Genomic DNA, 72,089 nt, shown 5'->3' with positions numbered 1-72,089 from the left:
AGATGGGCCGTAAAGGGTTTCTCTTATATGTGATTTAATATGTTGAATAATATTAAAATGATATGCCAATATATCATCAATAACTGGGACTAGTCAGTATTAATACCAAATACAACTGCCTCCTCCTCCTCTCTACAGGTTCATGTTAATGATAGTGTTCCTCGCTTCACTAGTGGTGAATTATCTTCATGTTGGGGACCTCTCCTCACCGCCATTATACTGACATGGAGACTTTAATTAGCAAGGACTCACATGAAACCAAAGACACACACACACACACACAGTAGAGTGTGATAATATTAATGTGAGTGAGTTTAATTGGGGTTGTTTGCACAGGGCTGGTCCTGTGTGTAACCTATAAAATGGCAGTCGTTCGAGGTGCGACAGCAGCCAGGGAGAACGCCGACCTCCCGCCCCAGGGACGCCATTTTGTATTTGACCCCAGAGATGACAGTCACATCCCATAATTCATCTGGAGACATCACCTTCCTGACAGACAAACGGGCCCTGTGGGGAGTGTGTGCGTGCGTGCATTTGTGCAGGCGTGTGTTTGTGGGGGAGACGGGCATGTGTGTGGTGTGTGTGAAGGTCAGGTCTGACAGGATAATTAATGGACCAGCTCTTTTTTGTATTAATATTAAATCAAACCATTGAGCTAGTAGAGTCCCTCAGGAACTGACCCTCGCTCCTCTGTAATTTCTAAAGCAGACGGGCTGCAGACTGCAGTCCGGTTACCTACCCTTCCCACAGCTTGTGGTCGCAATAACCTGTAGATTATGTAAATTGCTTTGTCTATATTCTGTCTGTATATTTTGTCTATTGCTATCAGCAGCACTTTACTAAGTCAAATTCTGGGTATGTGAAAATGGACTTGGCAAATGAAGGTGATTCTGATGTGTGCACCATAGAGATAGATAGAGGCATTGTAGAGCCCAAAAGCCTGTTTTAGCATGGGGAGTGTGTGTGTGTGTGTGTGTGTGTGTGTGTGTGTGTGTGTGTGGTTTCATGTGAGTCCTTGCTAAGGGCAGTGTCATTGAGAGGGTAGCAAGTACAGCCCAGTACATCACTTGGGCCTAGCTCCCTGCCATCCAGGACCTCTATACCAGGCGGTGTCTGAGGAAGGCCCTAAAAATTGTCAAAGTCTGGGACCAAAAGGCTCCTGAACAACTTCTACCTCCAAGCCATAAGACTGCTGAACCAGTTAATCAAATGGCTACCAATCATCTAAACAGATCATCAAGGTAGATGGATTATTTTAAATATGTTATTAGACAATTAACAGATATGGCTTATTAACCTACACGGTCCAAATAATGACGATCCAAGCTTCTTTGAAAATATATATAAGAATTGATCAACTCTACAAGCAACACTAGACTCTATTATTATGGTGGGAGATTTTAATACGGTCTTAAATACCTCCATGGACCAGAAAGGAAATCACACTACAAACTATCACCCTCAGGCACTTAAGGAAATCATGAATGTCATGGCTATATTGGAATTAGTGGATATATGGAGACTTAAATACCCTGACCTAGTGAGATATACATGGCGGAGGATTAATCAAGCTAGTCGTCTTGACTACTTTCTTATGCCATTCTCTCTGGCACCAAAAGTTTAAAAAGTGTTGATAGGGGACAGAATGCGGCCGGATCATCACATAATTGGCATATATATTACTCTTACAGAATTTACACGTGGGCGTGGATATTGGAAATACAATCAAAGCCTACTAAATGATACATTGTTTAGAACTAGGACAGAAGAATTTATAACTGACTTTTTCAGACATAACATTGGTACAGCAGATCCCCTTATTGTATGGGACACTTTTAAATGTGCCTTTAGAGGCCATGCAATTCAGTACTCATCTATAAAACAAAAGCAATTTAGACCAAGAGTCCATATTTACAAAGGAAATTGAAGGACTAACAGTACAGATAGATAGCAATAAAAACTGTACTATAGAGGCACAGAATAAGTTGGAGGAAAAACAAAAAGAAATGGAGGAACTTATTCAAGAAAGATCCAGTATAATATATTATAAAAAATAAAGCGAACTGGATGGAATATGAGGAAAAATGCACCAAATTCTTTTTCAATCTTCAATATAGAAATGCTACTAAAACATTGTATTGAAACTTGTTACAAATGATGGAGTCACGCATGATTCACCGAATGATATTTTGAAAGAGGAAGTAAAGTACTTTAAGAATATGTTTTCGTTTCAGTCTCCTCCATCTCCACTAGCTGAAACTAATTGTATGGATTTTTTCCCTAATAATAATGTAAAACTAACATCTGTACAGAAAGACTCATGTGAAGGCCAAATTACAGAGGAGGAACTTCTTGATGCAATTAAAGTCTTTAAGGCTGGGAAAACTCCAGGGCTGGATGGCATACCAGTGGAGGTATACAAAGCCTTTTTTTGATATACTCAGAGGACCATTATTAGCATGTTTTAACCACTCCTACATAAATGGTAGATTATCAGACACGCAACAAGAAGGTCTGATATCATTATTACTGAAAAAATTGGAGACCTCTTACACTTCAGTGTTGTGATGCAAAAATCCTATCAAAATGCTTGGCACATAGAATTAAAAAAGTATTGTCAGTATTATTCATCCTAATCAGACAGGTTTTTTGCATGGCCGATACATTGGAGATAATATAAGACAAGTACTGGAAACAATAGACTACTATGAAATATCGGGGACACCGGGCCTGGTTTTCATAGCTGATTTTGAAAAGGCTTTTGATAAAGTATGACTGGAGTTTATATATTAATGCCTAGAATATTTCAATTTTGGGGAATCTCTTATAAAATGGGTTAAAGTTATGTATAGTAACCCTAGGAGTAAAATAGTAAAGAATGGCTACATCTCAGAAAGTTTTAACTATCTAGAGGAGTAAAACAAGGTTGTCCACTATCGGCTTACAGTGGGGGAAAAAAATATTTGATCCCCTGCTGATTTTGTACGTTTGCCCACTGACAAAGAAAGGATCAGTCTATAATTTTAATGGTAGGTGTCACGTCCTGGCCAGTATAAGGGTTAATTGTTATTGTAGTTTGGTCAGGACGTGGCAGAGGGTATTTGTTTTATGTGGTTCGGGGTGGTGTTTTGGTAAAAGGGTGTTTGATTTAGTATTTCCGGGTTTTTGGTTTATGGTCTATGTTTATGTATTTCTATGTGTAGTCTAGTAAGTGTGTTTCTATGTAGAGTTAATTGGGGTGGACTTCCAATTGAAGGCAGCTGTGTGGTGTTGCCTTTGATTGGAAGTCCTATATTAGTTGGGTGTGTTTGTCTGTATGTTTGTGGGAGATTGTTCTGTGTTTAGCCTTGTCAGACTGTCTGTATATCGTTCGTTCACTTGTTTTGTTATTTTGGTGTTCATTTTGGGAAGTTAATAAACCTCAAGAAGAGCTTACACATACCTGCTGCGTTTTGGTCCTCCATTACCGACGACAACCGTGACAGAATCTCCCACCAAACCAGGACCAAGCAGCAGAGGAAGGAGCAGTGGGATTGTGAGTTGGACTATGGTGAGAGATGGACTTGGGAGGAGATCTTGAAGGGCAAAGGCTCCTACACTTGGGAGGAGATCCAATCAGGAAAAGATCGCCTTCCATGGGGACAGGTGGTAAGAGAGGAAAGGCGAAAGGCTGGTATGGACCGGGAACGTTTCCGAGGAACACGACTGGCGTTGAAGCACGAGAGGCACCCCCAATAATTTTTTGGGGGGGCACACGGGTAGTTTGGCTAGGCATAGGAAGAGCCGGAAGCCAGCTACCCGTGGTTATATGGAGGAGTGTATGAGGTGGAGAGCGCCATGTTTCGCTGAGGAGCGCACTCTCACCCATACGCACGCACAGTCCGGTGCGCGTTATTCCAGCCCCTCGCAGGTGCCGTGCTAGAGCGGGCATCCAGCCTGGTAGGAGGATGCCTGCGCAGCGCATCTGGTCGCCGGTACGCCTCCGAGGACCAGGCTACCCAACTCCCGCTCTACGCATGGCTACCATCAGGCCCCTGCACAGCCCAGTCCGCCCTGTACAAGCACCCCGCTCGTACAGGGCTACTAGTTCCATCCAACCAGGACGGGTTGTGCAGGAGGTAAGATCAAGACCGACTGTGCGCCTCCATAGCCCTAGGTTTCCAGCTCCTGTCTCTCGTGCGGACCCGGAAGTGCGTCAACCCAGTCCAACTTGTCCTGTTCCCGCTCCCCGCACTAGCCTGGAGGTGCGTGTTCCCAATCTGGTACGCCCAGTACCAACACCACGCACCAGGCTTCAAGTGCGTAAACCCAGCCTCGCCAGTCAACAGTCACCAGGGCTGCCCGCCAGTCAAGTCACCAGTGCCGCCCGTCAGTGAGGAATCGCCAGAGCCGCCCGTTAGTGAGGAGTCGCCAGAGCCACCCACTAGTCAGGAGCTGCCAGAGTGGCCAGACTGCCCCGAGCTGCCCCGAGCTGCCAGACTGCCCCGAGCTGCCAGACTGCCCCGAGCTGCCAGACTGCCCCGAGCTGCCAGACTGCCCAGACTGTCCCGAACTGCCAGACTGCCCAGACTGCCCCGAGCTGCCAGAGTGGCCCGACTGCCTGGAACGGCCAGAACCGGAGCCACCTCCAGATATAGGTGGATTGGGGAGCCTCCCTCCCTTCCCTCCCTTTAGTAGGGGGGAATTTTTGTTTTTGTTGTTTGGGGTTGTTGTTTTTTTTGTTTTTTTAAGGTGCTTCCGGGGTTAGCACCTTTAAGGGGGGGGTACTGTCACGTCCTGGCCAGTATAAGGGTTAATTGTTATTGTAGTTTGGTCAGGACGTGGCAGAGGGTATTTGTTTTGTGGTTCGGGGTGGTGTTTTGGTAAAAGGGTGTTTGATTTAGTATTTCCCGGTTTTTGGTTTATGGTCTATGTTTATGTATTTCTGTGTGTAGTCTAGTAAGTGTGTTTCTATGTAGAGTTAATTGGGGTGGACTTCCAATTGAAGGCAGCTGTGTGGTGTTGCCTTTGATTGGAAGTCCTATATTAGTTGGGTGTGTTTGTCTGTATGTTTGTGGGAGATTGTTCTGTGTTTAGCCTTGTCAGACTGTCTGTATATCGTTCGTTCACTTGTTTTGTTATTTTGGTGTTCATTTTGGGAAAATAAGGGCTATGTGGGACGCTAGCGTGCCACCCGTGGTGCACCCTATCAACAGCAGGTGCATTTCAAGAGCGGCAAATTTGAAACCAAATAAATGTCAAAATTCAAATTTTTCAAACATACAACTATCTTACACCCTTTGAAAGATAAACATCTCCTTAATCTAACCACGTTGTCCGATTTCAAAAAGGTTTTACGGCGAAAGCATAAAGTTAGATTATGTTAGGAGAGTACATTGACAATAGCTGTGTGTAATGTTTTGTCAATTCAAAGACAGGCGTCACCAAAACCATAAAACCAGCTAAAATGATGCACTAACCTTTAACAATCTCCATCAGATGACACTCCTAGGACATTATGTTAGACAATAAATGCATTTTTAGTTCTATCAAGTTCATATTTATATCCAAAAACAGCGGTTTACTATGGCGTTGATGTTCAGGAAATCGTTTCCCTCCAATAACCGGCAGTCAAGTCAGCACCACAAATTAAATAATTAAAATTAGAAAACATTGGTAAAATATTATATTGTCATTTAAAGAATTATAGATTTACATCTCTTGAACGCAATCAACTTGCCAGATTTAAAAATAACCTTACTGGGAAATCACACTTTGCAATAATCTGAGCACTGCGCCCAGAAAAATACGCTTTGCTATACAGACAAACGGCCATGTTGGAGAGATCTAAAATCGAAAATACTATAAATAATCCATTACCTTTGATTCTCTTCATCAGATGTCACTTCCAGGAATCCCAGGTCCATAACGAATGTAGTTTTGTTCAAAAAAGCTCATCATTTATGTCCAAAAAGTTGTTAGCACATGATCTAAGCCAGCCGGACTTCTCGTCATGAACGAGGGGAACAAATATATTTACGTTCGTTCAAACATGTCAAACGTTGTATAGCATAAATCATTAGTGGCTTTTTTAACCAGAACATGAATAATATTCAAGGTGGACGAATGCATTCTCTTTTATAACGTATTGGAACGAGGGTACCCAACATGAACTCGCGCGCCAGAGTCTAATCGGCCATCACCGTTCCAAGGCTCTTGTTCGGTCAGATCTCACAGTAAAAGACTCAAAACACTTTGTAAAGGCTGGTGACATCTAGTGGAAGCAATAGGAAGTGCCAAAACATTAATCAACCCCTGTGTGTTTCAATGGCATAGGCTTAAAGGTAATTCAACACATCAGGTATCCACTTCCTGTCAGAAAATGTCTCAGGGTTTTGCCTGCCAAATGAGTTCTGTTATACTCACAGACACCATTCAAACAGTTTTAGAAACTTTAGGGTGTTTTCTATCCATATATAATAAGTATATGCATATTCTAGTTACTGGGTAGGATTAGTAACCAGATTAAATTGGGTACGTTTTTTTATCCAGCCGTGAAAATACTGCCCCCTAGCCCCAACAGGTTAATAAACCTCAAGATGAGCTTACACATACCTGCTGCGTTTTGGTCCTCCATTACCGACGACAACCGTGACAGTAGGTTTATTTGAACAGTGAGAGACAGAATAACAACAAAAATATCCAGAAAAGCGCATGTCAAAAATGTTATAAATTGATTTGCATTTTAATGAGGGAAATAAGTATTTGACCCCCTCTCAATCAGAAAGATTTCTGGCTCCCAGGTGTCTTTTATACCGGTAACGAGCTGAGATTAGGAGCACACTCTTAAAGGGAGTGCTCCTAACCACAGCTTGTTACCTGTAAAAAAGACACCTGTCCACAGAAGCAATCAATCAATCAGATTCCAAACTCTCCACCATGGCCAAGATCAAAGAGCTCTCCAAGGATGTCAGGGACAAGATTGTAGACCTACACAAGGCTGGAATGGGCTACAAGACCATCGCCAAGCAGCTTGGTGAGAAGGTGACAACATTTGGTGCGATTATTCGCAAATGGAAGAAACACAAAAGAACTGTCAATCTCCCTCGGCCTGGGGCTCCATGCAAGATCTTACCTCGTGGAGTTGCAATGATCATGAGAACGGTGAGGAATCAGCCCAGAACTACACGGGAGGATCTTGTCAATGATCTCAAGGCAGCTGGGACCATAGTCACCAAGAAAACAATTGGTAACACACTACGCCGTGAAGGACTGAAATCCTGCAGCGCCCGCAAGGTCCCCCTGCTCAAGAATACATATACATGCCCGTCTGAAGTTTGCCAATGAACATCTGAATGAGTCAGAGGACAACTGGTGAAAGTGTTGTGGTCAGATGAGACCAAAATGGAGCTCTTTGGCATCATCTCAACTCGCCGTGTTTGGAGGAGGAGGAATGCTGCCTATGACCCCAAGAACACCATCTCCACCGTCAAACATGGAGGTGGAAACATTATGCTTTGGGGTGTTTTTCTGCTAAGGGGACAGGACAACTTCACCGCATCAAAGGGGCGATGGACGGGGCCATGTACCGTCAAATCTTGGATGAGAACCTCCTTCCCTCAGCCAGGGCATTGAAAATGGGTCGTGGATGGGTATTCCAGCATGACAATGACCCAAAACACACGGCCAAGGCAACAAAGGAGTAGCTCAAGAAGAAGCACATTAAGGTCCTGGAGTGGCCTAGCCAGTCTCCAGACCTTAATCCCATAGAAAATCTGTGGAGGGAGCTGAAGGTTCAAGTTGCCAAGCGTCAGCCTCGAAACCTTAATGACTTGGAGAAGATCTGCAAAGAGGAGTGGGACAAAATCCCTCCTGAGATGTGTGCAAACCTGGTGGCCAACTACAAGAAACGTCTGACCTCTGTGATTGCCAACAAGGGTTTTGCCACCAAGTACTAAGTCATGTTTTGCAGAGGGGTCAAATACTTATTTCCCTCATTAAAATGCAAATCATTTTCTAACATTTTTGACATGCGTTTTTCTGGATTTTTTTGTTGTTATTCTGTCTCTCACTGTTCAAATAAACCTACCATTAAAATTATAGATTGATCATTTCTTTGTAAGTGGGCAAACGTACAAAATCAGCAGGGGATCAAATACTTTTTCCCCCCACTGTATCTATTTATTAGTGCCATCAAAATGTTAGCTGTTAAAATTAGATCAAACAATAATATTAAGGGATTAGAAATCCGTGGCTTAAAAACGAAGGTGTCATTGTACGCTGCTGATTCATGTTTTCTTTTAAAACCACAATTAGACTCTCTCCACGGCCTCATAGAGGATCTAGATACTTTTGCTATCCTCTCTGGATTAAAACCAAATTATGATAAATGGATCACTAAAAAAATGCACATTTTACATTACCATGTAGTTTACCAATTAAATGGTCTGACGGAGATGTGGACATACTCGGTATACAAATCCCAAAAGAAAGAATCGATCTCACTCCAATACATTTTTATAGAAAGTTAGCAAAAATAGATAAGCTCTTGCTACCATGGAAAGGAAAATACCTGTCTATTTGTGGAAAAATCACCCTGATTAACTCTTTAGTCATATCACAGTTTACCTATTTACTTATGGTTTTGCCTACACCTAGTGACCTGCTTTTAAATTATATGAACAAAAAATATTCAATTTTATTTAGAATAGCAAACCAGACAAAATTAAAAGGGCCTATTTATATAACGAATATGAATCTGGAGGGCAGAAATTATTAAATATTAAAGCATTAGTCCTCTCACTAAAGGCATCAGTCATACAAAAGTTATACTTAAATCCAAACTGGTTCTCTAGTAAATTGGTAGGAATGTCTCATCCTATGTTCAAGAATGGCCTTTTCCCCTTTATTCAGACTACAATAATAATCTCCAAAATATTGTTATTTTTTAATCAAGTCTTAGAAAGTTGGTTGCAATTTCAGTTTAATCCACCTGAAAAGACAGAACAAATAATACAACAAATATTGTGGTTAAACTCAAATATACTAATTGATAAAAAAAAAAAAAAGATTTTTCAAAGAAATGTTGTAAAGAAGGTATAATTTTAGTGAATGATATCATAAATAGGACTGGTGGAGTGATGTCACACATGCAGCTAACACAGACATATGGAAATGTCTGCTCTACCCAAAATTACAACCAATTAATTGCAGCATTACCACAAAAAATGGAAGAGGCAAGTAGAAGGGGAGAAAAGTAAGGAACTTGTATGTCGGCCCTGTATTAAAGAACATAAATGGTTAAAGAAAAGTGTGATAAATAAAAACATATACCAATTTCATTTAAGGACCAAAAAACTGACAGCTGTGCCATATAAATTGCAAAATAGTTGGGAAGAGATTTTCGATGTACCCATTCCATGGCACATGAATTGATATGCAAAACAACGCCGGATTCAAAACTTCCAATTTTTCAATTTTAATTACTATACAAACTTCTTGCAACCAATAGAATGTTATATATCTGGGTGATACAATCTTCCCAGCTCTGCAGATTTTGCTGTGAGGAGTCATTAGATCATTTATTTTGGTATTGTCCATATGTAGCTCATTTTTGGTCACAGGTCCAGGAATGGCTGAAGAATTGAAACATTTGCCTAGAACTAACGCTGCAGATAGCAATACTGGGTGATTTGAAAAGCCATAGTCAATCAATCAATAATATAATAATTATTTTAGCAAAAATGTTTATTTTTTATTTACAATCTGTAGAAGCTATGAGAATAGAAAGGTTCAGTACTTTTGTCAAGCATCACAGCACAGTTGAAAAATATATGGCAAATGGAAATACAAAATGGATGATGTTGAGAGATAGATGGGAGGAGTTGAATGGAGCTGAAGGGTGGGACTAATAACAAGATAAACAATGTAAAACATACGGGGTCTGTAAAATGTATATAGGTTCAGAAATTTTGTGAAATAGCACAGTTACAAATAGAAATCAAACTGGATGGACATCAGAAATAGAGGAAGGACTAAAAACAAACAAAATATAACTATTGTAAAATAGATTGTGTCTGTAAAATGTGTATAAGATGTATAAACTGAAGGTAGAAGCCTAAGTGTTATTGTTTATTAGTTTACTCCAATTGGGGGATTGGTGGTAGGGTTTGTGGAGAATAATAATATAGGTATATTCTAAAAAAAAAAAGTATGTATGTCTATATAGGTATGTGTATGTATATATGTGTATATGTATGCATATGTGTATGTATATAGATATATAGATATTTACCCCAAAACATATATGGGGGATTGGAAATGATGCAGACAATTACATTGATGGAAGCATCAATCTTTCCGCAATATTAAGCTGATCCACCCCTTAAAAAAAAAGTTTTTTAAATAAAAAATAAAATGGCTACCCTGACCATTTGCATTGACCACCTTTTTATTTGTTCTGACTCTATGCACACTCACTGGACTCTACCCACACACTCACACACACTACACTGACACTCAAACACACACAAGACTACAAACACACACACGCATATTGACTCCATACACACAAACACACTTTCACACTCTTCACATATGCTACTGCTACTCTGTTTATTCTCTATCCTGATTGCGTTGTCACTTTCACCCCTACCTACATGTACATATTACCTCAATTACCTCAACTACCTCATACCCCTGCACATTGACTCAGTACTGGTACTCCTTGTATATTGTCTCATTATTGTTATTTGATTGTGTTACTATTTCCTTTTTTGATCATTAGTCTTACTTTTTAACTCTGCTTTGTTGGGAAAGGACTCGTAATTAAGCATTTCATGGTAAAGTCTACACCTGTTGTCTTCAGCGCATGTGACATATAAAAATGTATTTGATTTGATTACTTTCACCATTTTGAAGTAGTCAACTGCGTGGGGCTTCCTATAGGTTAAGGAATGATTCCACATAATTCCAACCAGGTCATCAGGAAGGATCAACCAATGAATTGTACTCTTGAGCAAACATTTCATAACTGCAGGTGGCAGTAAATCACCAACCTTGGCTTTATGCCTGTTCAAACAACACACTCCAGGTGGCAGTATAGACCCTTTCAGTTTGTTAACCAACTCATATAAGAAGTAGTAGAAGAAAATTGACTACTTCAAAATAGGGATGGCTTCAATGGCGCTACCCATTCTCTCACAGAAGCCATAATGAGACAGCTACAATGTTGAGTCCTCTGTAACTATCTCTATGGTGTGCACTTGGCTCAATCACTCCCCCTCGTGGTGGAAATGTCCTCTATAGTCCAGGGTTTTCCAACATCTTTGGTTCTGGATAGCTACTGGGTGTGCAGGGTTTCATTCCAGCCCTGCAGTAACCCACCTGATTCAGTTAATTATGGTTCAGAGAGAAGACTGCCTTGTCTAGGGACATGGGAATAATATTGCTTTAGTTTTATTTTACTAGGCAAGTCAGTTAAGAACAAATTCGTATTTACAATGACGGCCTACCCTATAAGGCCATTCAATTACAAATCAATGATTCTGATGATGTAGAACGTCTAGCAATTCATTGGAAGTTATCTGAATAGGTGGAGTGTTGAGTTGGCTTGGTTTTGGTACATTAGATGCGGAGAAGGAACTATTTCTAACATCTCTGTTGATACATTGAACAGTATTGCAGTGCCACAAAATGCATTAAAAACCTCTATGAGCTGATGAAACTAACGAAATCTTGGCCCCTTTGAGCCAACATGGCGCCTAAGTTGCCAACTTGAAGCAGCGGGTAAATGTAGCAAATATTTTTTGTACTGCTTTTAATTAATTTAAGTGATAAAACGTAATTCCATTACATACAACAAGGGATAGTCAAATATCCAATAAAATGAAACGTAAACTTACAGACAATACTTTGTACTTAGACTTTGAACAGGCAAAAACAACAGTCTACCTACAATGAACTTGCCAGGACCCCACCCACTCCCCTCTGATCATGGCAGATGCGAGAAGTTACCAAGCCGGTTTCGGTATGTACATTTACATTAATTTAATGTTAGCAAAACATTCTGTAAGGTGTCCCCGCCAGCTACTATTTGTCAGAGGTTGCACCACAAATTGTTTGTAAGTTTGCACGTATTCTGACGCTAACTAACTAGCTAGGTTATCCTGTGTGCTAGCAAGCTAACCAATGAAGTCTGCAGTTATTCTAACGTATAGCTAGCAAGCGACAGCAAGTTAACTTAAACATCACACAGAGCAAAACCAACACGTAGGGTGTCAACTTCTGACACGTAACTTAAATAGCTAAAGTATAGCTAACCCTTCGCTTTTAAGTTGCCAGCTAGCTGACCATATCGGCTTTTATTGAAACAATCCGGACGTCCTGTCAAGTTGCTCATTGGATATTTCTCCCTCTAACAGCCACGCTGAGCGCTCTAATTGGTTAGAATTAGTGGCGCAGTGTTTATAATCAAGACAGGTGTACTAATTGCACAGCTAATTTTGGGCCGATTACAATTAAGATAAAGTCCGAGGCTGTGTGTTATATGGCCATTATAAACTGGGTGGTTCGAACCCTGAATGCTGACAGCCATGGTATATCAGACCGTATACCATGGGTATGACAACATTTACCTTTACTGCTCTAATTACGTTGGTAACCAGTTTATAATGGCAATAAGGCACCTCAGGGTTTGTGATATATGGCCATTATACCATGGCTAAGGACTGTGTCGTGCATAAGAACAGCCCTTAGCTGTGATATATTGGCCATATACCACACCCCCTCGTGCCTTACTGCTTAAATATACCACGACTGTCAGCCAATCAGCATTCAAAAACAAATTATAAACTGGCGGGTTCGAGCCCTGAATGCTGATTGGCTGACAGCCATGGTATATCAGACCGTATACCACAGGTATGACAAAACATTTATCTTTACAGCTCTAATTACGTTGGTAACCCGTTTTATAATAGCAATAAAGCACCTCGGGGGTTTGTGATATATGCCCATATATACCACGACTGTCAGCCAATCAGCATTCAGGGTTTGAACCACCCAGTTTATAATAGAAAATATACAGCTATACTATCTCAAACACATAAAACAGGGAAGACAACAGCATGACTTGCATGGTTACCAGTCTTTCAGTCTCAGCACTGATACAATACAGATCTCCATTGACCCTGTTCTCTTTCCTCCACCTACTCTCCCTCATCCTTCTCTCCTTTCCTCCTCTCCCCAAACTAAACTCTCCCTCTCCTCTCCAGGCCCCAGGATGTGGCAGCAATGTGCCCTGCTCCTGTCCCTGTCCCTGCTACCAGTGGTATCTGGAGAAGCTGACTCCAAGGCTGTCACCACCAGTCTCACCACCAAGTGGGCCTCTACCCCTCTGCTGCTGGAGGCCAGGTAACATTATGCTCAACACATACACAAGACAAAACACATCCTTTTTTTCTCTTCACCCCCTCTTTCTCTTCATCCCCCCACTCCCTCTTTTTCTTAGTGAGTTCCTGGCAGAAGAGAGTCAGGAGATGTTCTGGGATTTCGTCGAAGCAAATCAGAACATCAAAGGGGAACATGATGGTAGCCTTAATGTTTTATTTCACTTATAATGTTGATTTATGTAGCACTTGGTCTCTGGAAGATATTTTAAAGTGTTGTTCTGTTACAGATACAGACCAGGCGTACTACGACCTGATCGTGAAGAGAGCCAGTACTCTGCTCAGTACAGTCCAACTCAACATGCTCAAGTTCGCCCTCTCTCTCAGGGCCTACTCTGCTACTGTACACTCCTTCCAACAAGTAATATTACTACAATACTACTAGATGACTACCCTCTCCCGCTCTCTGTGTGTGTAATCACGGTTTCTCGCCTCTCTCTCCTGTAGATAGCGTCCAACGAGCCCCCTCCCTCTGGCTGCTCAGCCTTCTTCAATGTCCACGGAGAGAAGTCATGTGACACGGAGAAACTGGCTGCACTGATGGAGACAGCAGCAGAACGGTACAAACACACTGGGAGACACCCACACACAAACTGTGAATATCCACTTTGATTGATAGACCTCTGTTGAAGTGATAATAATTCATTAAATAGTCCTTACCTCATCCCTCTTTGTCCCAGGCCCAAGCCCTACCTATTCAAAAGCGATCACAGGTTCCCGGGATCAAATCCCGACACTCCTGTTGTTGTCCTGTATGCCGAGATTGGAAGTTCGGAATTCACAATGTTCCATCAGCTGATGCTGTCCAAAGCCAACAAGGGACTGGCCAGCTATGTGCTTCGTCACTACCTGGCTGTAAGAAAAACACAGGAATACACATGATGGGGAACATAATTACGACAGCATTTCATGTTCATCTTTTCCTCTTTCTCTCGTTGCCAGTCTCCCAGCAGTCGTAGAGTATATTTGTCTGGTTATGGAGTGGAGCTGGCCATCAAGAACCAGGAATACAAGGCTAAGGACGATACACAGGTCCAGGGAGCGGAAGTGAATGCTACGCTGATGGGGGAGAATGACCCAGTGGATGAGGTCCAGGGATTCCTCTTTGGAAAACTGAAGTAACCAACCTACCAAAATGAAATGCTATTCCACAAACCCACAATGCTTTGGAGCGTTATGGGTGGAGAAACTTATTTCCCTCTCACTTTCCTCTTCGTACCTCTCCTCTCCCTCTCTCCAGGACTCTGTACCCTGAGTTGAAGGAGCAGCTGAAGGAGCTAAGGAAACACCTGGTGGAGAGCACCAATGAGATGGCTCCCCTTAAAGTCTGGCAGATGCAAGGTGGGCGGGACTTTATTTTTTCTTTGCCTCTCTTCTCCTGCATCAAGACAACTGTAGCTACAGTAATCATCTCCTTTTTTCCTCCACTATATTTAATTATTTTTTCACTTCATGTGTCAGATCTGAGTTTCCAGACTGCAGCTCGGATTCTGGCTGCTCCATCTTCAGATGCCCTGAACGTCATGAGAGACCTCAGTCAGAACTTCCCTACCAAGGCTAGGTACACACACACACACACACACACACACAAACATGTTTTTTGATATCTCTGTGTAGTGTGTGATTCTGGTGGTTTCTCTCCCCTTCTCAGGTCCATCACTAAAACAGTGGTCAGCTCTGAGATACGTAAAGAGATGGAAGAGAACCAGAAGGTAAGAGCTCAGTCATCCATAGCGCTCCTTCCCTGTCTCACTCTACTACCCATTAACATGTAATGACTGTACCACTCTTTTTCTCTCCAGTTCTTTAAGGGAACTCTGGGATTGCAGCCTGGAGACTCTGCTCTCTTCATCAACGGACTACACATAGACCTGGACACACAGGACATCTTCAGGTACACACACATCTTCACACAGACATCTACACACACACACACACACACACACACACACACACACATCTTCAGACACACACACATCTTCAGACACACACACATCTTCAGACACACACACACACATCTTCAGACACACACATCTTCAGGCACACATCTTCAGACACACACACACATCTTCAGACACACATCACACACACATCTTCAGGTACACACACAGAGGACGTCTTCAGGCTTGTAGAAAAATTCAATTACACAAACAGTACCAGGTCAGAGACTGACTGTGTGTGTGCTTCCAGTGTGTTTGAGGTTCTCCGTAGTGAGGCCAGGGTGATGGAAGGTCTGCGTTCTCTCCTTATCGAGACTCCCTTCATCCACGACATCCTCAAACTCAACGTACAGCCTTCTGACTCGGACTACGCTGTGGACATCCGCAATCCTGCTATCAACGTAAGACACACCTACCCCTTTATTTAACCCTAACCATCCAACTATGTCATCCGTGTATATCCTGAACAAAAATATAAACGCAACATGTAAAGTGTTGGCGCTATGTTTCATGAGCTGAAATAAAAGATCCCAGAAATGTTCCATACCCACAAAAAGGTTTTCTCTCAAATGTTGTGCACAAATCTGTTTACATCCCTGTTAGTGAGCATTTTTCCTTTGCCAAGATAATCCATCCACCTTGACAGGTGTGACATGTCAAGAAGCTGATTAAACAGCATGATCGTTACACAGGTGCACCTTGTGCTGGAGACAATAGGCCACAATGTGCCGTTTTGTCACACAACACAATGCCACAGATGTCTCAAGTTTTGAGGGAGCATGCAATTGGTATGTTGACTGCAGGACATTCCACCAGAACTATTGCCAGAAAATGGAATGTTAGTTTCTCTACCATACGCCGCCTCCAACGTCATTTTAGAGAATTTGGCAGTACGGCCAACCTGCCTCACAACCGCAAACCACGTATTACCATGCCAGTCCATGATCTCTACATCCGGCTTCTTCACCTGCGGGATTGTCTGAGACCAGCCACCCAGACAGCTGGTGAAACTGACAAGTATTTCTGTCTGTTAAAAAAGCCCTTTTGTGGGGAAAAACTCATTCTGATTGGCTGGGCCAGGCTCCCCAGTGGGTGGGCCTATGCCCTCCCATGGCTGGTCTCCTGCCCAGCCATGTGAAATCCCATAGATTAGAGCCTAATGAATTTATTTCAATTGATTGATTTCCTTCTGTGAACTGTAACTCAGTAAAATCGTTGAAATTGTTGCATGTTGCGTTTTTTTAATATTTTTGTTCAGTATACAATCAAGCCGTTAAAAAAACGTATATAACCCAACTCTTGTTTTGCATTGATAATTTTGATGATAATCTAATCTCTCTCTCCTCAGTGGATTAATAACCTGGAGACAGACAGCAGGTACGGCTCATGGCCCTACAACGTCCAGGAGCTCCTCAGACCAACCTTCCCCGGAGTCATACGACAGATCCGGAAAAACTTTCACAACCTCGTGAGTACATGAGACGTGTTTCAGACAGCGACACCAAACATATTGGCATGAACTCCTGTGATGAGTCTGCAGTGTCGTGCAGCTACACCAAACGTATCGCGCGCACTTTTGGAACTGACAGCAAAAACCAATGATGTCTTGTGTTTTAGGTGGTGATTCTGGACCCGACCCATGAGAGTTCTGCTGAGCTGTTGAATGTTGCTGAGATGTTCTACAGCAATAACATCCCACTCAGGTAGGGGGGTTTGTTTCTAGCAACAAAAAAATGTTTTTATTTTTTTATTTAACTAGGCAAGTCAGTTTTATGAACAAATTCTTATTGACAATGACGGCCTAGGAACAGTGGGTAAACTGCCTTGTTCAGGTGCAGAATGACAGATTTTTTACCTTGTCAGCTCGGGGATTCGATCTAGAAACCTTTCGGTTACTGGCCCAACGCTCTAACCACTAGGCTACCTGCTGCCCCCGAAGGCCATGTTGGTTCTAATTCTGCTGTATTATTATTATTATTATTATTATTATTATTATTGCTATGTGGATGTGAGTAACTGTGTATAACCCTTAGTGGGGGGGGGGGTCGATAGAGTTTCATATCGGGGTATTATTTTTGACGATGTATTGCATCTTTTTGACAATATAGCAATATTATAACTCCCGTATTTTTCCTTCATAGCTCGTTCTCAATCTTTCTAAATTGGGAGCCAATATGTTTTCAGCACTTTTATTTCCATGACTTTTATTTGGTTTTCTCGTGGCTCTCTCTCTTGTCTCTCTGCAGCAGACATATGGTGAGCAATATGCCTGGAACATCGAATCGCAATAAAATCACAGTATCGAATCGCAATACATGTAGAATCGTGAGAATCGCAATACATAGCGTGTCAGCACCTAAGTATCGTGATAGTATCGTGATAGTATCGTGAGGTCCCTGGCAATTCCCATCCCTAATAACCCTGCTGTGTGTGTTGTAGGATTGGGCTGGTGTTTGTGGTGTCTGATGTTGATGAGATAGATGGTATGGAGGATGCCGGTGTGGCTCTGCTCCGAGCCTTTAACTACATCACAGAAGAGCTGGACGCTCCCGCCGCCTTCGACACCATCATCTCGGTGAGTCGGTCTGACCAATGAGAATAATGGATGAGCCTTTTGACCAATCCCAGTAATCTGGAACATCAGCCTGACCAATCGGATGGAAATGCTGTATTTGAATCTCCTCTCTCCCTCTCTAGATGTTTAACCGTGTGCCTGGCGGTGGTAAGCTAAGTGTGGGTGATGTAGTCAAGGTGTTGGAGAAGAAGTTTCCCTACGTGGGGGTCGGCAGCATTCTTGGTCCTGACTCCACATACGACGACAACCGGAAGGTATGGTTCTGCTTTTATGTACCGTTATGTTTCTTGACAGAACGGTATGATTTTCATGTACCGTTTCCCTATCTACCTCCGCCTCCAGGAAGGGCGTGGTTACTACTTGCAGACGGGTGTAGGTCCGTTGCCAGTGGTGATGTACAACGGAATGCCATACCAGCGAGAACAGCTAGACCCAGAGGAGCTAGAAACTGTCACCATGCAGAAAATACTGGAGACTACCAGCTTCTACCAACGGGCTGTCTACATGGTGAGTTACACACACACACACACACACACACGCACACACACACACTGACCTTCTCTTGTGTCTTCCTAGGGTGAGCTGGCCACTGATCAAGATGTGGTGGATTTCATCATGACCCAACCCAACGTTGTCCCTCGTATCAACCCCCGAATCCTGTCGACTGCCAGGACGTACCTGGACCTGTCTAATACTAGTGAGTTACACACACACACACACACACACACACACACACACACACACACACACACACACACACACACACACACACACACAGAATCCTGTCGACTGCCAGGACGTACCTGGACCTGTCTAATACTAGTGAGTTACACACACACACACACACACACACACACACACACAGAATCCTGTCGACTGCCAGGACGTACCTGGACCTGTCTAATACTAGTGAGTTACACACACACACACACACACACAGAATCCTGTCGACTGCCAGGACGTACCTGGACCTGTCTAATACTAGTGAGTTACACACACACACACACACACACACACACACACACACACAGAATCCTGTCGACTGCCAGGACGTACCTGGACCTGTCTAATACTAGTGAGTTACACACACACACACACACACACACACACACACACACACGGAACCATCTTAACCACCTCTCTCTTTCCTGACAGATAACCATTTCATAGACGAGTACGCTCGCTTTCTGTTCCTGGACACCAGAGAGAAGAGCACTGCTGTGGCTAACAGCATGAACTACATGACCAAGAAGGGTAAGATAGAGATATATATATCACACACACACACACACACACACACACACACACACACACACACACACACACACACACACACACACCTACACATACAGAGCTTCATCTTATTGAGCAAAACATTATGTGCTCCTACTTTTCAGCCCTAAATCTCTTGTCTATCTATTCTCTTCTTTCTCCTCTGTACGTTTTGTTTTTGTTCTATCAGGGATGGCCCCCAAGGACCACCATGGTAACCCTTATTCATTTTCCTGCACTTTCTCTCTTTCTCTCTCAACAGACAGTATTACGATCCATAGTTCTGTAAATCCACCATATCTCACTCCTCATCATCATTATCACACCATCTTGCATCTCTATGAGATGACATGCTTGGATGTGTTTGTGTTTGTTTCTGCTCCAGAGAGAGAGTCTTTCTCAAAGACTAAGTATTGAAGTCTCTAACTAAGTATCAAACTGCGTACATTTCAGGATTAAGGAGGTCTGTGACCCTTTACTCTCCCCATCTCCTCTCCTCCTCTTCAACTCTCTCTCCCTCCTCTAGATGATGGCTACATCCGTCCAGTCACGTTCTGGGTTGTGGGAGATTTTGACCAACCTTCCGGGCGCCAGCTATTATACGATGCCATCAGACACATGGTATGATGATGTCACACTGATATGATGTCACTATAACATGACCAAAACAACCTACCATCTGAAGGATTCTCCTAAATCTGCCTTCAACAGAAAACCAGTAACAACGTGCGATTGGGCCTGATCAACAACCCTAGCGACAGCCCATCCGAGGAGAACAGTCATGTTGCCAGGGCGATATGGGCCGCCATGCAGACCCAGACAGCTAACAACGCTAAAAACTACATCGCCAAGCTGGCTAAAGAAGAGACCGCTAAGGAACTGGCGACTGGGGCCGACGTCACACAGTTCACTGTCGGAGTAAAGAGTTTACACACACTCGCATACACACACGCTATACATCCTTCTGTCTCACCCTTTACTATACTGTCCTATTCTCTAAAAACATTTGTTTTTCTTTCATCATCTCTCCAGGGTATGGAAGTTGCCTTCTTTAAGAGTGCGTTTGAAGGTCCTAAGTTTGACTTCCTGCTGTCTCACGCGGTCTACTGCCGAGACGTTCTCAAGCTGGGGAAAGGACAGAGAGCAGTCATCAGCAATGGACGGGTGAGTGGGCAACACACACACACACACACACACACACAATAGCACGCTTCCTACTGTGATCGAAGTGTCACAATGGTGTTTGTCTCTCTCTGCCGACAGCTCATTGGTCCGCTAGAGGATGGGGAGGTCTTTAACCAAGATGACTTCCTCCTATTGGAGAGTATCATTTTGAAGACCTCGGGAGAACGAATCAAAAGCAAGGTCCAGCAGTTTGGGGTGGAGGAGGACAGGGCCAGTGACCTGGTGATGAAGATCGACTCTCTGCTCTCCTCTCAGCCCAAAGGAGAGGCCAGGATAGAACATGCCTTTGCTGATGACCGATACAGGTACTGAAACTAATCAAACGTTTTTATTCATGTTTTTATTCATTGCCTATATACTTTCTGTTTTACCTCTGTCTGGTCTATGATTGGTCCACAGTGCTGTAAAGTTCCGGCCCACAGAGGGAGACGTCTACTTTGACATGGTTGCCTTGGTAGACCCCGTAACCAGGGACGCCCAGAAACTCGCCCCGCTCCTATTGGTTCGTACCGCTTCAAATAACTGTCACTTAGGAGTTCTGTCTCACTTCAAATACTCCGTCTCACAGCCATCTGTCTCTCCATGTTTCTCTCTCTCCCCACCAGGTGTTGAAGAAGCTGGTCAATGTGAACCTACGCGTGTTTATGAACTGCCAGTCCAAACTCTCAGACCTGCCTCTCAAAAGGTGAGCAGACCCCAGCTGCACTGTTTCACTCCATGCAGGTAATCTTGTTTTACGAGAGACCTCGTTTTTGTTGTCTTAGTTTCCTTACCCTTAGAAGTCCCTGGTAGTACCTGAGGGTTTTTCCTGTGTGTTTCTCTAAACCCTCCCCTCTTCTCCCAGTTTCTACCGGTATGTGTTGGAGCCTGAGGTGTTGTTCCAGACTGACGGTAGTTTCTCCCCTGGTCCCCTGGCTAAGTTCCTGGACATGCCCCAAACTCCCCTCTTCACACTCAACCTCAACACCCCTGAGAGCTGGATGGTGGAGTCTATACACACTAGATATGACCTGGACAATATCTACCTGGAAGAGGTGTGTTTTCCGTGCTGTTTTTTTTAGGATTGTGTTCTATTTATAACACGGTTGCCTTGGCTAATGTTGTCCTTTACCTCTTCAGCTGGAGAGTGTAGTGACTGTGGACTGAGTATTCTGGTATTTGTCAAATTGTTGTGTTAAAGTAATTTTTTAAAGGTTTAATAATGGTTCTCTATTCTCCCTGTCTAGGTGGACAGTATAGTAGCAGCAGAATACGAGTTGGAACATCTGCTGCTGGAGGGTCACTGTTTTGACGTGAGTACAGGTCAGCCCCCCAGAGGACTCCAGTTCACCTTGGGAACCCCCTCCGACCCTGTCATCGTCGACACCATCGTCATGGCCAACCTGGTGAGTCACCTCTAACCCTAATATCTGACTCTGTCGTCATGGCCAACCCTGACCTCTAACCCTAACCTCTGCTGATAGGCAGACACCTTTCTATTCTTTGTTGTTGTGGTTGAACGAAGGCGTTGTGTTGTCGTCGTCCTCAGGGTTATTTCCAGTTGAAGGCTAACCCAGGAGCCTGGATCCTGAAGCTGAGGAAAGGACGGTCTGACGAAATCTACAAGATCTACAGGTACTGAAGATCACATCTCGACATATCACACCGTCTTCACTTCAGCATACGACTAGTGGAACCAGGCGTGTTAGTGCTGGGCTGGAACAAAAGCCTGCACAATGCACACCCTCTTGTTCCTCTCTTCCAGTCATGATGGAACAGACTCTCCGGCAGACGCTGATGACCTCATCGTGGTGCTGAACAACTTCAAGAGCCGGATCATCAAAGTCAAGGTACTGCTCTGATCCCAGCTGTAGAGTTCAGCTTTCATATTGTCTGCTGCTGTCAGGTCCCAATAAAGCTTAGGTTGAATTCGAATTGATCAATAAGTCCATTGCTAAGTAATGTATTGATCGTGTGTTGTTGTTGTTGTTGTTGTTGTTGATCAGGTCCAGAAGAGGCCAGAGAAGTTCAGTGAGGAGCTGTTGAGTGATGGAACCCAGGAGAACGACTCAGGCTTCTGGGAGTCACTCACCAGGTATCTCTCTCTAAGCATCCAGCTCCACCCTTTACATCACTGTCTACTGTTTCATACCTATTTGATCTCTGCTGGATTTGATGGTGTTTATTCTCTCCCTGTCTTTCTCTCTCCAGAGGGTTTACAGGAGGTGTGAAGACGGAGGAGAGTAAACAGGAGAAGGATGATGTCATCAACATATTCTCTGTGGCCTCTGGACACCTCTACGAACGTTTCCTCAGGTACGTGTGCGTGTGTGGTTTTTCCAAATGTTTTTGTTGTTGTAATCCCACAATTTGTTCTCTCTCTTAGGATCATGATGTTGTCTGTTCTAAAGAACACCAAAACACCAGTCAAGTTTTGGTTCCTCAAAAACTACCTGTCCCCGGCGTTTAAGGTAGTTAAGTATAAAATATAAATATTATCTGTTATTCTCTCCTCTAGGAGTTTACTTTGAATGTGGCGGTATGAATAGGGTTTCCAATATCGAGTTTTCATTGAGTTTACTCCAGAATAAATGTTATTCCCACAGGAGTTTATCCCGTACATGGCAGAGCAGTATGGTTTCCAGTATGAACTAGTCCAGTATAAGTGGCCGCGGTGGTTACACCAGCAGACTGAGAAACAGAGGATTATCTGGGGTTACAAGATCCTCTTCCTGGATGTCCTGTTCCCTCTGTCTGTCGACAAGTTCTTATTCGTGGACGCAGATCAGGTACACACACACACACTCTGAATGTCCATGTCTCTGATTTGTGTAAAAGCTGAGAAGTACTCTTTCCTCTCTCCTCCTACAGATAGTGCGTACTGACCTGAAGGAGCTCCGTGACCTTGACCTTGAAGGAGCGCCGTATGGATACACACCGTTCTGCGAGAGCCGAAGAGAGATGGACGGTTTCCGCTTCTGGAAGTCCGGATACTGGGCCAGTCACCTCGCTGGACGCAAATATCACATCAGGTAACTGTGTGTGTGTAGGTGTGGGGGGGGGGGGTGGTGGTAGAGGGATATATGTGTGTGTGTGTAACCCTCTGTCTCTCCAGTGCTCTGTATGTGGTAGATCTGAAGAGGTTCCGTAAGATAGCAGCAGGAGACAGACTGAGAGGACAATACCAAGGCCTGAGTCAAGACCCCAACAGCCTGTCCAACCTCGACCAGGTGTGTGTGTGTGTGTGTGTGTGTGTGTGTGTGTATTAAAAGTGAATATGGGTGTATAACGTTCAGATTTTCTTAACATTTGATATTCCCAAACAACCTTTGTGAAGTTAAATTAGCTTCAACTCTGTGTATTTATATTTAAAATATTTTCCTATACTCTCTTTCTCTCTCCAGGATCTGCCTAATAATATGATCCACCAGGTGCCTATCAAGTCTCTGCCTCAGGAGTGGCTGTGGTGTGAGACTTGGTGTGACGACAACTCTAAGAAAAAGGCCAAGACTATAGATCTGGTACGAAGTGTGTGTGTGTGTGCAGACTTTAGTCATGTCTGTGTTTTTACACTCCACTCTGTGTTTATTTGGACAGTGAAGCTAAAACGTGTAACCCTTCCTCCAGTGTAACAACCCCCAGACCAAGGAGCCCAAGTTGCAGGCAGCTGTTCGTATCGTAGCAGAGTGGAGCGACTACGACCAGGAGATCAAACGCCTGCAGAACAGAGTCCAGGAGAGAGGAGCAGAGAACCATACCACACAGAAGGACAAGCCAGGTACATATAAACTCAGCAAAAAAAGAAACGTCCCTTTTTCCGGACCCTGTCTTTCAAAGATAATTCGTAAAAATCCAAATAACCTCACAGATCTTCATTGTAAAGGGTTTAAAACACTGTTTCCCATGCTTGTTCAATGAACCATAAACAATTAATGAACATGCACCTGTGGAACGGTTGTTAAGACACTAACAGCTTACAGACGGTAGGCAATTAAGATCACAGTTATGGAAAACGTAGGACACTAAAGAGGCCTTTCTACTGACTCTGAAAAACACCAAAAGAAAGATGCCCAGGGTCCCTGCTCATCTGCGTGAACGTGCCTTAGACATGCTGCAAGGAGGCATGAGGACTGCAGATGTGGCCAGGGCAATAAATTGCAATGTCCGTACTGTGAGAAGCCTAAGACAGTGCTACAGGGAGACAGGACGGACAGCTGATTGTCCTCGCAGTGGCAGACCACGTGTAACAACACCTGCACAGGATCGGTACATCCAAACATCACACCTGCGGGACAGGTACAGGATGGCAACAACAACTGCCCGAGTTACACCAGGAACGCACAATCCCTCCATCAGTGCTCAGACTGTCCGCAATAGGCTGAGAGAGGCTGGACTGAGGGCTTGTAGGCCTGTTGTAAGGCAGGTCCTCACCAGACATCACCGGCAACAATGTCGCCTATGGGCACAAACCCACCGTTGCTGGACCAGACAGGACTGGCAAAAAGTGCTCTTCACTGACGAGTCGCGGTTTTGTCTCACCAGGGGTGATGGTCGGATTCGAGTTTATCGTCGAAGGAATGAGCATTACACCGAGGCCTGTACTCTGGAGCGGGATCGATTTGGAGGTGGAGGGTCCGTCATGGTCTGGGGCGGTGTGTCACAGCATCATCGGACTGAGCTTGTTGTCATTGCAGGCAATCTCAACGCTGTGCGTTACAGGGAAGACATCCTCCTCCTCCCTCATGTGGTACCCTTCCTGCAGGCTCATCCTGACATGACCCTCCAGCATGACAATGCCACCAGCCATACTGCTCATTCTGTGCATGATTTCCTACCAGACAGGAATGTCAGTGTTCTGCCATGGCCAGCGAAGAGCCCGGATCTCAATCCCATTGAGCACATCTGGGACCTGTTGGATCGGAGGGTGAGGGCTCGGGCCATTCCCCCCCCCAGAAATGTCCGGCAACTTGCAGGTGCCTTGGTGGAAGAGTGGGGTAACATCTCACAGCAAGAACTGGTAAATCTGGTGCAATCCATGAGAAGGAGATGCACTGCAGTACTTAATGTAGCTGGTGGCCACACCAGATACTGACTGTTACTTTTGATTTTGACCCCCCCCTTGTTCAGGGACAGATTATTCAATTTCTGTTAGTCACATGTCTGTGGAACTTGTTCAGTTTGTCTCAGTTGTTGAATCTTATGTTCATACAAATATTTACACATGTTAAGTTTGCTGAAAATAAACGCAGTTGACAGTGAGAGGACGTTTCTTTTTTTGCTGAGTTTACATACACACATACACTACTGTTCAAAGGTTTGGGGTCACTTAGAAATGTCCTTGTTTTGAAAGAAAACTATTATTCGTCCATTAAAATAACATCAAATTGATCAGAAATACAGTGTAGACATTGTTAATGTTGTAAATTACTATTGTAGCTGGAAACGGAAGATTTATTTTTTGACGGAATATCTACATAGGCCCATTATCAGCAACCATCACTCCCGTGTTCCAATGGCACGTTATGTTAGCTAAACCAAGTTTATACTTTTAAAAGGCTAATTTATCATTAGAAAACCCTTTTGCAATTATGTTAGCACAGCTGAAAACTGTTCATCTGATGTAAAGAAGCAATAAAACTGGCCTCCTTTAGACTAGTTGAGTATCTGGAGCATCAGCATTTGTGAGTTTGATTACAGGTTCAAAATGGCCAGAAACAAAGAACTTTCTTCTTAAACTCGTCAGTCTATTCTTGTTCTGAGAAATGAAGACTATTCCATGCGAGAAATTGCCAAGAAACTGAAGATCTCGTACAACGCTGTGTACTACTCTCTTCACATTTGTTTCTGGCCATTTTCAGCCTGTAGTCAAACGCACAAATGCTGATGCGCCAGATACTCAACTAGTCTAAAGAAGGCCAGTTTAATTGCTTCTTTAATCAGAACAACAGTTTTCAGCTGTGCTAACATAATTGCAAAAGGGTTTTCTAATGATCAATTCACCTTTTAAAATTGATAAACTTGGATTAGCTAACACAACTTGCCATTGGAACACAGGAGTGATGGTTGCTGATAATGGGCCTCAGTACACCTATGTAGATATTCCATAAATAATCTGCCATTTCCAGCTACAATAATCATTTACAACATTAACAATGTCTACACTGTATTTCTGATCAATTTGGTGCTATTTTAATGGACAAAAAATGTGCTTTCATTTCAAAAACAAGGAAATTTCGAAGTGACCCCAAACTTTTGAACTGTAGTATACATACATACAACACTGATTGGCAAACATATACAGTTGACTAATCCCTCTCCTTCCTCCCCTCTCTCTCCCAGATGATACACATACAGAGTTGTGAGACCAGTGGATGGAAGATGTGGCTGTAGCAGCAACAAAAGATGGAACCATGTTAATAGACAATGCTGTTCTCCTTTGGAACAGCAATGATAGATGGACTGCAAACCAATACTCATTCAATCATTCATTTTCCATGTATTTGTATTTTCTCTGTTGTGAGAGTGGCGAGGATACGGGATAGGGAAGGGGTGCTGGGTGGGGATGATATGGGGTGACTGTTAGTGGATGGTGTGGGTCTGTGAAAAATCTGACTATTCCAACAGTTCCCACCTCCAATATTTTTGATCAATCTGTGTTTGCACTGATTAGGACACCTTATTAAACAACTGTCTGTGGGTAGAGGTTTGGGCCTAAGAGTTAAATCACACTGATAAATAGCAGCTTAAGTTATGAGATGAGAGTTTTGTCCTGTTCTATGCCTTTCGTTTCTGTGCTTTAGACTTCAGTTGTCCATGGCCTGTGTCAAACTCAGGGAAAGGTGGTTTTGGCGAATTGATCTGATTCAATCTCCTAATGACAATACAAAGAGGACTGGAGTGACATTTTATTTAATGTGAAACAGACATTAGTTCTGTCATGTAGTAAAATAGGGATTCATATCTCTACAATACAATTTACCTGCAACATTCAGAATGTTGCATCCTTGTGAGCATGATGTGGAGTTAAGGGATGTGTGGGTGAGGACTGGTGGGGACATATCAGCGACAGACGGCACTGGGAGTTCTGTGATCACTCAAATTGATTTTAACAGCGACTTGAAAGGCAGCAGGCATATGACTAGAATGTTGTGGTTCAGGGTGGCCAATCTTATCCACAAAAGGTCTGTGGGTGCAGGGTTTTTTTCTAGCAACACACCCATTTCATCAAGTCAGTCTTTAATGAAGATGATGATTAATGGGCTTGTTGACGCAGACGGCTTGATTGGAACAAAGCCTAGGTCAGATTGGCCACCCCTGCTGTAGTTAACTCCTGTTTTCTCCGCTGTGGTCTGTTCTGGAGTAAACACTGTTAGTCATCCATTGCCAACCGCTGTTTCCGTTCTTTGTTTTGGCTAAATATGTACTGTTAATTGTGGGAAATCAATATTTTGTAATAAAAAACAAGGAACCCAACACTGGTCGTTTAGTGACCCCGATCCCTCTTCTGCGTGTTGGCGTTTCCTTTCTGTTTGTTTTACTGGTAAGACATTTTTATTATACTCTTATAGACTGCCATCTATAATAATACAGTAATGGCTGGAGAATGACTACAGATTTACTACTAAAAGGCTGGACTTACACAGGCAGACCAATTCTGGGGTGTGTTCAGTATGGAGAGGAAGAGACAAAGCAAAAGGGATAAACTGGGCCCAAAATCTGTGTTCTCCAGCAGGTGAGTTTTTGTATGGCGGTCAATGAGGGTTGAATTTCGTTAACAAAAAAATTTTACGGCTTATTTGGTCTAATTTTCGTAATGCTTAGGTCCTTAGTTGTTACGGGTGTACTGATATAAGTAGGACATGTGACATCCCAGGAACTTTTAGAAAAAACATCGGTTGTGCCTGTTCACATGCTTATCTGTCCTCTCATTGGCTTGAATGGTCCACCTGGTCTTGCCTCCTCCCGAATGCCTTTTATTTAAATAGGCAAGTCAGTTAAGAACAAATTCTTATTTACAATGACGGCCTACACCGGCTAAACCCGGATTACGCTGGGCCTATTGTGCGCCGCCCTATGGGACTCCTAGACGGCGGCGCACAAGTTGTGATACAGCCTGGATTCGAACCAGGGTGTCTGTAGTGATGCCTCTGGCACTGAGATGCAGTGCCTTAGGCCGCTGCGCGACTCAGGAGCCTTCTATTTTTGAAGACATTTATTTTCATTGTTAGAGCGGTCATTTGAGTATCTTGTCAATATAACTGATAATCTGTGGTTTAATTAAAACCTCTTAAGGATCTGACAATTTTTTTCAATTTGTCATACCCAAATCTAACTTCCTGTAGCTCAGGAAGCAAGGATATGCATATTCTTGATACCATTTGAAAGGAGACACTGAAGTTTTGTACCATCAGCTTTGAAATGCAAGCGAAAGGCCATAATGTACTATTCCAGCCCAGGGGCATTTTAGATTTTGGCCACTAGATGGCAGTAGAGTATGTGCAAAGTTTTAGACTAATCCAATGCATTACTGTTCCAAAATCTATCAACACTGCACAAATGTGCCTAATTGGTATATTAATATACTGCTCAAAAAAATAAAGGGAACACTTAAACAACACATCCTAGATCTGAATGAAAGAAATTCTTATTCAATACTTTTTTCTTTACATAGTTGAATGTGCTGACAACAAAATCACACAAAAATAATCTATGGAAATACAATTTATCAACCCATGGAGGTCTGGATTTGGAGTCACACTCAAAATTAAAGTGGAAAACCACACTACAGGCTGATCCAACTTTGATGTAATGTCCTTAAAACAAGTCAAAATGAGGCTCAGTAGTGTGTGTGGCCTCCACGTGCCTGTATGACCTCCCTACAACGCCTGGGCATGCTCCTGATGAGGTGGCGGATGGTCTCCTGAGGGATCTCCTCCCAGACCTGGACCAGCCACATGAGGTCTAGCATTGTCTTGCATTAGGAGGAACCCAGGGCCAACCGCACAAGCATATGGTCTCACAAGGGGTCTGAGGATCTCATCTCGGTACCTAATGGCAGTCAGGCTACCTCTGGCGAGCATATGGAGGGCTGTGCGGCCCCCCAAAGAAATGCCACCCCACACCATGACTGACCCACCGCCAAACCGGTCATGCTGGAGGATGTTACAGGCAGCAGAACGTTCTCCACGGCGTCTCCAGACTCTGTCACGTCTGTCACGTGCTCAGTGTGAACCTGCTTTCATCTGTGAAGAGCACAGGGCACCAGTGGCGAATTTGCCAATCTTGGTGTTCTCTGGCAAATGCCAAACGTCCTGCATGGTGTTGGGCTGTAAGCACAACCCCCACCTGTGGACGTCGGGCCCTCATACCACCCTCATGGAGTCTGTTTCTGACCGTTTGAGCAGACACATGCACATTTGTGGCCTGCTGGAGGTCATTTTGCAGGGCTCTGGCAGTGCTTCTCCTGCTCCTCCTTGCACAAAGGCGGAGGTAGCGGTCCTGCTGCTGGGTTGTTGCCCTCCTACGGCCTCCTCCACGTCTCCTGATGTACTGGCCTGTCTCCTGGTAGCGCCTCCATGCTCTGGACACTACGCTGACAGACACAGCAAACCTTCTTGCCACAGCTCGCATTGATGTGCCATCCTGGATGAGCTGCACTACCTGAGCCACTTGTGTGGGTTGTAGACTCCGTCTCATGCTACCACTAGAGTGAAAGCACCGCCAGCATTCAAAAGTGACCAAAACATCAGCCAGGAAGCATAGGAGCTGAGAATTGTCTGTGGTCCCCACCTGCAGAACCACTCCTTTATTGGGGGTGTCTTGCTAATTGCCTATAATTTCCACCTGTTGTCTATTCCATTTGCACAACAGCATGTGAAATGTATTGTCAATCAGTGTTGCTTCCTAAGTGGACAGTTTGATTTCACAGAAGTGTGATTGACTTGGAGTTACATTGTGTTGTTTAAGTGTTCACTTTATTTTTTTGAGCAGTGTATATTTTCAAGTTCATAATTGTGCGCTGTCCTCAAAGAATGGAATGATATTATTTCACTGTAATAGCTACTGTAAATTGGACAGTGCAGTTGGATTAACAAGAATTTAAGCTTTCTGCCCATATCAGATATGTCCTCGGATTTTTTTGTTACTTACAACCTCATGCTAATCACATTAGCCTACGTTAGCTCAACTGTCCCGCGGGGGGGGGTCACCGATCCCACAGGTTAAACTCCAACAGTACTGTACTGAATTGCTGTTGAACGGTGTGCACCGTTTTGGGAAAATGTGTCATTCAGTACAAACCGTTGGATTAACTAAATGCACCCCAGAAATGGGCTGCCTGTGTAAACACAGCCAAAGAGAGTCTCCCCAACATTTGAACTATGCCCACTTGTCTTTTATTCAAAATTATAGTTTGCAAGGCAGATTGTATAACACAGAGGGAACAACAATATACAAATATGAACATGATTAAAAGCAGAAACACACAAAACATTTTTTTTTAATGTGAACATCTACCCCATCTAGTGACATGTAAAAGCCTAACTAATTATGGTATTGGGTTGCCTGACAACACCCTGAACCTAATTCCACTGCTCTATCGCTACATACATTGGCTTCAGAAAGTATTTATACCACTTGACCACATTGTGTTACAACCTGAATTCAACATGCATTTAAAAAAATAAAAATAAATCACACCCATCTACACAACATACACCATAATGACAAACGCGATATGTTTTTAGAAAATGTATTAAATTATATCTAATTTACATAATTCACACCCCCGAGTCAATACTTTGTAATCGCCGCCAAAGGTGCTTCTACATCTTTGAGTCGTGTTGGGTATGTCTGTATCAGCGTGGCACATCTGGATTTGGTGATTTTCTCCCATTCTTCCTTGCAGATTTTCTCAACCTTAAGTTAGATGGGGAGCGGCAGTGACAGAAGTTTTTCCACAGATTTTCAATGGATTTCAAGTCTGGGCCACTCAAGGACTTTCACAGTCTTGTTCTGAAGCCATTCCAGCATTGCTTTGGCTGTATGCTTGGGGTCATTGTCCTGTTGGAACGTAAATCTTCGCCCCCAGTCTAAGGTTATTTGCACACCTTCTTATCAAGGATTTGCCTGTATTTGGCTCCATTCATTGCTCTCACTATCCTTTCAAGTCACCCAATCCCTGCCGCTGAATAGCATCCCCCATAGCATGCTGCCACCACCATGCTTCACCGTAGGGATGGTGTTAGATGGGTGATGAGTTGTGCCTGGTTTTCTCCAGACATAGCGCTTTGCATTCGAGGTCAAAGAGTAAAAATTGTCTCATCAGACCACAGCATCTTTTGCCTTATTCTCTCAGTCGATCACGTGCTTTTCTGCAACCTCCAGGGGTGCTGTTATGTGCCTTTTTCTCAGGAGTGGCTTCTGTCTGGCCACTCCCGTAAATCCCAGATCGGTGAAGTGCTGTAGAGACCGTTGTCCTTCTGACAGGTTTTTCTATCTCAGTCAAGGAACTCTGTATTTCTGTCAGAGTGATCATTGGGTTCTTGGTCACCTCTCTGACCAAGGTCCTTTTTGACCGGTTGCTCAGTTTGGTCGGACGGCCAGCTCTCGGCAGTCTGGGTAGTTCCACATTTTTTTAATTTCCCAATGAGGGAGACCACTGTGCTCTTGGAAACTTTCAACACTCTAGAAATTGTTTTATACGGTACCCTTTCCCAGATATATGCGTCATCACAATTCTCTCCCGGAGATCTACAGACAGTTCCTTGGACTTCATGGTATAGCTTCTGCTCTGACATGCACTGTCAACTGTGGGCCTTTATATAGAGGTGTGTTTCTTTCTAAATCATGTCCAAACAATTGAATTGGCCACAGGTGGACTCCAATCAAGTTGTAGCGACATCTCAAGGATGATCAAAGGAAATTGGATGCACCTGAACTCAATTTGGAGTGTCATCGCAAAGGGTGTGAATACTTAAGTAAATTTGATATTTCATTTTCTATAAATTTGATAACATGTTTTTTGAAATGTTTTCACATTGTCATGTGGTAATGTGTATAGATGGGTGAGAATTTTTTTTGATTTAGAATTCAGGTTGTAACAACAGATTGTGGAATAAGTCAAGGGGTATGAACTTTCTGAAGGCGTTGCCATCCTAGAAGTTATTTGTGTGACTTCAAAATAAGAAGCACTGTACAAAACAAAATCATCAGTGATTGGATAGTCTAAAAAATCTTAACCACGCAAAGTATCAAAGTTGATAACGTCATCATGCAGGCCGGCGCTGGCCCAACCCATCGATTTCTGGGACCAATCAGAAAGGTCAGAATGCGTTCGCATTCTAAGGCAAATCCAGACTCATTGTGGAGAAGAAACATCAGTTGGCGGGATCGTTGTAAATGGTTGGCCAGGCAAGGTATTGGGCTTTGTCTGTAGAGTTCAGTGGTGTATCTGATCTGTAGATGCCCACCCTGCCTTGTCCTAACTCCGGGTCGCTGATCCCTCGTAGGTGGCAGCCAGCTGGAGAATTTGTTTGAACTCTGCAGCTTAAATGTATACACTCGAAGGTTGTAGTTGGGAACCTTTCATTGGCATCTTTTCAAAGTAGCTTGTGGCCCACCTGATAATCAAAATATCAACATTAAAGCTGCAATATGTCACTTTTTGGGCGACCTGACCAAATTCACATAATGTGTGTTATAGATCTGTTACTCATCAAAAGCAAGTCTAAGAAGCGGTAGATATGTTCTATGTGCGCCATTTCTATGCTTACCGTTCTTTCACTTTCGGTTTTGTACACCAGCTGAAAATACAGTCTTTTCTGTTCTGGAAAATATATTTCACAACGGTATAGATGGTACCATTGTACACTATACTTGCTTGTTTTGTCACATAAATTGAAATTAGGCGAACTATTCGAATTTTAGCAACCAGGAAAATGGTGGAGATTTCTGCATTGCGCATCTTTAATACAATATAGCTGACTGCAAATCACCAATGGGGAAGGCCCATAATTTAACAATGAACGCTATTGATAGTATACTATGCTTTTGTTGAAACAAAATATTAAAACATTTCAAATAAGACTTTGAAAAAAATAAATACTTAAATGAAAACAGTAATACTCAGACTTGTGTATCAGCAACAGTCTGTCTGTGTGTATTTTCTACAGTCTGTGGTGGCAATTCCAGGCCACCTGGTTAGAAATCACATTGGTATTGCAGGAACCCACCCAATCAAACACCACTTCTGCATTATAGATCAAGGAACTCTGAGACACCAGAGTAGTGCCTCTTCTCGTGGCGTTTTCTGTCGCCATCTTGGGAGAAGCGTTGCCCACAGACAGAGCATTGGTATGGTTTCTCTCCGGTATGAACTAGACTGTGTCTCTTCAGTGACTCTTTTCGAAAGAATCGTTTTCCACAGTCTCCGCACTGATGATTTCTCTCTCCAGTATGAACCCTCCTCACGTGTCTCACCATGCCATCTATGCGAGTAAAAGTCTTTCCACATTCCAAACAAGGATAGGTTGCTCTTTCACCAGAGGTATGTGTTAATATATGTGTTTTGTATGATTTTGTATACGCAAAACTCTTCCCACACTCAGTGCAGTGATATGGTTTCTCTCCAGTGTGTACTCGCATGTGTATTTTAAAGTTGTGAATCTCCTTTCCACATATTGTGCAGAGAAATTTCTCTCTTTTTCTCAAATGTGTTCTCCTGTGTCTTTCAAAAAGTCCCTTGTACAAGAACTGCTTGTCACAGTCAGGACAGTGAAGGATCTCTCTGTGTACTAAAAAGTGTGCTTTCCAGTCAACCAGATCTGAAAACCTTTCATCACACTTTGAACAGCGGTAACTTTTCTTGTGTGTTAGCTGATGTTTTTCAAGCTGTTCCAATCGGACAAAGCTTTTCACACAGTCAGAGCAGCGGAAATTACGTTCCTCCTTCATATGTGTTTTTTGGTGTGACTTAACATGATCTAATCGCGCAAAACTTTTGTCACAGTCAGGGCAGTCGTAAGGCTTCTCTCCTGTATGTGTTCGCTGATGTCTTATAAGACGATTCTCTAGTCTGAAGCTCTTACCGCAGTCGGAGCAGATGTATGGCTTCTCTACAGTACTAAAACTCTCTGTCCAGTTATCAGAAGTATCTTCAGGATCCTCTTCATTCTCCTGCGTTGTTTGGGGTAGTCGCAGTTTTTCTGAGTGTTGATTCTTTCGAACTGAACTTTTGTAAGGGGAGTCTTTGCCTGGCTGTGACTGGCCCATTTTTCCCCCTGGTGCACTAGCTCGCATTTTACTCTTCTGCCTGCCTCTGCTGGCTGTTCTCTGCTGTGTGTGCACACAATCTACATTCATTTCAGTTTGATGGTTCAGTGTGACATTATGTTCCTCTTTTATATGTATTTTTTGGTGTAATTTAAGATTATCTAATCGAGCAAAACTTCTCTCACATTCAGGGCAGTGGTGAGGCTTCACTCCTGTATGTATTTCTTGGTGTAATTTAAGTTTGTCTAATCTAGCGAAAGTTCTATCACAAACAGGGCAGTGGTGAGGCTTCTCTCCTGTATGTGTTCGCTGGTGTCTTATAAGATCCCTCACTTTTCTAAAGCTCTTACCGCAGTCAAAGCAGTAGTGAGGCTTCTCTCCTCCAGGACCGAAACCCTCGATCCAATCATCCGAGTCATCAGTATCTAGGGGCTCCCCTTCCTTCTCCTGCATTGATTTGCTATGTGTTGGTGTTCTCTTTCCTGGAGCCCTAGCTCGTATTTTACTCTGCTGCCTTTTACTCTCTCTGACTTTGCTGAATGTTCTCTGCTGTGTGAGCACACAATCTACATTGGATGCACTGCTGGTAGCTTTGAAGGTATTCTCCAGCTGGTGTTTTTTAAGCTTCTCTAATAGGACAAAGCTTTTCACACAGTCAGAGGAATGAAAAATACGTTTGTCTTTTGCATGTATTTTTTGGTGTGACTTAAGCTTATCTAATCGAGCAAATCTTCTGTCGCAATCAGGACAGTGGTGAGGCTTCACTCCTATATGTATTTCTTGGTGGATCTTTAGCTTATCTAATCGAGCAAAACTTTTGTCGCAATCAGGGCAGTGGTGAGGCTTCTCTCCAGTATGTGTTCGCTGGTGTAATTTAAGCTTATCTAATCGAGCAAAACTTCTGTCACAATCAGGGCAGTGGTGAGGCTTCTCTCCAGTATGCGTTCGCTGGTGTCTTATAAGATCCCTTACTTTTTGAAAGCTCCTACCGCAGTAGGCGCAGTAGTGAGGTTTTTCTCCTCCAGTACTGAAGCCATCAGTATCTAGGGGATCTTCTTCATTCTCCTGCGTTGTTTGGGGTTGTTGTGGTCTTTCTGAGTTTTGATTCTTCTCTGATTGGCACTGGACATTGGCTGGGCATTGATGTTTTCTACATGAACACACGGTCTTCATTTTCCATGCTGCTGGCAGCTTTGAAGATATTCTCCTGCAGGTCCTGTTGCTTTTCCACAATTTCAGTTTGACGAATGTGTGTGACAGCTTTATCCAGTGTGAGTTCTGGGTCCATTTGTAATTGCTTGGACAGTCTTCTGTCAAGTAAGCCTGCGACTAGTCTGTCTCTTATCATCTCACTGAGCAGAGCTCCATAGCCACAATGTTCTGACAAACAATGAAGTGCAGAGATAAAATCATCTGCTGTCTCTCCTGCTTCCTGTTGTCTTTGGTTGAATTTTGTTCGTTCTAATATTACATTCCTCCTAACTACCAAATGTCCATCTTGCTGCTCATTATTAGAACTGTGGAAGCGTTCCCCCTCGATCAGGTTGTCATCTTGCAGATCTTCTGAGGTGTCCATCTCCTCTTCCTGGAAAAACATTTTAAAAATGGCATAATTACCAGTAGGCTTAGTAGCATCTGTGTTCTCTAAAACATCATTTTGTAATAGATAATATAGTCTACTTTTCATTACGGTTCAAGTCCAAATTAGAATAGATAGCATTCAATAAATAGCTAAACATAACTTAGGTATATACATTTTTACAGTAGTAGCTAGTTCTAATCATTTGAAATACCTAGCAGTATCAACATTATAATGTATTGCTTTTCATTAGGTCTAGAGCTCACCATAGTATAGGCTACCCAGTGGGCATATGACATGATAAAGACGTCATTTTCCTGGTTGAAATTTGGTCAGGACGTATTTTTCATGACATCTTTTCGACGTCATGAAAAATTATTCTTATTTGGGTTGATATCTGGCTTTGGGTTGAAATCTGATTGATCTACTGACCAGTTATCTAAAGCATGAAACACACTGAGAATCTCACTGCCGATAGGTATTTATCACTGAGAGAGGCCTTCTCTTGCAAGAACAAATGCGGTACCTGCTGCGTGCCAACCCGGTAGCGACAAACTTAGTGTTTCTACTTGTAGAATCGCAATACTTGTCAGTGGCCAACAACTTGTCTTTAACCTATCTAGGGGGTGTGGGACACTACCGTCCCACCTGGCCAACATCCAGTGAATGTTGGCCATGTTGGCCAGAGCGCCAAATTCAAAAACAGAAATACTCATTATACAAATTCATGAAACATACAAGTGTTATACATCAGCTGAAAGATAAACTTCTTGTTAATCCAACCGCTGTGTCAGATTTCAAAAAGGCTTTACGGCGAAAGCAAACCACGCGATTATCTGAGAACAGCGCCCAGCAGACAAATCATTACAAACAGTTAGCAGCCAAGAAGAGGAGTAACAAAACTCAGAAATAGCGATAAAATGTATCACTTACCTTTGATGATTTTCATATATGATTGCATTCCCAAGACTCCATGTTGCACAATAAATGTTCGTTTTGTTCGATAATGTCCCTCTTTATATTCAAAAACCTCAATTTTGTTTGTGCGTTTTGTTCAGTAATCCATTGGATTAAAGCGCGGTCACAAAAGACAGACGAAAAATCAAAAAAGTACCATAAAAGTTTGTAGAAACATGTCAAACGATGTTTATAATCAATCCTCAGGTTGTTTTTGTCATAAATAATCGATCATATTTCAACCGGACAAAAGCTTCGTCAAAAGAAAAGGAGAAACAAGAAAGGTGCGCTCCCGGTCACTCGCTGGACTCATGTCTGGAAATTTCCACTGTCCTCTCATTGAAAGTGGTGTATCTCCCTCATTTTTTCAGAGTAAAAGCCTGAAACAATGCCTAAAGACTGGCCACATGTAGTGGAAGCCATAGGGATCGTGAACTGCGTCATAAGTCTTTGTATGGTGGATAGGCTTTCAATGGAAAAACAGGCATTTCAAAATAATAGCACTTCCTGGATGGATTTTCCTTAGGTTTTCACCTGCCATATCAGTTCTGTTATACTCACAGACATTATTTTAACAGTTTTGGAAACTTTAGAGTGTTTTCTATCCAAATCTACCATTATATGCATATCCTAGCTTCTGGACCTGAGTAGCAGGCAGTTTACTTTGGGCATGCTTTTCATCCAAAATGTTGATTGCTGCCCCCTACCCTAGTGAGATTAACCCAATCAGAGAGCATGAATCCCCACTTGGGAGACCAACAGGAGTGACAACAAAAAGGGAAGAAAAATAGGAAATTGTCTCCGTATATCCACGGATGAGCCAGTCACACTTCAAATGCAATGTATGCTATGGGATGGTAGCTAGCTAAGTGCACAGACAATATTGAATATTTACTGCTTATTACATTACACATCAAATCTCCTATTCGTGGTCAGTATCCATAAAGCCCAGAGCAGACTTGTTTAGGAAGAACAGTGTGTTAGCAAGAATAGAGTTGTCATCGTCTGACTCTCTGATGCAGCGGTCCAGTAGGTGCTGACTAGAATGAGTTGCTTATCAGCTAACTAGCCAACTTTACATACTATAGAAAACCAAAGCTTCGTTGACGCGAGAGTTCACGGAGCAGCCTGTTAATTACAATCAAACAAGTGAAAGCACGGTCATCGTGAGAAAGATGCATCGTTAAAAACATTTGTAAACAACTGGTTGCAGTTCAGAGCCAACCTGGATACTAAGGAGATCCTGAAGGAAATCGACGAGTATCAACAGCTTTATGCTATGGAGGAACAACATACTCCATCGTAGAAAGATCCGGCTACCTCACAAAAGAACTCTAACCCAACCAAAAAAATTAAATAAGACATTCATCTACAGACAGGGACGATTTACTTACCGTTGAAGTAGAGGCCAGTGCTCTTGCTGGAATCCATGCACTTTAAAAGTTGTGTGAGGAGGTAGCAGAGCTGTGGGGGAGTTTGGAGTTTAGCCAGAGTGATATTAAGGAGAGAACAAGGCACTCACAGCCAAGGTAAAAACCCTCGATTCCAACATGGATTGTCTACTCAGGGGAAACAGGGTGATGAGGGAGTCGCTACGAGACATACAAAGCCGTAGCATGCGTGAAAATCTAATATTTTCTGGGATTCCTGATGACGCATCCAATAATCCAGAGGGCGCAATAAAGGAATTCATGCAATACCCCTTTGTAACTTTCTCTAGAGACTAAACAGGGTGGCTTTCCACAAAGTACACAGACTTGGAGCTCAGAGCGACAAGACCAAAGGTCCCTGACCAAATTCAGTCTCAATTACCAATTTCCACAGAAGATAAGTGAACGTCGCAAGAGGCTGTATCCTGTACAGAGGCAACAGAGGGAGAGGGGTAAGCGTGCCTTTCTCATTGTGGACAAACTCTTTATAGATGGACGGCTCTTGCGAGACAGCTCCATAACACCATGGCTGTACTAAATTCTACGGGGACATCAGGTTATGAAAAAAAAAAAAAAGGATGGGAACTGTAAAAATATCTGAAAACTATGAAGTTGATATGAACATACACGCACTCAATTACATGCTCGCTTACACATACAGACATACACACACGGACTTATACACACACTTGATCTCTCTCTCGTCAATAACTTTTCTATAATTTAATGTTTGTCTATGTCTGTCTACATTTTTATCTATGTTTACAACAAGCAAGGGGAAGATATCAGAACAGGTACATTGGGGAATAATATATTGTACGGGATACATTTGTACTGTAGTGAAGCCGTCTATATAGTAATGGAAGATGTCGGCCATGATCACGTGAAACGTCAATTGCTATGGAAATGTTGGGATGTGTTTTTCTATGAAAATTATGTTAAAGGTAATTATTATGCAACTATGTTGGTGATACAATATGGATTACAATTATCATCCTGAATATTAAGGCTATTCTCACTTCATGTTACCAGTGGTGTAAAGTACTTAAGTAAAAATACTTTAAAGTACTACTTAGGTCATATCTGTACTTTACCATTTATGTTAGACAACTTTTACTCCACTACATTCCTAAAGAAAATAATGTACTTTTTACTCCTTACATTTTCCCTGACACACAAAAGTACACGTTACATTTAGAATGCTCAAGCAGAACAGAATTATGGCACCTATCAATATAACGCTTGGTCATCCCTACTGCCTCTGATCTGACAGACTCACAAAACACAACTATTGTGTTTGTAAATTATGTTGGAGTGTGCCCATTTCTGTCCGTAATTAAAAATAATACGAAAATAGTGCTGTCGGGTTTGGTTAATATAAGGAATTTGATGAATAGCATTTACTTTTACTAAAGTATGACAATTTAGTATTCTACCACTGTTAAGTACATTTAAAACCAGATACTTTTAGACTTTTACTCAAGTAGTATTTTACTGGGTAACTTTCACTTGAGTCATTTTCTGTTAAAGGTATCTTTACTTTTACTCAAGTATGACAATTGAGTACTTTTTCCACCACTGCATGTTACACACTGACACTCAACCATGCAAATTGGCTGGGTTATTATTTATTTGGACATCACACAGTCTTATTCAGACATCATACACTCGCACTAAATCACATCCAATGTCATACACATCAACCTACTCCAATTGACTACACACACAATATCTTGACTAAATTTTCGAACATCTGTGGCATTAGCTCACAGGCAAGGGAATAAAACAAATATTGCTAGAACCTGTTTGAATTCTAAATATCAGACATTTGAAATCTCCGTCATAATACCTCTTATGGCAGTAACTTTACAAGCACTAATTATGGTCAATTTAGACTGAGAATAGTATCTAGTTTTGGTAAGGGGTGAAATAAGTATATCCAGTTATAACTAACAGTTTAGCTGATTATAAAAAAAAGTCTACGTGGCTAAAAGAAAAGGAATATAACATACTGTTTACAGGAAACTCACTCTTCAAGCTAAATAGTTTAAGCAGATGTTCTCTTTTCCGACTCATCCTCATCCACTTAATGACGATTACGGTAAGGAATACTTTCCAAATAATACTTTTTCCAAAAAATTTTTTACAAAAACTACAGAAAGATCAGCGCGAAGGCCAAATTGCAGAGGAAGAACTTTGAGGCTTTTAAATCCATTCAGTCTGGAAAAACCCCAGGGCTTGATGGCATACCGGTAGAGGTATATCAAGCCTTTTTTGATATACTCAAAGCTCCATTGTCAGCTTGTTTTAACTACTCCTAAAGAAATGATAATCTGTCAGGTACTCAGCAGGAAGGTCTGATTTCACTATTACTAAAACAAGACCCAGATGGCAAATATAAAGATCCAGTCTAAAAAAACTGGAGGCCTCTTATACTTCAATGTTGTGATGCAAAAATACTATCGAAATGCATAGCACTCAGAATTAAAAAAGGTTTTAGCGGGTATTGTTCATCCTGATCAGACAGGATTTTACATAGACGATAGATTGGAGATAATATACGACAACAACTAGAAATAAATAGAACATCAAACATCTAAGAAGCCAGGCCTGGTATTTATAGCGGATTTTGAAAGGCATTTGATAAAGTAAGACTGGATTTTACGTATACATTTTTTCAATTTCGGTTATTCTCTTATAAAAATTGATAAAAGTAATGTATTGCAACCCCAGGTGTAAAACAGTAAATTGCGGCTACTTCTCAGAGTTTTGAATTGTCAAGAGGAGTTAAACAAGGGTGTCCACTGTCACCATATCTATTCATTATGGTCATCGAAATGCTAGCTATTAAAATCAGATTCAATAACAGAGGATTAGAAATCCAAGGCTTAAAATCAAAAGGTGTCCACATATGCCGACAACTGAAGTTTTTGATTAAGTCCGCAAGCTAGATCCCTGCAATGTCTCATTGAAGATGTAGATAACTTTTCTGGACTCTCTGGACTAAAACCTAATTATGATAAGTGTACAATATTACGTATTGGATCTTTAAAAAAATACAGCTTTTACATTACCCTGCAGTTTACCTATAAAATGGTCTGACGGTGAAGTAGACATACTTGGTATTCATATCACAAAATATATAAAATGTGCTCTCCACAATGAATTTCAATACAAACATTTTAAAAATAGACAATATCCTGCAACCATAGAGGTAAATACCTGTCTATTTATGGACAAATTGCCCTGATTTACTCCTTAGTCATTCTCAGTTTACTCACTTATGGCACTGCCTATTCCTGATGATTTGTTTTTCAAATCATATGAGCAAAAGATATTTTGCTTTATCTGGGATGCTAAACCAGACAAAATAAAGCGTGCCTATCTATATAATGAATAGGGTAGGTTGAGATTATTAAATATAAAAGCACTAAACCTCTCTAAAAGCTTCACTTATTATAAAGTTTTACCTGAACCCTATGGTTCTCAAGTAGATTACTAAGAAAAGCTCATCCATTTTTTAAAAATGGCCTGAAAAGATAGAACAAATATTATAACTCAACTCAAAATGTGCTGGTTGATAAAATACCTGTATTTATGGGAAAGATGTTTGAAAAGGGTATTTTGTTCTTAAATTATATTGTACATTGGAATGGTAGAATTGTGTCTTTCATGGAGTTATCAGAATTGTATGGGAATGTCTGCTCAATCCAAGGGTACAACCAGCATTACCCCAAAAATGGAGGAGGCAGATGGCTGAGGTAGGGAACTGGTTTGTCTTCCCAATAGAAAAGGATCAAAACTGGCGGAGGAATAAAAATAGCATAAATAGGAAAGTATACCCGTTTCATTTGAGGACCAGGGTGTTGACGGCTGTGCCATACAGATTACAAAATAGTTGGGAAGAGATTTTTGATGTACCGATTCCATGGTACAGGGTGTATGAGTTGATATATAAAACCACGCAAGATTCAAGACTTCGTGCTTTCCAGCTAAAATTATTATATAGTATTCTTGCCACCAACAAAATGTTGAATATTTGGGGCATACAATCATTGAAGCTCTGCCCTCTGGTAGCCTGTTTCTCATCTCAGGTTCAGGAATGGCTAAAATGCATAACATTGTTCTAAAATTGACCATGAAATAGTACTGTTGGGAGATTTGGAGAGACCGGGTCAGTCAATTACTCATACTGGGTAATACTGGGTAATTACTCAATTACCCAGTAAAAGTATTTATCTTCAACTCGCAATCTGTGGATTCGATTAGATAGAATTTCTATGTTAAACATCAAATCAAATTTTATTTGCCATATACACAAGGTTAGCTGATGTTAATGCGAGTGTAGCGAATTGCTTGTGCTTCTAGTTCTGACAGTGCAGTAATATCTAACAAGTAATCTAACAATTCCCCAACAAACAAATCTAAAAGGGGTGAATGAGAATATGTACATGTAAGTATATGGATGAGCGATGGCCGAGCGGCATAGACAGGTACAATAGATGGTATAAAAAATATACATGTGATATGAGTAATGTAAGATATGTAAACATTATTGAAGTGGCATTATTTAGAGTGCATTGTATAAAGTGACTAGTGATCCATTTACTAAAGTGGCCAGTGATTGGGTCTCAATGTAGGCAGCAGCCTCTCTGAGTTAGAGATTGCTGGTTAGCAGTCTGATGGCCTTGAGATAGAAGCTGTTTTTCAGTCCCTCGATCCTAGCTTTGATTCACCTGTACTGACCTCGCCTTCTGGATGGTAGTGGTGTGAACAGGCAGCGGCTCGGGTGGTTGATGTTGTTGATCTTTTTGGCCTTCCTGTGACATCGGGTGCTGTAGGTGTCATGGAGGGCAGGTAGTTTGCCCCCGGTGATGCGTTGTGCAGACCACACCACCCTCTGGAGAGCCTTGCGGTTGAGGGCAGTGCAGTTGCCATACCAGGCTGTGATACAGCCCGACAGGATGCTCTCGATTGTGCATCTGTAAAAGTTTGTCAGGGTTTTGGATGACAAGCCAAATTTATTCAGGCTCCGGAGGTTGAAGAGGCGCTGTCGCGCCTTTTTCACCACACTGTCTGTGTGAGTGGACCATTTCAGTTTGTTTGTGATGTGTGTATGCCGAGGAACTTAAAAAAATTAAAAAATAATTTCCACCTTCTCCACTTCTGTCCCTTCGATGTGGATAGGGGGGTCCTCCCTCTGCGGTTTCCTGAAGTCCACGATCATGTCTTGTTTTGTTGACGTTGAGTGAGAGGTTGTTTTCCTGACACCACGCTCCAAGTGCCCTCACCTCCTCCCTGTAGGCTGTCTCGTCATTGTTGGTAATCAAGCCCACTACTGTTGTGTCATCTGCAAACTTGACGATTGAGTTGGAGGCGTGCATGGCCACGCAGTCGTGGGTGAACAAGGAGTATAGGAGGGGGCTGAGCACACACCCTTGTGGGGCCCCAGTGTTGAGTGTCAGTGAAGTAGAGATGTTTTCAGTGCTTGGCCACACACTCAGTTACCGATTACCTTTTCAGCCACATCCCAGCGAAAGGAGAGAACAGAACCACCCCTCCTTAAATCCATAGTCATTGACAGTAAGTTTCAAATGTTTTTTTCCTCTTTGATACGCTGATCTTCAATGTGTAATGATTCCTACTAACCAGCTTGGTAAGAGCTAAGTTTGTACTAGCCAGAGTTGTGGACTTTAGTGATATGACTTGGACTCGGGTCTGACTTGAGTCACAAATTTGATGACTTGAGACTCAACTTGATATAAAATAACTAGACTTGACATCGAGGCTCAAGACCTGAGACCTTGACTTGAGACTGATGACTTGAAATTATGTGGCCAGGTTTTGTAAAATTTTGTCACTAATTTTGGGGCAGTCTCCATGGATTCCCCTAGCAACAAAACGTGCAACAGATTGGATATTGAAACGCATACTTGGCCCTCTGATTGGACCAGTAAACTTAGCACAGGTCAGCACAGGTCCGGTGAGCTAGTGAACAGATTTGCTGTACAGCTATTGGATCGGGGGCAGTGCAAACGTCAATTTGTAGGGAGAGAGGATTGCCATAAATAAATATGCAGCTCCAAAAATGTTTTGGTGATCAAGAATATTAACTGTTTACTTTGCAAGCTCACCAGCAATGGGGCATCAAGCAACAGTTAGGCCTACTAGCATGGTAGGTGAAAATTGCCTGAAATGTATTATTTTTGCCAGAGATCTTAGTCGCATTCTGCTTGGTGCAGGATAACCGGAGTTGGGCTTGCCCGTGGCCACCTTGCCCACCGAATGGGGTCATGTTTGCTGGGAAGTGCATATACAGTGCATTCAGAAAGTATTCAAACCCCTTGACTTTTTCCACATTCTGTTACATTACAGCCTTATTCAATCTACACACAATAGCCCATAATGACAAAGCGAAAAACAGATTTTTAGAAATGTTTCCAAATGTATAAAAAAACAGACTCAAAATTGAGCTCAGGTGCATCCTGTTCCATTGATCATCCTTGAGGTGTTTCTACAACTTGATTGGAGTCCACCTGTGGTAAATTCAATTGATTGGACATGATTTGGAAAGACTAAGACCTGTCTAAATATGGTCCGCAGTTGACAGTGCATGTCAGAGAAAAAACCAAGCCACGAGGTTGAAGGAATTGTACGTTGAGGGGGAGAAGGGCTCCCGAGTTACTCTGTGGAGACGAGAGAACCTTCCAGAAGGACAACCAACTCTGCCGCACTCCACCAATCAGGCCTTTATGGTAGAGTGGCCAGACGGAAGCCACTTCTCAGTAAAGGCACATGGACTCCAAAGGACTCTCAGACTATGAAAAATCAGATTCTGGTCTGATGAAACCAAGATTATACTCTTTGGCCTGAATGCCAAGCGTCACATCTGGAGGAAACCTGGCACCATTCCTTACGGTGAAGCATGGTGGTGGCAGCATCATGCTGTGGGGATGTTTTTCAGCGGCAGGGACTGGGAGACTGGTCAGGATCGAGGGAAAGATGAACGGAGCAATGTACAGAGAGATCCTTGATGAAAACCTGCTCCAGAGCGCTCAGGACCTCAGACTGGGGCGAAAGTTCACCTCCCAACAGGACAACAACCCTAAGCACACAGCCAAGACAATGCAGGGGTGGCTTAGGAACAAGTCTTTGAATGTCCTTGAATGGCCCTGCCCGATCAAACATCTCTGGAGAGACCTGACAATAGCTGTGCAGCGACGCTCCCCATCCAACCGGACATAGCTTGAGAGGATCTGCAAAGAAGAATGGGAGAAACTCCCCAAATGCAAGTGTGCCAAGCTTGTAGAGCCATACCAAAGAAGACTTGAGACTGTAATCACTCCCAAAGGCGCTACAACAAAGTACTGAGTAAAGGGTCTGAATACTTATGTAAATGTAATATCAGTTCATTAAAAATGTTAAAAACAACAACTAAAAACCTGTTTTTGCTTTGTCATTATGGGGTAGTGTGTAGATTGATGAGGGGAAAAATGATTTAATGCATTTTAGAGTAAGGCTGTAACGTAAGAAAATTTAGAAAAAGGCAAGGGGTCTGAATACTTTCCGAATGCACTGTATGTACCTCAGCTTCTGTTAGAAAGATTCTATTTGGTTTCTCAAGGGGAGGCTGTGCAGTCTTGCCCTCTACCAGTGTCCGTTCAGATAGCCTCTGTGTCAAGCTTAACCCATCCTATTTCTTTTGGGCTTTTGCCTGTGTATATTTGATAAATCTACTTCTATATTTTGTATAATATGGTGCTTTCACCTGTAAATAAATGTACACTGAGCCCATCAACCTGCCATGCTGATTTCATGCCCCTTAAGTAGAGGGCGGCCGATTTTGGCAACCGATTTGCCGATTTAAAAAAAAAAAAAATGTTATACCTTTATTTACCTAGGCAAGTCAGATTAAGACATTTCTTATTTTCAATGACGGCCTAGGAACGGGGGTTAACTGCCTTGTTCAGGGGGGATTCCAGTTACTAGTCCAACGCTCTAACCACCTGCCTTACATTGCACTCGGGTGTTGATTAAACAAGCGCATTTGCGAAAAAATGTACCTAACCATAAACATCAATGCCTTTCTGTAAAATCAATAAACAAGTATATATTTTTAAACCTGCATATTTAGTTAATATTGCCTGCTAACATGAAATTGTGTCACATCTCTAGCGTTCATTGCACACAGAGTCAGGGTATATGCAACAGTTTGGGCCGCCTGGCTCGTTGCGAACTAATTTGCCAGAATTTTACGTAATTATGACATAACATTGAAGGTTGGGCAATGTAACAGGAATATTTAGACTTCGGGATGCCACCCGTTAGATAAAATACGGAACGGTTCCGTATTTCACTGACAGGAAAAACGTTTTGTTTTCGAGATGATAGTTTCCGGATTCGACCATATTAATGACCTAAGGCTCGTATTTCTGTGTGTTATTATGTTATAATTAAGTCTATGATTTGATAGAGCAGTCTGACTGAGCGGTGGTTGGCAGCAGCAGGCTCGTAAGCATTCATTCAAAACAGCACTTTCGTGCGTTTTGCCAGCAGCCCTTCGCAATGCATTGCGCTGTTTATGACTTCAAGCCTATCAACTCCCAAGATTAGGCTGGTGTAACCGATGTGAAATGGCTAGCTAGTTAGCCGGGTGCGCGCTAATAGTGTTTCAAACGTCACTCGCTCTGAGACTTGGGAGTGGTTGTTCCCCTTGCTCTGCATGGGTAACGCTGCTTTGAGGGTGGCTGTTGTCGATGTGTTCCTGGTTCAAGCCCAGGTAGGAGCGTGGAGAGGCACGGAAGCTATACTGTTACACTGGCCATACTAAAGTGCCTATAAGAACATCCAATAGTCAAAGGTATATGAAATACAAATCGTATAGAGAGAAATAGTCCTATAATAACTACAACCTAAAACTTCTAACCTGGGAATATTGAAGACTCATGTTAAAAGGAACCACCAGCTTTCATATGTTCTCATGTTCTGAGCAAGGAAATTAAACGTTAGCTTTTTTACATGGCACATATTGCACTTTTACTTTCTTCTCCAACACTTTGTTTTTGCATTATTTAAACCAAATTGAACATGTTTCATTATTTATTTGAGGCAAAATTTATTTTATTGATGTATTAAGTTAAAATAAGTGTTCATTCAGTATTGTTGTAATTGTAATTATTACAAATAAATAAATATATATATATATATATATATATATATATATATATATATATATATATATATATATATATATATATTTTATATATTTTTTTTTTTAAGAAAAAAAATATATATATTTTTTAAGAAATCGGTCGATTAATCAGTATCGGCTTTTTTTGGTCCTCCAATAATCGGTATCGGTGTTAAAAAAATCATAATCGGTCGACCTCTACCCTTAAGACTGGTACATAGTCCATGTTAATTTATTTTTGGCAATTACATAATCAAAATGTGTTGTAGACAAAATAATGAAAAGGGCTGTCAGGTAGCCTCAATAAATAGACAAAGATTTGTTGTTGAACAAGTCATTGCATACAGTTGAAGTCGGAAGTTTACATACACAAAAGGTTGGAGTCATTAAAACTCATTTTTCAACCACTCCACAAATTTCTTGTTAACATACTATAGTTTTGGCAAGGTGGTTAGGACATATACTTAGTGCATGACGCAAGTGATTTTTCCAACAATTGTTTACAGACAGATTATTTCACTGTATCACAATTCCAGTGGGTTAGAAGTTCACATACACTAAGTTGACTGTACCTTTAAACAGCATGGAAAATTCTGGAAAATAATGTCATGGCTTTAGAAGCTTCTGATAGGCTAATTGACATAATTTTAGTCAATTGGAGGTGTATCTGTGGATGTATTTCAAGGCCTACCTTCAAACTCAGTGCCTCTTTGCTTGACATCATGGGAACATCAAAAGAAATCAGCCAAGACCACAAAGAAAAAAAATTGTAGACCTCCACAAGTCTCGTTCATCCATGGGAGCAATTTCCAAACACCTGAATGTACCACGTTCATATGTACAAACAATAGTACGCAAGTATAAACACCATGGGACCACGCAGCCATCATACCGCTCAGGAAGGAGACGCGTACCTTGGTGTGAAAAGTGCAAATCAATACCAGAACAACAGCAAAGGACCTTCTGAAGGTACTGGAGGAAACGGGTACAAAAGTATCTATATCCACAGTAAAACGAGTCCTATATCGACATAACCTGAAAGGCCGCTCAGCAAGGTAGAAGCCACTGCTCCAAAACCGCCATAAAAAAGCCAGACTACGGTTTGCAACTGAACATGGGGACAAAGATCGTACTTTTTAGAGAAATGTCCTCTGGTCTGATGAAACAAAAATAGAACTGTTTGGCCATAATGACCATCGTTATGTTTGGAGGAAAAAGGGGGAGGCTTCACTGTCCTCAATTGGGGGAACCTCTGTCCGGGACAAAGTCCTCAGGATTATGGAGCGGTGTGTTTATAAAAAGTTGTTTGACTATTATAACATGTATGAGGAGGATTAAGCAAAACTTTACCATTTAGAGATGAGTTAAACATTTTCATTATCCATGTGCTGCCATCCTGTCAGAAGGTAACAGATCATTTTATTACAATGGTTAAGATGGATTTTCATTGTGTTCCATGGTGTTATTCGCCCCCTAGTGGAGCTTTCTGGTACTTAGAAAGACTGTACGCAAACAGGAAGTAGAGAATTCGTTCTGCATGCATAGAAGCAGCTAAAAACGCTGCTACGGTGCAGGTCTTTCAGTGTAGTTATTTCTTGTCACGCTTCAGCCTCGGAAAATATTTGTTTGTAAGTTCGATTCAAGCATTTAGCTAGTGATGATAATCTTGTTATTGATAGTTGCTTACATATCAATGTTGGTTGGTTGCATTTACTCACACAAATTGCAATGCCTTTCATGTATGCCGTCAGCTGTATTACTTTGCTCGTGCGTCATGCAAACGAATTGTAAAATATACAATACTGTAGTTTCTGTTTCTAGTGTAATATGCTTTGTTATTCTACAGAGATGGTTGTACATTATTAGAGTAATGAAAGGAGTTAGCCAATTACCATATGAGTAACAATTAGCTACATGGTTTGGCGTCATGCCAGATGCATGATACCTTGGCACTTGCTTTGTATTTTCATGCAACTTCAACTTGAAATGTATAATGTACAGCTACAGTATGTCTATGTGAATTGAATACTAAAGTATATTCTTTTCTGTATTTTGCAGTTTCACAACAAACGTTTTCAATATATTCATTTAAGAAAAGTCACACCTTGGGAGTTTTATTGAAGACTTAGTTGTTAGCTATCTGTCTAGTTTTGCATGAGAACGCAATTCAAGGGCAGAATAATCCAACTACTGTCTAATTTTGATATCCTCTCTTAAAATGTTTCAGACTGATGACCAATGAATGAACGTCCCACTTCAATATGAATGGACAGAGGAGAGAACAAGCCTTTGCTACCACTCGTGTGTGTTCCATTGTAGTTGGTAAGAAAATGTGAGCAGTTGAGACATTGACATAGACAACGAGACAGGTTTAGTAGATTCTGCCTGTTAAAGATATTTTACTGTGTGTTACTGTTCTGTCGTGTCCGGCATGCCCACATTATGCCAATCGTTCATTTATTTTCATCTCTTTTTATGCTTACAGTAAGTGTCATGAAAAGCCAGAAAACTCACAAGGTTGATTGATGTGTTGCGTGCCCTCTGGAAAGTCCTAAAATATGCCCTTGACCTCCGTGGTGGAGTAGGATGCAAAGTTGATATTTTTTTCTCTCACTAAGCTATAAACAGCCACAAACGTCTTTAACTAATACCATGGAAATAGTTCTAGCCAGCTGAGTTTACAAAGTTTATTCAGGAAGGTCCTTTTCTAGTTATTTTAAAATCTCAAATTGATAGTTGTAATGCGCTGATTCTCTTCACTGCATATCTGACCCATCACACAACTCTTCAAGAGGACCACTACGCTCCAGATCGCCTTCTGTGCCGAGGTCCTTGATGAGGATCTACTCAATCACACAGCTCTTATTAATCATTAAGATAAAACCATGGGCCTTTATATACTGTGTCCCAGTCGTTCTACGCATGTCTGTGGGTGAATTATGAAACAATTACTGTATGCAGATTTGCAAAAAATTGATTTGTTTCTGCCATTTCTTGATCTATTTTAAAATGCAAGAATATGTTGCAGAATTAAACTTTAACTGGTACCTATGGAAACAAATAGAAATGTAATGAACCAAAAGAATGCAATATCCAACTTTATCCTCAGAAATACTTTTTACAGTAGGTAATAAACTGTAGTCAAGTGGTCATTACCAGGTTATGATGGTTTTAACTATAACCAGTACATAACATAGCACATAATATAGTGGTCAGAATTATGACCAACTGGTCCTATGGTGGTCAGTAAAATACCTCATACTATGGTCAGTAAAAAGACTTAACAAAAAAAAACATTCAGTTTGTGACCAGAATAAGACGTCATAGTCTTTTCATCCAGGTTTGGCCCACTGGGTAGTGTTCTAGGCTAGAACATGTTAATTGACAGTAGAAGTAGTATTTTTACCTGTGGATAGTCTGACTTCGTCTCCTTGTGTTTTATGAAGCCAGACAGCCAGGACAGTGTGGTGAGTATTTGTGTTTGTATTCCTGATGCTGCATCCCCACTCTTCCCCTTAATTTTCCTCCTTAGTCTGACATATCTGTCTCTCAATTTCTTCCATTTCGTCCTGCAAATCTGTTCTTCTACTCTCAGAGTTTGGGCTATCTCCTTCCAGCTGTTGCTGGTTATTGTGAAGTCTTTATAGTCTTTCAATGAGGTGTTGTACAAATTGCTGTACCTTCTGACCTCTTCAATTAGCTTTTGTTCGAAACTTGTGTCGTCCTGAATCTTGCTTGTCTTGGAGTCGTCAGTATAATGGGGCTCATCTTCATCTTGGTTCTCATGCATTGTTTGGTTCTGTCCTTCCTTCTCAAGTTCCGCCATTTTCTCTGATGTGTTTTGTATCTGAACAGAAAGGGTGTGGGTAAAACCACAGGATGCAAACCAACGAAGTCTGCTATGTTATTCTATGAACAACAGTTTTGTTTGCTTCTGCTGGTAGCAATTGAAGCTGTTGGTTTGATTTGATTCAAAGAAGAAAGAAAAAAAACATCTCACACGATCCAAGGCTAGTTGTTGCTACTGCACATCTACGGTCTGCTATTCCTCTCCACACCAGACGCAGTGTGATCAGGGTTAGAAAGGAACAACACAAACACAGCAACCTAAAAAAAACGATTGATAACGACTCTAGCTGACTATTTTCTGCAATCATTGGCACTTGAGAGTTGGCATTTTACATGATCCGATATGCAAATCACATGCACAGCGAAATGTCGTAAAATGCATGCAGACGTTTCACTTTACTTCTCAATGCAGAGTATGGAAAGTCCAAGGGGCCAATACGTGGCTCATCACTAGTAACCACAGCCACAAAGTCAAAATGATGTCTAAACCCCGCCTATTTAAAACATTTATATTTTTAAAATCTGATTTTAAACCTAACCCTAACTTTAAATTAGGACCAAAAAGTACATTTTTGTTTTTATGAATTTTTACTCTAGACAATTTTGACTTTGTGGCTGTGGTAACTAGTGGCAATCCAAAAAGTGTGCAGAAGAGAGAACGACCCCAGTGGGTAAAACCTGGTTAAAAAGACCTCAGTATGATGTTTTTTTACTGTCTTAAAGTTTACTGGTCGCAAACTGGTTGAAAATTACATTATTTTTTATTTTTTTACTACCACCAGTTTGTGATAATTGTGACCTATTTGACCAGCTGGTCATAATTCTGACCACTATATTATGTAGTTTACTGGTCATAGTTAAGACGTCATCATAATCTGGCAATGACCACCTATTACAACTGATTATCAACATTCTTAGAAAAAAGGGTTCCAAAAGGGTTCTTCGGCTGTCCTCATAAGAGAACCCTTTTCGGTTCCAGCCGAATAACCCCTTTAGGTTCTAGATGACACCTTTTTTTCTAAGAGTGTACTGTAAAAAGTATTGCAGATGATATTTGGATATTGACAACATTGTTCGTTACGTTTCTGTGTTTCCATAGCAACCATAATCTGCAACATATTATTTAAAATAGATCAAGCAATGGCAACAACAAATCTACATCACAATTTTTTGCACATCTGCATACAGTAATTGTTTCATAATTCACCCACAGACATTACATGCATAGAAATACTGGCACACAGTATATAAATGCCCATTGTTTTAGTTGATTAATGATTAATAGGAGTGGTGTGATGGGATGGGATAGATCGTCATCAAGGACCTCTAAGCACAGAAGGCGATCTGGAGCGTAGTGGCCCTCTTCAAGAGTGATGTGATGGGTCAGATCTACAGTGAAGATAATAATTTTGTGGAATAGACACTGGCTGGAATGCGGTTTTAACCAATCAGCATTCAGGATTAGAACCACCCGTTGTATAAAAAAAATGGCATATAACAACCGGATCCAGAAATTCAAATATCGTCGCTAGCTAGAGTAAAAACATAGTGCTTCGTCCCCGCTTGCTTGGTAAGCTACTCTGGCTCACCAAGCCACCTAATGGATATACACTACACGCATTTCATTTTTTTGTGTGTGAGCCCAACTGTTTCAAATAATTCAAGTCAGAAATCAAGTCAGGAACAGTGGGACGCTGAGTTGTAGTTTTTATTAAGCAAATATTCAACCTAGTCTAACTCAAACGTGGTCATTAACTACAATGACCATAATCCATTTCGATATCTGTTTAGAACATCTTTCCTTGATGTTCTTCTCCCCAACATCCCGCTGCTTTACTTACAAATGTAAAACAAGATTGCAGGAGAACAGGGACTACCACAGCAGTCAAATAATTTCTTCATTTTTTGTGTACATTGAGAAACTGTCTTTGTTTTCCAGCTGTTTTGTTGTGTAGACTACCTGCGATCTGTTCCAACTGCTGTATGGAATGTTGACTGATGCACTCCAGCAAGCAGGCTGCCTTCAAGCAGAGATCTATTACTGCTTGCAAGTCACAAATTCCAATCCAAGCTGGGAACTGATATGCCTCCACAAATTTTGCACTCAGTGTTAAATTGACTAAAGAACAGTTTGTTGAATTTATTTAGTTGAGATTGCCACGTGTTTCTAAGACGGATGTAAAAAGAAATGCTATTGTGTCTTGTCCAGACTCCCTGTAATACCTCCATTCTCCCTGTCCGAAAAGCCTCAGATGATTGGCGCTTTGTTAAATAAATCTTTTTTGGGATAGGCCCCTTTTTTCTCCATTTCCTGTCTGAATGACGTGCCCAAAGTAAACTGCCTGTAGCTCAGGCCCTGATGCAAGGATATGCATATAATTGGTACCATTGGAAAGAAAACACTTTCAAGTTTGTCGAAATGTAAAAAGAATGTAGGAGAATATAACACAATAGATATGGGGTAGGAGAAAATCCAAAGAAAAACTAACCAGAATTTATTTTTTGAGAGAGACTATCCTCTTAGAAATGTAAGAGAAAGGTCATATTGTAAATCCTATGGCTTCCACAGGGTGTCAGCAGGCTGTGTTCAAGGTTTCAGGCGTGTAACTTCAAAAACAGATAAGAAATAACAGTTTTAGTAGGACACAGTCTTGGAAATTCATGTTTGCGCGCCCCATGAAGAAATTACGCACCTGCTAAAATCGGTTTCCTATTGAACATACTTCTTTCCAAAATAAATATTATAGTTTGATTACATTTTAGGGTATCTGAGGAGAAAATAGAAACGTATTTTGACTTGTTGAAACAAAGTTTAGGGGTAGATTTTCAGATTCCTTTTTCTGCAAGTTGAACGAGTGGATTACTCAAATCGATGGCGCTAACTAAACAGACTTTTTGGGATATAAAGAAGGATTTTATCTAACAAAACGACACTACATGTTATAGCTGGGACCCTTTGGATGCCAAATCAGAGGCAAGATTTTTTTAAAAGTAAGTGAATATTTAATCGTTATATGTGAATATATGAAGCCTGTGCCGGTGGAAAATTTGATGTGGGGCGCCATCCTCAAACAATCGCATGTTTTCGCTGTAATAGCTACTGTAAATCGGACAGTGCAGTTAGATTAACAAGAATTTAAGCTTTCAGCCGGTATAAGACACTTATAAGTACCTAAACGTTTAAAATCCATAATATTTATGATTATTTATTTGAATTGCGCGCCCTCCAGCTTCACCGGATGTTGTCCCGCTAGCGGGACACCGATCCTTAAGAGTTTTTTTAAAGATCTCAGACCTGTTAACGATGCAGTTTATGCAAGGACTGCCGTTGTGCCGAACCCCATTACCATTCTATCTGCTGTGCCAACGTCAGCTAAATGATTTTCAGTTGTTGATTTGGCTAACTTTTTTTTTTTTTGCATTCCCCTGGCATTTATGGTAGTGAGTGGAAGCCCACTGCCGGGCAGTGGGAGAAGATGGAACAAGATGGATTTTGGCCGAAATTCTGCAAATGTTCTCATCAATTAAATATTTGATCTCAATACTCTTTTGTGTTCCAAAAAATAGCATATGTTATAGAGTGGACTAAGTTAAGTAGACTTTACCCATTGCATAAAAAAATTCTAATAAGTTACGTTATACATTATGTTGGCTGACAATTTGTTAGTTACGCTATCCTTATGAACCACACATCAAATCATTGCAGCAGTATGTACCGGTAGTATAACGTTACTTGGCTACTAATACATAAAACTTGCTAGTACATTAACTAAACTCAGCAAAAAAAGAAATGTCCCTGTCTTTCAAAGATAATTTGTAAAAATCAAAATAACTTCAGATCTTCATTTTAAAGGGTTTAATAAACACTGTTTCCCATGCTTGTTTAATGAAACAATTATTTTACATGCACCTGTGGAACGGTCGTTAAGACACTAACAGCTTACAGACAGCAGGCAATTAAGGTCACAGTTATGAAAACGTAGGACACTAAAGAGGCCTTTCTCCTGACTCTGAAAAACACCAAAAGAAAGATGCCCAGGGTTCCGGCTCATCTGCGTGAACGTGCCTTAGGCATGCTGCAAGGAGGCATGAGGACTGCAGATGTGGCCAGGGCAATAAATTGCAATGTCCGTACTGTGAGACGCCTAAGGCTGCGCTACAGGGTGACAGGGTGGACAACTGATCGTCCTCGCAGTGACAGACCACGCGTAACAACACCTGCACAGGATCGGTACTTCCGAACATCACACCTGCGGGACAGGTACAGGATGGCAACAACAACTGCCCGAGTTACACCAGGAACGCACAATCCCTCCATCAGTGCTCAGACTGTCCACAATAGGCTGAGAGGGGCTGGACTGAGGGCTTGTAGGTCTGTTGAAGGCAGGACCTCACCAGACATCACCAGCAACAATGTCGCCTATGGGCACAAACCCACCATCGCTGGACCAGAGGACTGGCAAAAAGTGCTCTTCACTGACGAGTCGCGGTTTTGTCTCACCAGGGGTGATGGTCGGATTCGCGTGTATCGTCGAAGGAATGAGCGTTACACCGAGGCCTGTACCTCGGAGCGGGATTGATTTGGAGGAGGGTCCGTCATGGTCTGGGGCGGTGTGTCACAGCATCATCAGACTGAGCTTGTTGTCATTGCAGGCGATCTCAATGCTGTGCGTTACAGGAAGACATCCTCCTCCTCCTCCCTCATGTGGTACCCTTCCTGCAGGCTCATCCTGACATGACCCTCCAGCATGACAATGCCACCAGCCATACTGCTCGTTCTGCGCGTGATTTCCTACAAGACAGGAATGTCAGTGTTCTGCCATGGCCAGTGAAGAGCCCGGATCTCAATCCCATTGAGCACGTCTAGGACCTGTTGGATCGGAGGGTGAGGGATAGGGTCATTCCCCCAGACATGTCCGGGAACTTGCAGGTACCTTGGTGGAAGAGTGGGGTAACATCTCACAGCAAGAACTGGCATATCTGGCGCAGTCCATGAGGCGGCAATGCACTGCAGTACTTAATGCAGCTGGTGGCCACACCAGATACTGACTGTTACTTTTGATTTTGTTCAGGGACACATTCTTCCATTTCTGTTAGTCACGTGTCTGTGGAACTTGTTCAGTTTGTCTCAGTTGTTGAATCTTGTTATGTTCATACAAATATTTACACACGTTAAGTTTGCTGAAAATTAACAGTTGACAGTGAGAGAACGTTTCTTTTTTTGCTTAGTTTAGTATGCTTATTGAATCCTAGTATGGATATATTTAGTGTGCCAAAAATTCCCGGATGTCGTACTAAATACGCCAAAATATGAAGTATACATGCAGTGGACATTATTTCTGTGCTTTTAGGGGCCATAATGCAATTCTTTCGAAAATGGGCGTGGCTTCACAACTTTTTCAGATTTCAAGAAAATGGTGGAAAATATGCAGCCGAAGTCTGACGAAAGCAGATACAAGTTCATTGCTTTAACTAATTATGAAAAATGTTAAGAAAATGTTGAGCAATGTAATAAAGTAATGACTTTTCAAATAAGTTACGTTACACATTATTTTGGCTGACAATTTGTTAGCTACGCTATCCTTACGAACCGCATAGGATTACAGCAGTAGGTACCGGTATGTTTGCTAGCAACCTAACGTTAGTTGGCTACTAATACATCGGGCTTGCTAGGCAGTATTATTAACTATCTGCTATCTAATTAACTACCCAACGTTTATTGACTTGATTATTCACATCACTCTTAGCTAAGTGGTATAGTCGTTGTGCGTTTCAATAGACATTGTCCATTCTGGCTATCTACTCCGATTCCTAAAATGTTAGTTAGTCATTTGTTATGCTAACAAGCAAGCAAGAGGTTGCATAGCAACAGCATCAACCTCCGGTAGACAGGCGAAGTTCTAGTACGCTCAACTGGAACGATACCGTTCCTTTACAGTATACTAAAATGAACTATTAGTATATACTCATTAAGTATGTAGTATACAGTATGTTAGTATGGGTATTCGAACACAGCTCAGGTGTTTGACTTATTTGATACCATTCCACTGATTCCGCTCCAGCCATTACCAAAAGCCCGTCCTCCCCAATTAAGGTGCCACCAACCTTCCGTGTTGTAACATTGTTACATTTGTAGCTGTATAGTACTGCTGCAGTTTATGTACACTTCAGATACTCCATGTCGTTTATAAGTGCCTATATTTCATTGATTGCATGTGTTTTGCAGTAGATGTTGTTTGGAGATGGTTAATTCCTATAGCCTGTATGCTTACTTTGCTGCGTTTTCATAGTTCACACTACTGTTAAGCAATGGCCAGAGATTCTAGAAGTTTCAGACTGTCCTTAGCGCTCCCGCATGCACAGTAAAATGTATTACTCGGTGGCACCAGACACAGATCAGAGCTCCACCAGAGTGTGCTACAAATCTCGCCTGTCGAAGTAATTAGTTATCTTGCTCTCTGCGAGATGTTTATATATATACTGCTGTAAATACTGTATGTATGCTGTTATGTGAATATCCCTGTATAGATGCTATGCCATTCTTTCCTCTGTAGATATTCCTATTGCATAGCTTACATTGTTTATTTGTTCTTACCTTTCAGAACAACAAGTCTATCCTATGCACAAAAATACTTCTATGGTGTGTGTGCGCAACTGTGTGGTGGTGACCAAGATAAAATAAACATTATTGGATATGCAAATCTCATGCACATTGAAATGTCGTAATGTGCTTGCAGACGTTTTCACTTTGTCTGAACGACAAGTATAGAAAGTCCAAAAGCCCCCCCCCGAGCATCCCATTGGTCCCTGCATGAACACACCCCCTCAAGCACGACATCTTCATGCTTGTGTGACACTTTTGAATGTGGTTCAAAAGGGAAATAAAAGTATGAGTTTTCACCCCCTGCCTACCAGAGTCCTCATTGATAGCTAGTGGGACAGTGTCCTTCGCTCCTGCCTACCCTCACCGTCATTAACAAAACTGCTTATTGCCCCCACCTCCCGCCTGCTGTGTACAGAGTCCTCCTTGCTCGCTAGCAGTAGACAGTGTCCTTCACTCCCACCTGACCCCACTGTCGTTAACAGAACTGCGGGAAAACTGCCCAACAGGCTGAGGCAAAGTACAGTGTACCGGTCGCCCACGCATCCCAGCTAGCTTGCTAGTTAATGACACAGTGTGCTAGTTAGCTAGCTAGCACACGGTGTCACTCCCACCTGCTGTGTACCGGTGAAAACTGTGCCCGACAGGCGGGGGCGAAGGACATGGTCTACCAGTTGTCCCAGCCTACCGCTAGCATAGCAGGTGGGAGGCTGCAGCGACACCTGTACTAGCTAGCTAGCTAGCAGACGGTGTCGCCCCTGCCTGCTGTGTACCGGAGTCCTCCTTGCTAGCTAGCAATACCGGTAGACGGTGTCCTTCGCTCCCGCCTGCTCTCACCATCTTTAACAGAAACCAACAGAAATTTGATTGGCACCGTCGTTAACAGAACAGGTGAAGGACACTGTCTACAGGTTGTCCCCGCCTCCCGCTAGCACAACAAGTGGGTGGCTGGGGCGACACGTGTACTAACTAGCTTGATAGTTAGCGACACCATGTGCTTGCTAGTTAGCGAGCACACGGCATCACCCCTGCCAACGTTATTGTGCATTAACGCCATCTACTGTACTGGAGAGCCCCGGCCTCCCGTAACTTAATTTACCAATAGAAGTATAAAAATGGGTTCGAACGCCCTGAATTGCAGGCTGCAATTGCACCCTGCTCACGAAGTTCAAGGCCGACAGTATTACTGCAGGCTGTTGTTTCCAGAAAGCAGGATCCCCCATTATAGTGAATGGGAAAATGTTAATCATGGTACCAAAATTGCTTCTATTATATCAGATGTAACGTTATGTCCTTGAACAGATTATTTAAAAATCGCACAAAAGAAATTGAGGATAATTTAGTTGCTACCACCAGCCTGCAGTACCCCGGTCGGCCTTCCACTTAAGATTCAGGAAGTGTCCGAATACCTGTACTTGCGTTCTAAATAGTAGGCATTTCGGGTATGCGAGAAAAAAGCTTTATAGTATGTCAAATTTAGAAAATGTACCATAATTAGTTAGGCTTTTTTAAACAGACACTAGATGCGGTAGATGTTCATTAAAGAGCGACTGCCTTTAAATAGCAATGAATCCCTTTGAAAACGGCCTGTGTGGCATCAATATTCGTCAAACAGTTATTCTACTGTCAAAACGGACTAAAAACTGCAAATAAGATAGTTTTGGTAATAAAGTCAGTCTTGTCTAAAACGGAGTTTGGAACATCCGTGCATCACAACGGGTAATTGAAGGTTGGGTTTTGATTTGAGGATGTCCATTTGCCCACTAACATGGGGTGAATAGCTGCGGTGATTGCTCTCTAACCAATAGCATAGACAGGGAGACAGACCTGCCAAGCATCTTCAACTTTGTTTTCATAAGACAAATCATCGCACATTTAACTTGAGAAATATTGCACCAAGCACCTTAATTAGATGTAAAATTGAGCAAATTGAGCAAATATCCTCTGCAAAAATGTCTAAATGAATTACAGATTTCTGGAGTTAACTTCAATTCATTCTGGGGATTTTGAGAAAGTGAAATAGGTTTCTGCGTCTACAGTGCATCATGGGAGACAAACATTAAACAAACGTGGAATCAGTCAGGAAACGCACGTCCAAGACTGAAATCAAATTTTTCTAATGCCCTCCAAGGCTAAAATCAAAATGTTCTAATGCACAACAGAAAAACAAATGTGCCAATCGGTGTGTTCAGTGGCTCCTTAATAAAAACACAAAATGTGAACATCTCCCCCATCTAGTGACGTTTAAAAGCCCAATGATGGTATTGGGTTGCCTGACGACACCCTGAATTCAGCAAATGTATAAACTCACTGAAGGTTGTAGCTGTGAACCTTTCATTGACATGTTTTTAAACTAGCTTATGGCCCACTTGATAATCAAAACAATATAAACATTAATACAATATGAATGAACTGAACCACCAATGGGGAATTACCATCGTTCAACAATGACTGCTATTGGTAGTATACTGTAATATGCTTTGTTAAAACAAAATATTGAAATATCTTTTTTTTTTATATATATATATATATTTAAAAACATTTGTTGGAACTGAAATTATTTTCCAATCGTTTCGTTCTGAACATAACTTTTTTCCTCCACTGCTCCGACAATAAGTCAATCCATAATTCAATTAAACAGCTCTCCCTATTTTCTGAATTATGCTTGTAACGTCATTAGTAGGCTACAGTAACCTATGCTTCAGAGTGGAGGGGCAGGTATCCAAAACACACGCACACCCACTGGCAAAGATTTCCCTCTGGCAGGCAGACGCTGGAATAAGTTTCTGAGTGACAGAGTGAGGGCTTTGCATATGCGCTTTGTTTGCAATTTTTGTGGGACTGTAAAATGTTAAATAATGTTATTAACTGGTTCCCATGCTTTTATAATAATGGTTCTGTTCCGGGAACAGTATAGATCACTTTCGTTTTTGTGTTCCTCAAATAATATAGTAATTTTCCATATTTTAAGTCCGGTTCCCTGAACCGGTTTCAACCCTTGATTTAAAACCAACTTTTGAAAATAATAATACTGCTATGAAGACAGTAATACTCAGTCTTGTATCAGCAACAGTCTGTCTGTGAGTCTCTTCAACAGTCTGTGGTGGAAATTCCAGGCCACCGACATTGTAGTTAACAGATTGATAGATTATCAAATCACAGTGATTAGGTAGGTTCCCACTTCCTGCAATGCCAAACACATTTTACATTACATTTTAGTCATTTAGCAGACACTCTTATTCAAGGCGACTTACAGGAGCAATTAGGATTACTCAAGGGCACCGACAAATTCTTCACCTAGTAAGTTTGGGGATTTGAACCAGCAACCTTTCGGTTACTGGCCCAATGATCTTAACCGCTAGGCTACTGTACCTCCACCACTTCTGCATTATAGATAGAGGAAATCTGAGACACCAGAGTAGTGCCTCTTCTCGTGGCGTTTTCTGTCTCCATCTTGGGAGAAGGGTTGACCACAGATAGAACATTGGTATGGCTTCTCTCCAGTGTGAACTAGCATGTGTCTCTTCAGTGTCTCTTTTCGAAAGAATCGTTTTCCACAGTCTCTGCACTGATTTCTCTCTCCAGTATGAATCCTCCTCACGTGTCTCAACATGCCATCTCTGCGAGTAAAATACTTTCCACATTCCAAACAAGGATAGGTTGCTCTTTCTCCAGAGGTATTATGTGTTAGTATATGTCTTTGGTATGATTTTGTATATGGAAAACTCTTCCCACACTCAGTGCAGTGATACAGTGTCTCTCCAGTGTGTATTCGCATGTGTATTTTCATGTTGCGACACTCCTTCCTGCAAATTGTGCAGAGAAATTGTTTTCTTTTGCTCAAATGTGTTTTGTGTCTTTCAAAATGTTTGTGTGTTAGCTAAAGTTTATCAAGCTGCTTCAATCGCACAAAGCTTTTCAAACAGTCAGAGCAGTGGAAATTACATTCCTCCTTCATATGTGTTTTTTGGTGTAATTTAAGATTATCTAATCGAGCAAACCTTTTTTCACAGTCAGGGCAGTCGTAAGGCTTCTCTCCTGTATGTGTTCGCTTATGTCTTATAAGACGATTCTCTTCTTTGAAGCTCTTACCGCAGTCGGAGCAGATGTATGGCTTCTCTACAGTAAAGAAACTCTCGGTCCAGTCATCATACTCCAGGATCCTTTTCAATCTCCTGCGTTGTTTGGGGTTGTTGCAATTTTTCTGAGTGTTGATTCTTTCTAATTGAACTTTTGCAGACAATTCTTTTCCTGGCTGTGATTGGCCTATTTTTCCTGCTCGCATTTTACTCTTCTTCCTGGCTCTGCTGGCGGTACTTTGCTGTGTGTGTACACGGTCTACCTTCAGTTTTGTTTCTTCTGTCCGTGTGACATGTTTCTCTTTCATATGTATTTTTTTGTGTAATTTAAGTTTATCTAATTAAGCAAAACTTCTGTCGCAAACAGGGCAGTGGTGAGGCTTCTCTCCAGTATGTGATCGCTGGTGTCTTATAAGTGCTTACTGCAGTCGGAGCACTAGTGTGGCGTCTCTCCTCCAGGACTGAAACCCTCGATCCACTCATCAGAGTCATCAGTATCTAGGGGCTCCTCTCCATTCTCCTGCGTTGTTTGGGGTTTATGTGGTCTTTCTGAGTTTTGCTTCTTTTTTTCTGTTTGGCACTGGGTATTGGCTGGGCATTGCTGTTTACTATGTGAAAGCACACTGTCTACAGTTGCCGCGTTACTGGCAGCTTTGAAGTTATTCTCTGGGAGGTCCTGTTTCTTTTCCACAAGTTCAGTTTGACAAATGCATATGACAACTTCATCCAGTGTTATTTCTGGGTCCATTTGTAATTGCTCAGACAGTCTTCTGTCAAGTAATCCCCTGACTAGACTGTCTCTTATCATCTCACTGAGTAGAGCTCCATAACCACAATGTTCTGACAAACAATGAAGTGCAGTGATAAAATCATCAGCTGTCTCTCCTGCTTCCTGTTGTCTTTGGTTGAATTTAGTTTGTTCTAATATTACATTCCTCCTAACTGCCAAATGTCCATCTTGCTGCTCATTATTAGAACTGTGGAAGCGTTCCCGCTCGATCAGGTTGTCATCTTGCAGATCTTCTGAGGTGTCCATCTCCTCTGCCTGGAAATACACTTAAAATTGCATAATTACTAGTACGCCAATCATCTGTTCTCTAAAACAACATTCCTTTTGTAATACATAAAATAGCCTACTTTTCGATACAGTTAAAGTCCAAATTAGAATTGATAGCATATACAATAAATAGCTAAACAAATAACAGGTCTACACATCTTTAGAGTAGAAGCTAGGTCTAATCATTTGAAATACCTAACAGTATCAACATGATAATGCTGATTTGTTTGTCATTAGGCCTAGAGATCACTAGTGATCTAGGTTAGAGAAAGTTAATTGACAGTATAAGTTGACAAACGTATTTTCACGATTTCAGTTATCATAAATCAAAGCAAATTTTGGGGCTCATTCAGTAGGTTTTACATCATTAAGTACAATCATATTGAAAATAATGTTAAAAGTATTATTTATATTCCTAAAACATAAGTTGAAAATGATACTGTTGCCGCTTTTGGTTGTCAACGATTTTAGATTTATAACCCAGTGTCAAAACACCGGTTATAAATGTCCACAATCATCATCAATACATGCGGAAATAAGTTGTGATATTTTGAAGACCAAACATAAAAATTACTCCCTCCACATACATGTCACACTTGTGTTCAGATTACTTATATTTTGCTAGCTTCGATGCAACCAAGAGTTGTGACATTGTGCACCCTCTTGGTTGCTAATATTTGGATAAATTAGTACCTTAAAAAACGACACACATAACATTTACCAAGCGGCCACTCTAAACTGGAAATGATTAGCTTGTTCTACTGAAATCAATAGCATGCGTATTCTAGTCAAGGCTCATCTTCTATAACTAGTGCTGTAAACACCTTATCTATTACAATACTTTCCATAATGTCTATACACCATCATATATATATATATATATATATATACACACAAAGAGGGTACAAAACATTAGGAACACCATCCTAATATTGAGTTGCACACCTGAATTCATCGGGGCATGGACTCTACAAGTTGTCAAAAGTTTTCCACAGGGATGATGGCCCGTGTTGACTCCAATGCTTCCCACAGTTGTGTCAAGTGGGCTGGTAGTGGATGGATCTCTACTCCAAATAGCTCATTCCATCTCATCCCACAGATGCTCAATTGGATTGAGATCTGGTGACCAGGCAGGCCATTGCAGTAAACTTGATTCACTCATGTTCGTGGAACCATTCCTGGACAATCCTAGCCTTGTGGCATAGGGTATTATCCCACAGAAAAAATATATATTTGCAGATGTGGAACTAAGGTTGTCAGGTACCATACCCCATTCGTGTCAACGTACCTTTGAGTTGTGCATTCTTTTATGGCTACTGGACTGCCAGTTGACTAAATGTAGCCTTTCGGTTGCTCTGCATAAGCCTTTCGGTTGCTCTGCATAAGCCTTTCGGTTGCTCCTTTGTCCTCTTTCATCAATTACCCGTTTTCGACCACTGGTCTGTCGTTGGCTGGATGTCCAGCAGTGTTGCAGTTCTTGACACTCAAACCGTTGCACCGTGTTATAGCCCTATTCAGACAGGTATTATTAGAGATGTTGGTTTTGTAATTATTATCCAAGCATGTGTATTATTCCAGAGGACGATTCACACAGGATTAGTTTTTCCAAACTGCCCCCTGTAATTCTTATTTTTTTCAGATTTAATTTACTTATGACGGAAGCCTGGAGGTTTTTATCGTAGGCGTGAAGATATTTCAACATCTTGTCTCCACTGATAACTCGTGCTCGGCTGCCAAATCTATAGGCCTCCCTACACAATTTTTGAGGAAGTGTGGTCATAATTATTATTTTAGTGATCCATCCATGGTAGACATCCTCCTTCCTAATAATAATGCCATACCTTCTGCTGATTTGAGCTGCTGAACCGTATTCGCACTTGACTGTGTTTATGGATGAGAAAGTGAACTTGCCATTTCCAAAAAGTTTAGCGGGGATGCTGCTTTGCGATCTATTGGCCCGAGGACAGGGCTCTCCAACCCTGTTTGTAGAGAGCTACCATCCTGTAAGGTTTTCACTCCAACCCTAATCTAGCACATCTGATTCAATAATTACACTGAACACAAATATAAAACGTAACATGTAAAGTGTTGGTCCCATGTTTCATGAGCTGAACTAAAATTAGTTTACATCCCTGTTAGTGAGCATTTTATCCTTTGTCAAGATAGTCCATCCACCTGACAGGTGTGGCATATCAAGAAGCTGATTAAACAGCATGATTATTACACAGGTCCACCTTGTGCTGGGGACAATAAAAGGCCACTAAAATGTGCAGTTTTGTAGCACAACATTTCCACAGATGTCTCAAATTGAGGGCGCGTGCAATTGTCATGATTTTTTATGTATTTAGTTTTACTTAACTAGGCAAGTCAGTTAAGAACAAATTTGTATTTACAATGACGGCCTACCAAAAGGCCTCCTGCGGGGACGAGGGCTGGCATAAAAAAAATATTACAAATACAGAACAAAACACACATCATGACAAAAAAAAACACTACATAAAAAGACACCTAAGACAACAACATAGCAAGGCAGCAACACATGACAACACAGCATGGTAGTAACAACATGACAACAACATGGTAGAAGCACAAAACATGGTACAAACATTATTGGGCACAGACAACAGCAAAGGGCAAGAAGGTAGAGACAACAATACATCACGCAAAGCAGCCACAACTGTCAGAGTGTCCATGTTTGTCTTTGAATGAAGAGATTGAGATAAAACTCTCCAGTTTGAGTGTTTGTTGCAGCTCGTTCCAGTGACAACCTCAAGCTCTAAACCCTCAGAGGTAGTAATCACACCTGTGGGGAGAGGGGCATTCTTCTTACCAAACCCCATGACCTTTGTTTTGGAGGTGTTCAGAACAAGGTTAAGGGCAGAGAAAGCTTGTTGGACACTAAGAAAGCTTTGTTGTTGAGCATTTTACACAACATCTGGGGAGGGGCCAGCTGAGTATAAGACTGTATCATCTGAGAGTTTGCTACTGCCCGAGCTATGTTGTTGATGTAAATTGAGAAGAGCGTGGGGCCTAGGATCGAGCCTTGGGGTACTCCCTTGGTGACAGGCAGTGGCTGAGACAACAGATGTTCTGACTTTATACATTGTATTCTTTGAGAGAGGTAGTTAGTAAACCATGCCAAAGACCCCTCAGAGACACCAATACTCCTTAGCCGGCCCACAAGAATGGAATGGTCTACCATGTCAAAAGCTTTGGCCAAGTCAATAAAAATAGCAGCAACACATTGCTTAGAATCAAAGGCAATGGTGACATCATTGAGGACCTTTAAGGTTGCAATGGCACATTCATAACCTGAGCGGAAAGCAGATTGCATACCAGAGAGAATACTATAGACATCAACAAAGCCAGTCAGTAGATTGACACGTTTTTCCAACACTTTTGATAAACAGGGCAAAATAGAAATAGGCCTATAACAGTTAGGATCAGCTTGATCTCCCCCTTTAAATAAAGGATGAACCGTGGCTGTCTTCCAAGCAATGGGAACCTCCCCAGAAAAGAGAGACAGGTTAAAAAGGTCAGAGATAGGCTTGGCGATGATAGGGGCAGCAACCTTAAGGGTCTAAACCATCTGACCCAGATGTTTTTTGGGGGTTAAGTTTCAGGAGCTCCTTTAGCACCTCGGACTCAGTAACTGCCTGCAGGGAGAAACTTTGTAGTCACATCTCAACTGGCCTACCTGGTTAAATAAAGGTTAAATACATCTATATATCTATTTTTTTTTTTTAAGTTTGGAGATAAGGAAATGTTGGACGGGCATGGCTGAGTCAAATAGAAATCCTGACTTAATGAAGTGGTGATTAAAGAGCTCAGCCATGTACTTCTTGTCAGTAACAACCACATCATCAATATTAAGGGAAATGGGCAGCTGTGAGGAGGAGGGTTTATTCTCCAGGTCTTTAACTGTTTTCCAGAACTTCTTGGGGTTAGACCCACAGAGAGAGAAATGATGACTGCGGGAATGTCCACCAGAGCTGTTAGAGAATTCAATGTTCATTTCTCTACCATAACCCACCTACAATGTCATTTTACAAAATTTAGCAGTACGTCCAACCAGCCTCAAATCAAATCAAATTTTATTGGTCACATACACATGGTTAGCAGATGTTAATGCGAGTGTAGCGAAATGCTTGTGCTTCTAGTTCCGACAGTGCAGTAATATGTAACAAGTAATCTAACAATTCCACAAGTAATCGAACAACCGCAGACCACGTGTAACCACGCCAGCCCAAGACCTCCACATCCGGCTTCTTCACCTGCGGGAATGTCTGATGGTAGGGGGAGCGGGGTGTTGAGGAGAATTTCAGGCTGTAATAAATCCCTTTTGTGGGGGAAAACTAATTATCATTGGCTGGGCCTGGCTCCCAAGTGATTGGGCCTATGCCCTCCCAGGCTCACCCGTGGCTGCGCCCCAGTAAAATCCATAGATTATTAGGGTGTAATTTATTTATTTCAATTGACTGAATTCCTAATTAAACTGATGCATTTGGCAATGTTCAACTTCAATTCATTGGCACTGTGAAGAATAGCTTAGCCGTACTCATTGATAGCCTAATATATACTTTAACATACTTTTGGTGAATTTACGAGGCATTGATAGATACAGACTACCAAGATATAGCCTATATCCACGGGTCTGACTGTCTCTCTTTTTGTACCTTCTTACCTCTTCAATAAGCTTTTCCTCGAAACATGCGTTGTCTTGCATCTTAATTGGCTTAGTCATCAGTATATTGGGTCTCCTCTTTAATCTCGGTTCTCCTGCATTGTTTGGGGCAGTGCGTGGTCCTCAAATTCCGCCACTTTCTGTTTACACTGCCGTTTTGTATCCCAAACGAAAGGGGTGCGGTTAAAACCAGAAGCTGAAAACCAACGAAGTCTGCTGTGCTGTTGTATACACATCTGTTTTGTCTGCTCGTCTTTCACTTAGATTTGATTCAAAATTAAATAATGTTATTTATTTAAAGCCCATCTCACACGATCCTTGTTGCTACTGCACATCTATCCCATCTGTATGATTAGCTATTCGAACCCAGACGCACTGTGTTGAGGTTTTTAAAACAAATAAAACAAGCTTAACTGCTAGCTAAACTACTGATTGAGAACGAATCAAGCTGACTATTTTCTGCAGACATAGCCACTCTAGAATTACAATTTTACATGACCGGATGCAAATCACATGCACATCGAAATGTCATAAATGCTTGCATACTTTTCACTTTACGTCTGAATGCGGAGTATGGACAGAGGAAGAGGCAAAGCGAGAGGATTTACTTCGTCCTAAATATTTCCGCGAAAGCCTTTTTTGTATGGAGGTCTAAGAGAGTGCTGAATTACGTGAGGCTTATTTGATCATTCGTTAGTCTATTACAAATTCATTTATATGTGGATGCAGATGGCATTCCGCAAACGACTCAAGCCTTGTTCACATTGGCAGTTTGAAGTGACTCAAATCCTATTTTTTGCATATCCGATTCGAATCGGCTATTTCAAACCACCTTTGTAGGTGGTTTGAAATCAGATACAAATCATGTGACTTGTGTCTGAAAAGGTCAAATCTGATTTATTTGAAGGGAGCCCAAATTGAGCATGTTCCCCATTATAATACTTGGGTTTTTGATTGACGATCAACTAACTTTTAAAAACACACATTGAAAAACTGAGAATAAAGCAGAGAATTAATATTGGTTTCTTTTATAGAAATACATCCTGCCTCACTTTGGAAAGTAGAAGGAAGATTGTTCAAGCAATGCTTCTCCCAGTACTTGATTATAGTGATATATTCTACATGCATGCGTCAGCCTGTTTTAAAACATTTAGACTCAGTCAATGACTCAGCACTGTGTTTTATCACTGGGGACAATTTGCATACACATCACTGCATTGTGTATAGTTCTGTTGGCTGGGAGTCTGACTACCAGAAGGGGCCAGCATTGGCTACTTTTTGTATATAAAGCAGTTCTTCAGAGACTCCCCTACTTCCTCAGCTCACATATTAATTGGAGATCCAGAAATATTCAGACAAGGTCTCTGGGCTGGCTGGTTCTGGAGGTCCTGCAGGTCTCCACAAAGCTGGGGGAAAATGCTTTGAGTTTTTATGCCCCCAGCTCGTGGAATAGCCTTCAGGCCACCTTGAAGCTGGAGTCGCTGGTCACCATTGGACAGTTTAGATCAATTTTGAGGGAGATGTGATCATTGTTTGTTTTGATTAATCTTATTGATCTTGTTATTTTGCTTTATGTTTTACTGAGTTGTGTGTTCAGGTTCACATGGCACCCTTGAATGAGGTCCTGGTCTCAATGGTGACCCCACCTGTCTAAATAAAAGTTCAATAAAAAAAACAGGGAATAGTTACAGGAGAGAGGAAGGGGGAATTGGAAGCTGGGGATGATTAGGTGGCCATGACGGTATGAGGGCCAGATTGGGAATTTAGCCAGGACACCGGGGTTAACACACCTACTCTTATGAAAAGCGCCATGGGACAGCCGTTTAGCGTCTGTGTGGGTCTAACTTTCCCAAGGATCCTACACCAGGCTACTCCCTGGTTTTTACCTGGGTCAGCCACCCATAAAAATGGGTCAGCCATCAACCCTGAAACTGCCTCACTTATGGACAGGGTTTCTTGCCAAAGTACATTCTTAAAGTACACCGGCTGTACTATCCCACTAGGCATAAACTGGTTGAATCAACTTTGTTTCCATATAATTTCAACCCCAAAAATGTGATGACATTGACTCACCGTCGAAAACTGACTGCGTTTAAAAAAGTAAATCAAGTTATGGGCATTTAGTCATTTTTCACCCAACTTTTAGCCTAAATCCAATGACATGGTGAAATGTTTTGTTGATTTCACATTGAATTTACATTAGTTGACAACTCAACTAAATGTAAATCAAAACTAGACATTGAACTGAAGTCTGTGCCAGTGGTGGTCGGTGCCATTTAAGATGAGGGAGGAGGATTATTTTTATTATGAGCATGGCCTTATTTCTATTACAGCATATTGGATGACTCTCATTCATATTCCATTCATCCAGCTCAATGTAACATCGATAAGTTTAGGCTACTACATGGTACTTGAATTTTCCCTGTACCCATCATGAGGTTGTTACAACCTAGTCTATGATTAAAGTTGACAATGTAGGTGCAACTGGCAGAGAGAATTGAGTAATCAAGGTGACAGACAGTGAGTAACACATTCAATACCGCCTTGCACTCTTGCCTGCATCTAGCTGATCTAGGGTGTAATCATTAGTCCAACAGTTTCAAATAAGAGATTCTGTTGGACAAATTCTGGTATGTTTATCCATGTCTCATTTGCTTCCGTTTTAGAAACTTTAACAGAATCTGCGGAATGAATACACCCCTGATCACAAACAAACAGTTCACTTTCATAGCAGCCAAATAAAAACAGCATGACCACTTTGCTCGTTGTTGATTGAATTCCTTCTTGCAACTATCTACATGCTCTCCTCTCACATTTTCCCCTTCTCGTGGACTTCCTTGCACAACACACAAGCCGTCATGACCTGGCGAAAAAAAAACTTTCCAAGCCAAACCATATCATGACCGTTACACACAGCCTACATCTGTCACATCATAGTCAAATAGAACTAACACGTTAGTAAACCCGCTACAATGATGCAGTACAGTGTACAGTCAGAAAGCAGTTTAGCAGTTACACCGGCGGGCCAGTGGGAATAAATGAATAAAACCAAAAGCTTACCTTGACTTGGAAGAGTTCCAGTGTTTGATAGCTGGCTATGGCTAGGTAACATAGCATCCCCCTCTGTTTGAGCCAGGTGTTTGAGTAGGCTGAACTAGCTGGCTGCATTTGTTAATGAAAGTTTTTAAAAAAGTACAACCAAATATAGTTCTCTCTCGCTTCTCCTTGATTTTGGAAGAAATTAATTTGTTCAAAACTGTTGAACTATTGTCTTTCTCACTCTTTGAGTCAACTACCACAATTTATGCAGTGCTAGCTGTATCTTATGCTTTCAGTACTAGATTTGTTCTCTGATCCTTTGATTGGGTGGACAACATGTCAGTTCATGCTGCAAGAGCGCTGATAGGTTGGAGGATGTCCTCTGGATATTGTCATAATTACTGTGTTAGTCTATGGAAGGGGGTGAGAACCCTGAGCCTCCTAGGTTATGTATTAAAGTCAATGTACCCAGAGGACAGAAACTAGCTGTCCTCCACCTACACCATGGTGCTACCCTACAGAGTGCTGCTGAGGCTACTGTAGATCTTCCATTGCAAAACAGTGTGTTTTAATTCATTGGTGATGTGAATATACACTGCTCAAAAAAATAAAGGGAACACTAAAATAACACATCCTAGATCTGAATGAATGAAATAATCTTATTAAATACTTTTTTCTTTACATAGTTGAATGTGCTGACAACAAAATCACACAAAAATAATCAATCGAAATCCAATTTATCAACCCATGGAGGTCTGGATTTGGAGTCACACTCAAAATTAAAGTGGAAAACCACACTACAGGCTGATCCAACTTTGATGTAATGTCCTTAAAACAAGTCAAAATGAGGCTCAGTAGTGTGTGTGGCCTCCACGTGCCTGTATGACCTCCCTACAACGCCTGGGCATGCTCCTGATGAGGTGGCGGATAGTCTCCTGAGGGATCTCCTCCCAGACCTGGACTAAAGCATCCGCCAAC

The 72,089-nt window shown here is 41.7% G+C and overlaps 2 protein-coding genes across 3 annotated transcripts; one reads left to right on the top strand and one right to left on the bottom strand.

The window, feature by feature from the left end:
• The first annotated feature begins 11,910 nt into the window (after positions 1-11,910).
• On the top strand, positions 11,911-27,848 carry LOC106574515 (UDP-glucose:glycoprotein glucosyltransferase 1). 2 transcript variants are annotated; one of them, XM_014150439.2, is made up of 39 exons: positions 11,911-12,007; positions 13,251-13,389; positions 13,487-13,566; positions 13,655-13,785; positions 13,872-13,984; positions 14,105-14,279; positions 14,367-14,542; positions 14,665-14,765; positions 14,886-14,985; positions 15,076-15,136; positions 15,227-15,318; positions 15,615-15,765; positions 16,713-16,832; positions 16,982-17,067; positions 17,804-17,939; positions 18,062-18,193; positions 18,282-18,446; positions 18,516-18,636; positions 19,095-19,193; positions 19,402-19,425; positions 19,738-19,832; positions 19,923-20,129; positions 20,244-20,375; positions 20,475-20,701; positions 20,796-20,898; positions 21,002-21,081; positions 21,241-21,430; positions 21,623-21,781; positions 21,925-22,010; positions 22,141-22,225; positions 22,382-22,470; positions 22,587-22,691; positions 22,762-22,846; positions 22,982-23,164; positions 23,247-23,407; positions 23,491-23,605; positions 23,780-23,896; positions 24,003-24,153; positions 26,715-27,848. In XM_014150439.2, exons 1-39 carry the CDS (start codon positions 11,974-11,976, stop codon positions 26,735-26,737), a joined length of 4,629 nt encoding a protein of 1,542 aa, XP_014005914.2. In that variant the 5' UTR covers positions 11,911-11,973; the 3' UTR covers positions 26,738-27,848. The 2 variants fall into 2 exon arrangements, with proteins under 2 accessions (XP_014005914.2, XP_014005915.2); XM_014150440.2 differs by lacking the exon at positions 19,402-19,425 and having other exon boundaries at positions 11,912-12,007.
• Positions 27,849-30,746: 2,898 nt separating this feature from the next.
• On the bottom strand, positions 30,747-52,046 carry LOC106574516 (zinc finger protein 271). Its single transcript, XM_014150441.2, has 2 exons — positions 51,209-52,046; positions 30,747-36,231 (listed from the first exon to the last, which is right to left on the bottom strand). Exon 2 carries the CDS (start codon positions 35,817-35,819, stop codon positions 33,630-33,632), a length of 2,190 nt encoding a protein of 729 aa, XP_014005916.2. The 5' UTR covers positions 35,820-36,231; positions 51,209-52,046; the 3' UTR covers positions 30,747-33,629.
• Positions 52,047-72,089: the final 20,043 nt, after the last annotated feature.

Source organism: Salmo salar, chromosome ssa16, assembly GCF_905237065.1.
Source record: "Salmo salar chromosome ssa16, Ssal_v3.1, whole genome shotgun sequence".
Lineage (NCBI taxonomy): Eukaryota > Metazoa > Chordata > Actinopteri > Salmoniformes > Salmonidae > Salmo > Salmo salar.
This window is presented reverse-complemented; position numbering and strand designations above follow the sequence as displayed.

Excerpts from the sequence above, each read along its gene's own strand:
- LOC106574515 (XM_014150439.2), top strand. The coding sequence starts at position 11,974 with ATGGCAGATGCGAGAAGTTACCAAGCCGGTTTCG. Across the intron at positions 15,137-15,226 it reads AGATGGAAGAGAACCAGAAG|TTCTTTAAGGGAACTCTGGG; the intron begins GTAAGAGCTCAG and ends TTTTCTCTCCAG. Across the intron at positions 23,897-24,002 it reads AGGCCAAGACTATAGATCTG|TGTAACAACCCCCAGACCAA; the intron begins GTACGAAGTGTG and ends CCCTTCCTCCAG.
- LOC106574516 (XM_014150441.2), bottom strand. The coding sequence starts at position 35,819 with ATGAAGACCGTGTGTTCATGTAGAAAACATCAATGCCCAGCCAATGTC.